General features: G+C 40.0%; 7 protein-coding genes across 13 annotated transcripts in view; 6 read left to right on the top strand and 1 right to left on the bottom strand.

Annotated features, from left to right (window-relative positions):
- The window catches only part of LOC117595978 (uncharacterized), an 11274-nt gene extending 7612 nt beyond the window's left edge, over positions 1–3662 (top strand). The window contains exons 2-4 of the mRNA XM_053228911.1: positions 82–384; positions 1910–2200; positions 3004–3662. Coding sequence (XP_053084886.1) covers positions 82–384; positions 1910–2200; positions 3004–3299 — 890 coding nt within the window. The 3' untranslated portion in view covers positions 3300–3662. The remainder of the gene's footprint in view (positions 1–81; positions 385–1909; positions 2201–3003) is intronic.
- Positions 1–3761, top strand: part of LOC128317312 (uncharacterized) — a 30556-nt gene extending 26795 nt beyond the window's left edge. The window contains exon 6 of the transcript XR_008300833.1: positions 3661–3761. The gene's annotated coding sequence lies outside the window, so the exon portion shown is untranslated. The remainder of the gene's footprint in view (positions 1–3660) is intronic.
- Positions 3762–6404: 2643 nt separating this feature from the next.
- Positions 6405–12940, top strand: LOC117595912 (uncharacterized). 2 transcript variants are annotated; one of them, XM_053229067.1, is made up of 6 exons: positions 6405–6605; positions 9905–9960; positions 10741–11025; positions 11268–11561; positions 12141–12167; positions 12289–12940. In XM_053229067.1, exons 2-6 carry the CDS (start codon positions 9909–9911, stop codon positions 12510–12512), a joined length of 882 nt encoding a protein of 293 aa, XP_053085042.1. In that variant the 5' UTR covers positions 6405–6605; positions 9905–9908; the 3' UTR covers positions 12513–12940. The 2 variants fall into 2 exon arrangements, with proteins under 2 accessions (XP_053085042.1, XP_034154858.2); XM_034298967.2 differs by having other exon boundaries at positions 10723–11025.
- Positions 12941–16393: 3453 nt separating this feature from the next.
- On the top strand, positions 16394–23921 carry LOC117595913 (uncharacterized). Its single transcript, XM_053229068.1, has 5 exons — positions 16394–16425; positions 16889–16933; positions 17142–17444; positions 17910–18200; positions 19063–23921. The coding sequence occupies exons 2-5, from the start codon at positions 16891–16893 to the stop codon at positions 19290–19292; spliced, it is 867 nt and encodes a 288-aa protein (XP_053085043.1). The 5' UTR covers positions 16394–16425; positions 16889–16890; the 3' UTR covers positions 19293–23921.
- A 1048-nt stretch (positions 23922–24969) lies between these two features.
- LOC113524950 (uncharacterized) lies at positions 24970–31823 on the top strand. 2 transcript variants are annotated; one of them, XM_053229066.1, is made up of 5 exons: positions 24970–25197; positions 27168–27212; positions 27422–27724; positions 29510–29800; positions 30644–31084. In XM_053229066.1, exons 2-5 carry the CDS (start codon positions 27170–27172, stop codon positions 30727–30729), a joined length of 723 nt encoding a protein of 240 aa, XP_053085041.1. In that variant the 5' UTR covers positions 24970–25197; positions 27168–27169; the 3' UTR covers positions 30730–31084. The 2 variants fall into 2 exon arrangements, with proteins under 2 accessions (XP_053085041.1, XP_053085040.1); XM_053229065.1 differs by lacking the exon at positions 30644–31084 and adding an exon at positions 31106–31823 and having other exon boundaries at positions 24974–25197.
- Positions 31824–34021: 2198 nt separating this feature from the next.
- On the top strand, positions 34022–43829 carry paip1 (poly(A) binding protein interacting protein 1). Of its 2 annotated transcripts, none has more exons than XM_034299331.2 (11): positions 34022–34406; positions 35557–35723; positions 36440–36640; positions 37714–37826; positions 38179–38290; positions 39241–39366; positions 40930–41036; positions 41379–41496; positions 41878–41932; positions 42030–42108; positions 43119–43829. In XM_034299331.2, the coding sequence occupies exons 1-11, from the start codon at positions 34217–34219 to the stop codon at positions 43204–43206; spliced, it is 1356 nt and encodes a 451-aa protein (XP_034155222.1). In that variant the 5' UTR covers positions 34022–34216; the 3' UTR covers positions 43207–43829. The 2 variants fall into 2 exon arrangements, with proteins under 2 accessions (XP_034155222.1, XP_034155221.1); XM_034299330.2 differs by having other exon boundaries at positions 35554–35723.
- Positions 43830–65473: 21644 nt separating this feature from the next.
- Positions 65474–72089, bottom strand: part of LOC117595994 (uncharacterized) — a 9272-nt gene continuing 2656 nt past the window's right edge. For 3 of the 4 annotated variants that reach the window (XM_034299413.2, XM_034299414.2, XM_053229004.1), the window contains 4 exons: positions 71335–71622; positions 70008–70123; positions 68010–68276; positions 65497–66834 (listed from right to left, as the gene is read on the bottom strand). In XM_034299413.2, the coding sequence (XP_034155304.2) occupies positions 66622–66834; positions 68010–68276; positions 70008–70123; positions 71335–71622 (884 nt within the window). In that variant the 3' untranslated portion in view covers positions 65497–66621. Of the gene's footprint in view, positions 66835–68009; positions 68277–70007; positions 70124–71334; positions 71623–72089 lie in introns of all 4 variants that reach the window. The other variant, XM_053229005.1, reaches the window with a different exon arrangement.

Raw genomic sequence — 72089 nt, 5'->3', positions numbered from 1 at the left:
CATTAGCATTATCTACTCAGTGATGTGTGTTAATAGCTTACATTAACTCTACTTCCTTTTTCTTGTTTCTGTTTTCTTCAGTTGCTGCCACTGTGTCTGGTGAACGTTCAGTAACAGCCAAACTTCATCACCCTGCTACTCTCACCTGTGACTGGAAATGTTCTGGTTCACTCAAATGGACCCTGTTTGATAAACCAGGCAGTGTTCTGGCTCAGTGTGATCAGACATCATGCAGGTCAGAGGAGAGATTTAACGTCTCTCATGATCAGTACCTGAAGGGGAATCCACATCTCACCATCACTGCAGCTGATTACAGTACGAGAGGTTTATACACGTGTCAGTGTGATGGCAAAGACGTCTGTGACGTGCGGCTCGTCATTGAGAGTAAGTGTTTTTTTCTTTTTTCCCACTAAGCACTAAGTAGAAACGTTTCAAGGATGACTGATAGAAGTAGGAGGCACCACAACTTGATGGTGTGTGTCATAACAAAGGGCCTGAATAATTATGTCTTTTAATTTTAATAAATGTATAAAATCTTCTTAAAACCCATTTTGCTTTGTCATTGTGGAGTATTGTGTGTAGATTGATGACGAAAGCAATGAGTTGAATTTATTTTAAAATGAGTCTAAAACATACCAGAATGAGGAGAACGGTCTGAAACCTTTGCGTATGCACTGTAAGCTGTGTTCTCTGTGCATTCTGTGTATTTTCTCCAGTCTGGCTTTTGGCTAATTAGCTACTGATAGCCACCTAGCTTGCTACCTTTGTTTGAAGCTTTAGAAGAGGTTTGGGCGAGACTTCTTGGCTGCACTTAAGACTTATTTGCTGAAGTTGATCAGTGAGTTCCTCTGTACAAGAACCAAGTGGGTATAATAGTGCTATAATTTAATAGGTTCTGTTAGCTCTTTTTCTTGGAAATGCCCTTTCTAATTTCAGAGCTGAGGTTATTGGTTTTAACTGATACAAATATAATATTTCATCTGTAAGCATGATTGAAAGAGACGCCCACCGGGATATTTTGCAACCCCGAGCAAGACTAAATCCCCTCATCAGTCAGTTTTATAGTGTTCACTGTAGCAGGAAAAACAGGACTGTCACCTTGTCCAGTCACTGTGACGAATCGTTTCTGTTGGTGTTTACCTACATTCTGTTGTGTTGTGGTGGTGTTGGTTTTGTGTTTATAGATTTAGTATTGTGTTGTTATTTACATTTATGACAGACACCCTTATCCAGAGTGACTTACTGTAACGAGGAGTCAACAGAATGGGGATCCATTAGCAGCGTTTTAATAAAAGGCAGACACAGTCGTACAGGCGTGGTCGGGCAACAGCGAAACAGGGTAATCAGAGGCAAAACAAAGGCAGAGTGATCAAACAGGCAGATGGTCAGGGCAGGCAGCAAGGAATCAGAAACGAGAAGAAACAGTCCAAGGTCAAACACGGTAATCCAACAGAGAAGATATAAACGCTCAGAAATGTCAGCCGGGGCAAAACAAGACTTCGCAATGAGTGAGCGAGAGGCGGAGGCTTAAGTAGTCCCGGTAATAGGCTGCAGGTGAGCTCGTAATCAGTGCTGGGTGCGGGGTGATGGGAAATGTAGTTTCGAGGGGAAAGTCAATACTCGGGTGATGGTGACCTCTGGTGACGATCAGGGGGAACCACAGAGGCCGGATTCGTTACACTTACATTTATCACAGTTATTCATCTGATAAAATGATATTTATAGAATTGAGCTGTTGAGGGTTAAGGGCCTTGCTCAAGGGCCCAGCAGTGGCAGCTTGGTGGTGCTGGGATTTGAGCTCACGACGTTCCGAGCAGCAGTCCAACATCTTAACCACTGAGCTACTACTTCCCTACACACTATACACTTTCTGCTCGTATTTCTAATTTCCTAACTTTCCTCTCCTTAGCTCAAGTGATGAGCCGTGAGATTACCCCAGGCGAGCCCATAGACGTGTACTTACCCCTCACTGACCGGGTGGAGGTGAGTTTTACTGCGAGTGATGCTGCACAACCATCAGACCTGCAGATCTGCACCGTGGACAACGAGAAGATACAGTGCAGTCCAGATTATAAAGAGAGAGCGTCTCGCTTCAACACTCTTCAGATTAAAGATGGAAATGTCTCTGACAGTGGCAGCTACACAGTACGGGATGTCACGAACGATGAGATTATAGCCATCGTAACAGTCCATGTGAGAGGTAAGAGAGTGTAAATCACTCACTCAATGTCAGTAAGCACTTGGTGAGGTGAGGTTGGTTGGATCTGGAGTCTATCACAGGAATGTTATTTCACAGTTGGATGGACGCCAGTCCATAGCAGGGCACGATAAATGCGCAGGCACACACACACATTCATTCTCACCCAGGGGCAATTTATTGTAGCCAATAACGTCTTATACCAGGCTGTGAAAGCGATCCAAGTCGTGCTTCATTCCTGATTTGTGAACACAGAAAATGAGCCGCAGCAGGTGTTGTGCAGTCTCAGTGTAATTCAGCGTAACCTCTCTGTGTGTTAATACAGAAACATAAAGAGCACGTCTCCCTGCAGAACACACTGGATTCAGATCTAGAGCGCTCAGAGAGCACATCTAGTTAATAAAGCAGGAAGTCTGTCAGGCTGCATCACAGCATCACTCTGCAAGACCCACACCAGTTCTCTCTCAGTGATGGAATGAATCAATAAGAGCTCTGTAGATCTGTATTCGTGTCTCACGCCTCCTCTGGTGTCACCTACGTTTCTGTACGGAAGTAAAAACCAGCACAGAGCTTTAATCCACTTTCAGAGCAGTCAGGCTTTATGTCTGAATTAGAACTGGTGAAGTGTAAAGGAGAAATAAAGTCTGATTCTCTTTGTAGTGTGTTTTTACCTCCTGACACTTTAATATGGATCAAAAACGAACCACATAAACATCCTTTCTGTCCTGCCTCAGTGTGTGGAGGTCTTGCAGACTGATCATGTTGTGATGTTTCTGTTAGATGATTCTTCTGTGTGTGTTTTGCAGAAGACCAGCCAGGTTCGGACATCAGGCAGGAGGGAGGTGTACCAGCGTGTGGGATTGTACTGATGCTGCTGCTGCTGGTTGTAGCTGCGTTTGTGTTCCTGATGGTGATGTATGTGCGTCTGAGGAGAGAGAATCAGCAGCTCCGTGAGAAAGATGAAAACAACAGACACGAGCTGCCCCTAATGAATGTAAATGCTAACCATGATCCACGAGAAGAGCAGGACTTAGTACACACTGAGCTTACTGAACCCACAAACACTGAACACTATTCTATTATAATAAAATCTTTAGAATAGAATAGAAGAGCTTTATTGTGCTGCACGATCACAGTGAAAGTAAGTTTGAATTTCCTGCTGTTACATGATGGAGAATATGTCAGTAATGTAAATATAGAGTAACGTGTCTAATTCAGCACACGCAGGGAAACGTGGTGCTTTTCTTCATAATTCAGTATTATCCGTAAGAAAGGACCAGAATAAATAACTACTGATGTGATAATCAGAGTGTAGACGAGCCACAGTGTGTAAAACTACTGATCAGGAACTACTGAAACTTCTTTTACTGACTGATGCTAAGTGAGGATGTGAGTTTACTCCTGTTACATTCCATCCACTGACACCCCGTGCCTTATAGACTTCCCTTTAACCTTTATTACAGGTATTAAACACCTCGGTAAGACCTTTTATAACACATAATAACTGATGCACTATATCACCCCGTGCCTTATAGACTTCCCTTTAACCTTTATTACAGGTATTAAACACCTCAGTAAGACCTTTTATAACACATAATAACTGATGCACTATATCACCCCGTGCCTTATAGACTTCCCTTTAACCTTTATTACAGGTATTAAACACCTCAGTAAGACCTTTTATAACACATAATAACTGATGCACTATATCACCCCGTGCCTTATAGACTTCCCTTTAACCTTTATTACAGGTATTAAACACCTCAGTAAGACCTTTTATAACACATAATAACTGATGCACTATATCACCCAGTGCCTTATAGACTTCCCTTTAACCTTTATTACAGGTATTAAACACCTCAGTAAGACCTTTTATAACACATAATAACTGATGCACTATATCACCCCGTGCCTTATAGACTTCCCTTTAACCTTTATTACAGGTATTAAACACCTCAGTAAGACCTTTTATAACACATAATAACTGATGCACTATATCACCCAGTGCCTTATAGACTTCCCTTTAACCTTTATTACAGGTATTAAACACCTCAGTAAGACCTTTTATAACACATAATAACTGATGCACTATATCACCCCGTGCCTTATAGACTTCCCTTTAACCTTTATTACAGGTATTAAACACCTCAGTAAGACCTTTTATAACACATAATAACTGATGCACTATATCACCCCGTGCCTTATAGACTTCCCTTTAACCTTTATTACAGGTATTAAAGACCTCAGTTAGACCTTTTATAACACATAATAACTGATGCACTATATCACCCCGTGCCTTACAGACTTCCCTTTAACCTTTATTACAGGTATTAAACACCTCGGTAAGACCTTTTATAACGCATAATAACTGATGCACTATATCAGGTCACATTACCAGATTGATCTTTATCAATCTGGATCTGATCCTACAATCATGGTACGAGGAAAGTACACCCTCCTCCAGTTCTATGTTTTTTGTTATCAGAGTTAGTTGTTTAGTTATCAGCATTCTGAATGTTGCTTTACTTTTTGGGAAAAAAATGACTACATATTAAAATCTGTTGTTTTTTTTGTGGTGAGGACCACACAATTGTTAGAGATGTGTGTGTTGTTGTCTGTTTGTCTGGTTGCTTTTATTTCTGAATTTTATGTGACGTCGTATTATATTTCACTTTTCCTGCTTCAGCTTTACCAAAAATGCCCTCCTCAGGTGTTATTAGTGTTTATGTGAAATATGCAAAGTATTTTCACATGAAGGAGATCAGAGGAGACGCGTCTTAATCAGAGACTTCGCTCTTCTTATAAAGTGTTTTTATGGATAAAGTTGTGAATGAAGCTGGATTTCAGTGAGCGCTCAGTCAGCTTATTCTTCAAACCATGTTACTGACTCTGAATACGAGCCGAATCTCTGAAACGTCCACATTTAGAAAATTATTAAGTGAAGCGGTTGTTTAAAGCAGTGCCTTGGTTTTATATGAAATGTTTGTACATGTTTTATTATGATGAAAGGCATAATAATTTTAAAGCTGAATATTTGTTTTTTACTGCATTTGTACAGAAAGTAACGGCACATGTAATAATTAAAGTGTGTGTTTCTGGAGCAGTGTGATTGTGTGATTATTATTCCCTGTGTAAATGTGTTAATCCTGTGTTCTGTTAGTCTGTTGTTTTAAAGCAGCCCTCCTCTGTAAAGTGACCTTGTCTCTGAGAAAGCTGATTTATTATTATTATTATTATTATAATTATTATTATTATTATTAAGTCATTGATCTGCTAACTGTATACTGTGTGGTCAAAAAGTGCTAAGTGTGTTTAAAGGCTCTTCAGTAGGAACATCAGGGTCTTTATCGATTGCAGTCGAGTTTTAGCTGTAAGTCTGTAGTATCCAAGTGAAATGATCTGCTGTGTAATGAATGAGACTTGAGTGTAGTGTTTAGCAAGTGTAATGATTATCCTGTCCACGTGAGAACATCCACAGCCACCTTTAGGAGATCTGTGTGCTTCCATCCACAGCAACCTCACAGCAGTCTTTAGGCTGTCCATGCAGCTCTTCATCATCATCATCATCATCCTCATCCTCCTCATCCTCAGCAGCAGCAGTGATTCTCAGGAGAAGGACGCTAACTGATGCAGCACACCGATGCAGGATAATACACACTACTGTAGTAAATAGTGTGTTAAAAAACTAGCAGTCACCTTGAGGGCAAATAGAGGTCAGACCTGCAGAGGAGTGAAGAAGGAGCAGCAGGGTTCAGGCATGCCAGATGTGTGCTGATGACCAGTAATTAAACTCCTACAGTTTAAATAGTGTTCGGCTGTATCTCGTGTTCCTGTCAGATCTGTGAGCCTCCTTGTGAATGAGGAGATAAAATGAGGGCTAAAGCAATAGAGAGATTTAATGCAGAGTGTGTACAGCTGTGTGTAAGTGATAGTAGAGTCCTTCAGTAAGAAACTGATGAAATGAAATCAATATTACGAGATGGAAGTTTTCCTCAGAACAAAGACTCCTTAAAGTCATTAAACTTTCTGAACTGAAAAGCTGTTTGTGTGGTTATTAAACGTGTGTGTAGTTCTTCAGAGCTTCACAATAAAGTACTACACTTCACACTGCACAAACTAACATCATACACACAGTGTGTTCAAAACCTCCACAGCTTCACTGTTTGTTCCTCTTGTTCATTTCGCAGAGCAAAACCACACACTTCCTGCTGAAGTGACTCGCTGTCAGGTGATTTAAAGTCCCCAACAAACCCAAACAAACAAAGACGAGGCTCAGCAGTGTTCAGCAGCAGTCTGGGATTAATGTAGCTTTTATTCCGCTGATACTCAGTGTGTGTGTGCTTGTGGATTTATTCTGCACTTCAGGGGTTTTGTTTCTCCTCATCGGTGTGAAATGATTCTTATCTGGGTGAGTACTGAATTATTAGTGTTTGTTAAATAATTAGAACTAACTGGAACTGGAGTGTTTCACTGCTTTAAATCTGAGGACTGAGTGCAGCTCAGCACTCACTACTGTTCAGCTTTAAAGCTTTATTAGCTGTTAAGTTGGAGTTTGAGGTCTAAAACAAACAAACAGAAAAGTGCGTTTACAACATGCGCACACACACACACAGAGCGTCTCAGGAAGTGGAAGTGTAAAGGCAGATGATTACATGTACATTATTTGTGTTTTGTGTGTTGTATTTTGTGTTGTACTTTGTTGTTTGTGTTTGATGTTTGTGGTGTTTGTGTTTGTTGTTTGTGTTTTGTGTTGTTTGTAGATTGTGTATGACTTGTGTTTTTGTAGTTGTGTTTGTATTATTTGTACTTTGTGTTGTGTTTGTAGTTTGTGTGTGAAAAGTGCAGAAACTGGAGTTCAGAAAGAAAGACTCGGCATGAAACTGAGCGGAAGTTTACGGAGGTTTTGACCCAAGTGCAGCGCCATCAGTAACATTTAGAAACAGCAGGAATTAGCGACACCCTGTGGTTATGTAGAGAATTACAGCTAAATGTGTCAATCAAAGCTCTCACACTTCCCACTTCATATCTGATAATGCAACTCCATAATAACTGCATACAGACTGCTGGGACATGAGCAGCATCACATAGCATAACAGTCTATTTATTTATTTATTTATTTATTTATATTTATTTATATTTATTTATTTAGACTGGTTGCTTAGTCCGGTTCTGTGCACTGATATTTATTGCTCCCATTAACTATTTGCAGTCTACAGTTTGCTTATTGTTAGAAGACCACACCAACTGAACAATAGTGTTTTTGACACCACAAAGATTTCCTTGCCGTGATGATTGCCAGATGAGCTGATTTAAATTCCCAGAAGCCATTCTCTTGGAACTATGGGCTAAGTTGGTCCCAGGTTTAGAGAGACCAACATGCACCTGTCCTCTTACAGGTCTTAACAACCCTTAGACGTGTTGGGGATATCACAGCCATTCCAAAGCTCCATCATGTCAGCCGTGCTGGTTGGCATCATTAAATTAACAAGTCAGTAGATCAGAGTTCCTTACATGATGAGTGAAGACATCAACATCAAAGTGCAATCTGCAGTAATGTTCCGGTTTCCCAAATGTTTCCCAAAGAGCGACGTGACTGCACTTGTGTTGCTATAAGGGCATCTAGTCAGAATTTCATCAACTGCTTCAGGTGGGGGGCTGCTTCAGGTGGGAGACTGCTTCAGGTGTGGGGGGGGGGGGGGGGGGCTGCTTCAGGTGGGGGGCTGCTTCAGGGGACAAAGAGGAGCTTAAGAGAGTTCAGAAGGAACTCAAATACAGGATAAGACGGTGTAAGGACAGCTACAGGAGGAAACTGGAGGAGCGGTTAATGCAAAACAATGTCCGTGATGTGTGGAGAGGACTGAAAAACATCTCAGGGCATGGTCAGTGTGGCGGGAGAGGATCAGTAAATGGTGATCAGCTCTGGGCAAATGAGTTGAATCTGTTTTTTAACAGATTTGACTCTGTTCCCACTTCCTCTCCCACCCAGCGCTCTCCCTCTCCACCCTACTCCAGACCAGCGTACTCCAGGGAGCTGAACCACTTCAGACCTGTTGCCTTAACCTCCCACCTGATGAAGACCATGGAGAGGATCATCCTCTGTCACCTCCGTTCCTTAGTGAGCACAGTGCTCGACCCACTGCAGTTTGCATATCGGCCTGGCATCGGTGTGGACGACGCAGTGATCTACCTGCTGCACCGGGCACTGACTCACCTGGAGACCACCGGGAGCACTGTGAGAGTCATATTCTTTGACTTCTCCAGTGCTTTCAACACCATACAGCCAGCACTGCTGCGTGGGAAACTGGAGCGGTCGGGGGTGGATGATCACTTGACTGCATGGACAATCGACTACCTCACCAACAGACCACAGTATGTAAGGTTGCGTGACTGTGTGTCTGAAGTGGTAGTCTGCAACACTGGGGCTCCCCAGGGCACGGTGCTCTCCCCGTTCCTTTTCACACTGTACACCTCGGACTTCAGTTATAACACCAACACCTGCCACCTCCAAAAGTTCTCAGATGATACAGCCATTGTTGAATGTGTATCTGATGGGAATGAACAGGAATACAGGGACGTCATCAAGGACTTTGTTGACTGGTGTGAGTGTAACCACTTGCACTTGAACACCAGTAAGACGAAGGAGATGGTGATTGACTTCCGGAGAAGGAGAACACCGCACCACATACCAGTGACCATCCAGGGCTTGGACACTGAGTTGGTGGATAGGTTCAAGTACCTAGGTGTCCACCTAAACAATAGACTGGACTGGCTGGATAACACTGATGCTCTGTACAAGAAGGGCCAGAGTCGCCTCCACCTGCTGAGGAGACTAAGGTCCTTTGGAGTGTGCAGGACATTATTAAGGACATTTTACGATACTGTGGTGGCCTCCACAATTGTCTACACTGTAGTCTGCTGGGTGGGAGGCAGTGCAGAGCGGGACAGGAAGAGACTGAACAAGCTGGTAAAGAGAGCCAGCTCTGTCCTGGGCTGTCCACTGGACTCTGTGGAGGAGGTGAGTGAGAGGAGGATGTTAGCCAAGCTGACATCTATTATGAACAACACCTCTCACCCCCTGTATGGGTCTGTGGTGACCCTGTGCAGCTCTTTCAGCAGCAGACTGCTACACCCCCAGTGTAGGAAGGAGCGCTACTGCAGGTCATTCATACCAGTGGCTGTCAGACTTTACAACACCGCATTACAGTGATGTTCAAATGTGCAATATTTTATAATTTTATATAATTTTATTTCTTACAACACTGCATTACTGTGATATTCATCTGTGCAATATTTTTTATAAATTTTATATAATTTTATTTCTTACAACACTGTATTACTGTGATATTCATCTGTGCAATATTTTATAAATTTTATATAATTTTATATAATTTTATTTCTTTTATTATCCCTAAGGGTGCATATATAGTTATAGTTTTAACTTTTCTTTCTTCCTTCTTCACTTTTGGCTGCTTCACTTTTCCTTTGCGCCACTCAGGAGCCCTGTATGGGAGTTATGATAACCACCCACAGATTACATTAAGAATGGTCATGCAGTATTTCAGAGGGGGTTCAAACCCAAAAATTCTCCTAGCTATGGAGCTGCTGTCATAGAAAATTAATCAACACCTACTGACCAATCAGAATCCAGAATTTATTAGCAGTGTTGTGTAATGTAATAATAACTCTGTTTCTCCTCAACGATTCCAGAAACATGAGGAGCTACAAGATCCACGTGTTCCTGTTCAGGTGTCTGATCTTAGTCAGTAAGTTTCTTTTTCCTCTTTTGTAGTACTGCAGCACACACAGACACGGGTTAGCAAGAAAGACCGTGTTATTACTTTAGTTAGGTTCTTATGATACACTAACACCGTAGCATGAACAGAATGCAGACTAGAGGCATATAACAGGAGTATTATCATCAGATCTGAAAAAGTTCTTCTTCTTCTTCTTCCCTTAAATGAATCATTCAGACCAAACGGTAAATTTTTGTAAATAGACAGTACTCCATCCCTCTACTCAGGCAAGAGAGCTGTATCCCCGCAAGATAGTTCCATATCTCATGAACTGTATGTTCTACAACCGAAAGTCTTATTTCTCCGGATCCTTGGGTCCTCAGAAACAGGCCTCAGGAAGCATCAGCTCTGCCACTAGTTTGCATAATATGTGAAACCTATTTTTGAACCTCAGTAAATATCAAAAACATGTTGAGATTTATAAAGAGATATGGCCACCAAATGCCAATCCATTCATGAGAGGCGGAGCATAATTTACTTTTTCATGAATTTTCTTGTTGCTTGGCACTGGGGGGCGCTATTTAAGCTACGCTGGCAGGATTTTTGTTTTTTTAACAATATTGTCAGTGTTTAACGTCACAGTACACTATATAAATGATTGCTGGCACATGGTCATGAGGCTGTAATCTCCTCAGTAACCTACAGAAGAAGTCTCTCTGGATGCATATGAGTGATGTGTGGAGTGTTATTTGTACTGTGCAGGAGCTCATTCTTGCTTTGTTTCTCCTGCAGCTATTGACTCTGTGTCAGCTGGACACTTTGTGAAGACCAGATGTAATGAGTCGGCTACTCTGCCCTGTAAACGGAAATGTTCTGGTTTGGTCAAATGGGTCAAGACCCACAGTCGAGATGATGTCATCGCTCAGTGTGATCAGACATCCTGCAGCTCAGAGGAGGGGTATGAAATGTCTCATGCTCAGTACCTGAAGGGAGATCTGTCTCTCACCATCACTGCAGCTGATTACAGTAAGAGATCCTGGTACACGTGTCAGTGTGAGGGTAAGGACGTCTGTGATGTGCGCCTCAGCATGGAGCGTGAGTGTCCATTTCCATGAATTCCTCCTTGTGATGTGTGTTTAAAAATAACCAGTGCTTTTCATTTGCAGTAATTCTAATAATTGTAAACAGTAATAATTCATTTTATCACAAGTTTTATATATATAAAACTAATTTAATTAATATTTATAGTGTAAAAAAAAAGAATGATAAAATACACATGCAACACAATGCAGTTTTTCATTTGCTGTGTATGATTATAAATGTGTTTATGTCCTCAGGTGTTAACTTTATCAGAGAGTTCGATCCTGGAGATTCCCTCACTGTGGATTTGCCGATCTCGGAGAGAGTGAAGATCACGTTTAACAGGAGCGGTGATGATGGAACTCAGAGCTCTGTTACACTCTGTACAGTCGAGGGACGTAAAGTTCACTGTAGCCCTGAATATGAGAAGAGAACATCGTTCCAGTCCTCACTTACTCTGAGTGATTTAAAGCTGAGTGACGGCGGTGTGTACACTGTGTGGGACACTGAGAATGATGAGATCATAGCTACACACACACTCAGTGTTACAGGTAAGACTTTACACTGCTCTGTGATTGGGGTTTTCAGCTCTTAACTCTTGATGAACAGTCAGGGGAAAAAGAAAGTACACCCTCCTACAATTCTGTGTTTTTATTTATCAGGAGCTAAATAACAATTGTCTGGTCTTCACCAACTTCTACACAAACACATACGCTCAGGTGACAACAAAAACCACCAAAGATTTCAATATGTAGTCATTTTTTCCCCCAAAAGTAAAGCAACATTCAGAAACCAGGTGGGAAAAAATAAGTGCACCCTTCCTACTTCCACAATCATTAAGAGAGTAATTAGCAGCCAGGTGTTATTAATGAAATGTACAAGATTCATTCATCATCAGGAAGTGTAAGTACCTCTATAAAAGCAGAACTTCTGTTGAGTTTATGTGTTTGTTTACAGAAGTTGCTGAAGACCACACAATTGTTATTTAGGTCCTGATAAATAAAAACATAAGGAGGGTTGAAGGAGGGTGTACTTTCTTTTTCCCCTGACTGTAAAGTTGATGTTGCTGGTTGATGGTGTTGGAATGTTGTGATGTTTGGTTTCTAATGCGTCTGGTTTCACCACTACAGGAAAGATCAGAACCAAGTGTGTAGAAGGTAAATATTTATTACCAGCTCAGAAATTATCAGAATAATCAGGTGTCATCAGAAATTAATGAACAATCAAATAGAACTGATGATTGAAATAGTTTGTGAGAGATGTGTGTTCTGTATTCAGGTGAACAGGTACCCAGCTGGGTTGTTGGACTCTGTTGGTTCTGTCTGGGTTTGGTGCTTGGCATTTTCCTGCATTGTTTTGTCCTTCCATCGATATTAAACTGCTGTGATCGGGACAAGAAGAAAAGGGCAAAGAATTCAGAGCGTGATTGCAGCACTGCGGAGAAGAATGATGATTCCACTGAAATCATCCAGCTGAACACTGTGCGTGTTGAGAGTCTCTAACGGATAATCATCTATTTTTTTTTTACTTTTTACATTCATCATTTAGTGATGTATTAGTGTTATGTACAACCTGCGTAGCTTTACTGACTTCCATGTACAGGTTTCATTTACTGGAATATTTCTGTATAAGTGAGGATGTTTGAGAGGAGAGACATAAGCACATCTGCTAAATGCTCTTAATGCAGCTTTTATAAGCAACTTGAGAAAACCAGCCTGCAGTTAGACGAGTGTTAACATTATACTCTACTCAGATTCACTCTGCTCTGATACGATGCTCAGAGTCACATAAAAACCAGCAGAATGACACGTGAGAGGAGGAGAATCAGTTCAACCTTTCAAACATTCATCTTTTAGTTTTTCATACTGCATCATTTCACACTTACTCTACTGTGACACAGAATGTGTTGCCTTTTAAAAAGAAAAAACAATAATATTTCAGTGTTCAGGTTGGAGTTTATATCTCCAGCCCCTGCATCCTCCATCCTTTTCCTTCAACATGTTCTTCACTGAGCTTGACGTGTTTCCACCAGTTTCACCACGTTATTAACTAATTAGTTGATTTGAATTTATAAATGTGTGATGTGTGTATTGTTACAGTTGGGCTGCCAAAGTTTTAGTTAGTAAAATGCTAACTGTCTAATAAACATGGAAAATAATTAGCTCCAGCAGCTGGAGATGAAGCGTTAAAGCTTTCTTTATCATCATGTTGTAAAAGTACAAAAATTCAGCAGAGAAATGTGTCTATAATAAATGTAGGTGTTCATTATTTGTGTACATTAAGCTCTGCTTAGTTTTTGTGCACATTGTAATGCACTGTTCTCATTTGTTCTGTATATAATTGTTAACTCTCTATATTACTATTATTTCTATTAGTAGTAATAATATTACTGCATTTTGTCTTCACATGTTACCTTTGTAAGGATTTTTTTTAATGAAAATGTGTTTTTTACTCTGCTGAGCTCTGAGAGCTGCTTATCTACTGATGTACAGTCACTTGAATAGACACTGCAAATGTACTGAATGTGAAAATGTCTTGTTGGTTTGGATCGTTTGTAGTTTTATGTTTTTGATGGCACTGCAGATCCACCTGAGGAGTAGAAAAACCTCATTCAGAAGCTTCTAGAGGTTTTAATATACATATATTATATATATATATAAAATTTATGCTCTTAATGTAACAGTATAATATATGACTATTGCATTGTTTTAATGAGAATGATTAAATCAGGGTTGCCAGATTTCAGCAGAAAGCTCAGGACTGTGTGTGTGTGCGTGTGTGTGTGTGTGTGTGTGTGTGTGTGTGTGTGTGTGTGTGTGTGTGTGTGTGTGAGAGAGAGAGAGAGACTACAGTCTCTTTATCACGTCAGTACTCAGCTACATTCTGTCTTCTGTCCTGTGCTTTGTGTCCAAACACATTATCCAGCTTACTGTTTTCTTTTATTAAAATAAAAATAAAACCATGAGAAACCTGATTGTTTATTCGCCGTGTCCTCTGTAGATCAACTGAATTAGAAATAACAATTTAATGTAATTTTTTTTAGCCCTCCACCCCGCCGTAACGCAGCCTAGTGATACCCATGTGCTCACACACAGGCCGTGTCTCAGTCCACACACTACTGTAAGTATAAACAGTGATGTTTCTGTTGGTGATGTACTAATGTGATGTAATATTTAGCGCAGCAAATGCAGTTTAGATGGAGAATGCACACATCATGCTGTTGAAAAGCCCTACACACGTGTGGTGACATGCTCACTCTGTTGCAGTGGGTTTTAGTCTTTGAACAGCAACCCTCCAGATTCCCCTCAGAAAGGAGAACTCTGACACAATTCGAACGCTGCTCGAGACGGAGAAGCCTTATGGCCAGAGCCCGACCCGGGAGGCGGTTCCGTTCGGGCAAGTTATACGTCCCCACCACAGCCTGCCAGCAGGTCCTGGAGTGAGGCCATGACACCCCATTTTCCAGACCCCCAGGAGTGACCAGAACCCTTGAAACCCACTTAGACACAAAGAGAACATGTGAAACTCCACACAGACAGAAACCCGAGCTCACGATAGAAACCTTATTCACAAATTCAGTTTCTTAACTGCAGTTTCATCAATAACATCTAACCTGCTAACATACTTTAATCCTCAGGAATATATTTTCGATTAGATCACGATTTTTGTCAAATCACGAGCCTATATTACTATGACTTCATGACTGTTATATATTTTTAAATGCTTTAATAGGTATAGGTTTGAGCAGCAGCGGGAAACAGAGCTGAAATCTCACTAACATTTCTTACAGCTTGAACATGTAGTGTTACATAACAAGCTCAGGGCTTCAGGATAAAAATACTATGATATAATGATTAAATATCTGATATTAATAGATTGATTAAACAGAGAAAAGTCCATTCATAGTAGTTCTGTTCACTCACCTGTAGATGAAGCCCTGAAGCTGTAATATCACTCAGCACAAGTCTGGAGTTATTGGAGTAAAGCTGTGGTGAAACAAAAACAAAGAAAGCTTGGGCTAATTTTTGACCAAGAGGTAAAGTCTGAAAAACGAATCAATGCAGCTGTTAAAAACTTCAGCTCAGAACAATCAGCAAAATGAAACTATTTCTTTCCTTCCATGACCTAAGAAAAGCTGTTGATGCTTTAATTTGATCCCATCTGGACTATTGTAATGCCTCGTATGCTGGGATCAGCCAGTCATCTGTCACACGTCTCTAACTAGTTCACAAAGCTGCAGCTCTGCTACTTTCTGATTACTTCCTTTCTTTCAGATTCAGAGTTCTACTGTCTTCAGGCCTTCCATTTATAACATCTTACAAGTTTAACAGCTTTAACATTTTCAGTGTTAGTATTTTTTGTCCACATTAAATAAAAGTGTGGGATTTTAATCAGATTAACCAAGATAATCAATCTAGAAATAAATCTCTGTTCCAAATAACAATATTGTATTAGATTCTCAGCTATTGAATAAAAAAACCACATTTATATTCAGAGTGATTAAATCAGTAAAATATTCCAGTTAGAAGAGACTTTGCTGTGTGATTAAAGATTATTCCTGACAGAGACACTGTACATGTAAAGGCTTAAAGTGAGTCTCAGCTCTGCTGCTGAAAAGAACTGGAGTGGGGTGATGATGCGCATGCGCAGTGCAGAGAATGCAGTTCCACTTTTTTTGCGTGTGTGTCACGTGGGTGCTGCGACTACCAATAGGAGCGATGGAGAACTAAGGCGGTATTTTCCTCTCAGTGCTGTTAGAAACACGCGCGCGCCATGTGGTTTCACTTCTCTTCCTGCTCTCTAAACGGATAACGACCTTTAAACCTTTTTTATTTATTATTATTATTATTATTTGGTTATTATTAGTATTATTATTATTATTTCGGCCTGTGGTGCTGTAGAGTGGCGGTGTTTGGCTGCTCAGAGGGCTTTTCTTGTGGACTTGCCTCTGCTTTGAGTCAGTGAGTGCTAACAGAGCTAACAGAGCTGGTGTGTAGAAGCTCTTGCTGTGTGTCAGTGCTGGAAGGTGTGTTAATGCTTTATTCCAGGTGAGTACTGAAGAGAAAATGACACTGTGATATTTTACACAGCTGATGTTCACACTGATCCAGCTGCACTCTTTGTCTTTATTTACCTGCGTGGACAGATAAGGCTAGGAAATGTTTAGGAGTGGGATTATTTCACTTTACCTCCCTCACCTGGAGATTGTTATAGTGGGGCTTCATTTTCTATAAACACAATCATTTCCTAAATCAAAATCTCAAACACATCACACACCTTCATACTCACATAGTAGCGCTGTGTGTGTGTGTGTGTGTGTATGAATGTAGTGCCGGTAGTCAGTGGTGTGTGTGTGTGTGTGTGAGTGTACATTCCCCTTCGGTTCACCGGTTGTCCTTCCTTGTTCCACTTTTGGTAGGTACTAACCACTGCACACCGGGACACCCCACACAAGACCTCCTTGTATTAATAGTAAAATTAATTAAGCAGTGTCCATAAACAAACCAGATTCTGGTACTGTGCGTGTAGCAGGTTTGATTTCTGTCATGTTTCAGTGGGAGATGAAGATAATGAACACAATGAACATGGTCTTGTAGAATAATCATTCATTCATCCCTAATGTTTTCCCATTCCAAAACTCCTGTCATGAAGTGTGTGCAATATGCAGTGCTGTTAAATGAATTTATCATCAGAGTGGATCAGGGAGCCAGACAGAGGATATTTATTTGCCCTTTATTTTGAATTTGTCTGGAATAATTCTTTCTTTTGCAGTTGACAGTAAATTCACCACAGAAGCTACAGATACTAAGAAATTATTCACAAAAATGAGGTAACAGCTGCTTTAATGTTAATGATGTATAACTCTGTGTTTCTGCAGACATGTGGAGCTACACACTTCTGTTCGGGCTGCAGATTTTCACCTGTAAGTTTTCTTTTCCTGTTATTAGTACCACACACACACACACACACACACATTGCTATATGCTAACTGATGAACAAATCTGTCGTCTCATTATTCACATGTATTGTGACATGGTGTTGGTGTGTTCAGCATTAGCATTATCTACTCAGTGATTTGTGTTAATAGCTTACATTAACTCTACTTCCTTTTTCCTTGTTGTTTTCTTCAGTTGCTGCCACTGTGTCTGGTGAACGTTCAGTAAAAGCCAAACTTCATCACCCTGCTACTCTCACCTGTGACTGGAAATGTTCTGGTTCACTCAAATGGACCCTGTTTGATAAACCAGGCAGTGTTCTGGCTCAGTGTGATCAGACGTCATGCAGGTCAGAGGAGAGATTTAACATCTCTCATGATCAGTACCTGAAGGGGAATCCACATCTCACCATCACTGCAGCTGATTACAGTACGAGAGGTTTATACACGTGTCAGTGTGATGGCAAAGACGTCTGTGACGTGCGGCTCGTCATTGAGAGTAAGTGTCCTTCTTTTTTCCCACTAAACACTAAGTAGAAGCATTTGAAGGATGATTGATAGAAGTAGGAGGCACCAGAACTCGATGGTGTGTGTCATAACAAAGGGCCTGAATAATTATGTCTTTTAATTTTCATAAATGTATAAAATCTTCTTAAAACCCATTTTGTTTTGTCATTGTGGAGTATTGTGTGTAGATTGATGATAAAAGCAATGAGCTGAATCTATTTTAAAATGAGTCTAAAACATACCAGAATGAGGAGAACGGTCTGAAACCTTTGCGTATGCACTGTAAGCTGTCCAGGGTTAAGGGCCTTGCTCAAGGGCCCAGCAGTGGCAGCTTGGTGGTGCTGGGATTTGAGCTTGTGACCTTCCGATCAGTAGTCTGACATATTAACCACTGAGCTACTACTTCCCTACACACTTTCTGCTCGTATTTCTAATTCCCTAACTTTCCTCTCCTTAGCTCAAGTGATGAGCCGTGAGATTACCCCAGGCGAGCCCATAGACGTGTACTTACCCCTCACTGACCGGGTGGAGGTGAGTTTTACTGCGAGTGATGCTGCACAACCATCAGACCTGCAGATCTGCACCGTGGACAATGAGAAGACACAGTGCAGTCCAGATTATAAAGAGAGAGCATCTCGCATCAACACTCTTCAGATTAAAGATGGAAACGTCTCTGACAGTGGCAGCTACACAGTACGGGATGTAGTGAATGATGAGACTTTAACCATTGTAAAGGTCCATATGAGAGGTAAGAGAGTGTAAATCAGCAAATACTGTATATAATTATAAGAAAAAGTATATGTACGTGTAACAGTTGTAGTTGTCCTGAATACTGAATTCACTACTGAATACAGCTTTTAAACAGTGACAGTCTGGGTTTAAAACTGTATGAGCTGAGACTGGAGGGGTGTGTGTGTGTGTGTGTGTGTGTGTGTGTGTGCTGTAGTCTGATTCCTGACAGAAACGGCTCTTCTCAGATCAGCTTTATAACGAACCTCACAAACATGGTGTGAAGGAGTCTGAGTGTTTGTATCACTGCAGTAAAGAGCACAGAAAATGAAAATGAGCCGCAGCAGGTGTTGTGCAGTCTCAGCGTAATTCAGCGTAACCTCTCTGTGTGTTAATACAGAAACATAAAGAGCACGTCTCCCTGCAGAACACACTGGATTCAGATCTAGAGCGCTCAGAGAGCACATCTAGTTAATAAAGCAGGAAGTCAGTCAGGCTCCATCACAGCATCACTCTGCAAGACCCACACCAGTTCTCTCTCAGTGATGGAATGAATCAATAAGAGCTCTGTAGATCTGTATTCGTGTCTCACGCCTCCTCTGGTGTCACCTACGTTTCTGTACGGAAGTAAAAACCAGCACAGAGCTTTAATCCACTTTCAGAGCAGTCAGGCTTTATGTCTGAATTAGAACTGGTGAAGTGTAAAGGAGAAATAAAGTCTGATTCTCTTTGTAGTGTGTTTTTACCTCCTGACACTTTAATATGGATCAAAAACGAACCACATAAACATCCTTTCTGTCCTGCCTCAGTGTGTGGAGGTCTTGCAGACTGATCATGTTGTGATGTTTCTGTTTGATGATTCTTCTGTGTGTGTTTTGCAGAAGACCAGCCAGGTTCGGACATCAGGCAGGAGGGAGGTGTACCAGCGTGTGGGATTGTACTGATGCTGCTGCTGCTGCTGGTTGTAGCTGCGTTTGTGGTTCTGATGGTGATGTATGTGCGTCTGAGGAGAGAGAATCAGCAGCTCCGTGAGAAAGATGAAAGGAACGGACACGAGCAGCGCCCAATGAATGGAAATGCTAACCATGATCCAGGAGAAGAGCAGGACTGAGTACACACTGAGCTTACTGAACCCACAAACACTGAACACTATTCTATTATAATAAAATCTTTAGAATAGAATAGAAGAGCTTTATTGTGCTGCACGATCAGAGTGAAAGTAAGTTTGAATTTCCTGCTGTTACATGATGGAGAATATGTCAGTAATGTAAATATAGAGTAACGTCCTTTACAGGAAGAAGTGTGCAGTATGAGAGTGAGTGCAAGTGCTGAAACAGCAGGGTGGTGGAGCTGTAGGTCACATACACAAGTGACGGATGTTGTACAGTCACAGTGAGGTAACAGTGTCGGGGTCAGGGTTAGGGTGTTAATGGTTCTCAAATCACGCTGAGCAAATTGACTTCAGACGTGTTCAGTGGTGTTTAATGATGCGTTTCAGTCACGTCTAATTCAGCACACGCAGGGAAACGTGGTGCTTTTCTTCATAATTCAGTATTATCCGTAAGAAAGGACCAGAATAAATAACTACTGATGTGATAATCAGAGTGTAGACGAGCCACAGTGTGTAAAACTACTGATCAGGAACTACTGAAACTTCTTTTACTGACTGGTGCTAAGTGAGGACGTGAGTTTACTCCTGTTACATTCCATCCACTGACACCCCGTGCCTTATAGACTTCCCTTTAACCTTTATTACAGGTATTAAACACCTCAGTAAGACCTTTTATAACACATAATAACTGATGCACTATATCACCCCGTGCCTTATAGACTTCCCTTTAACCTTTATTACAGGTATTAAACACCTCAGTAAGACCTTTTATGACACATAATAACTGATGCACTATATCACCCCGTGCCTTATAGACTTCCCTTTAACCTTTAGTACAGGTATTAAACACCTCAGTAAGACCTTTTATAACACATAATAACTGATGCACTATATCACGCCGTGCCTTATAGACTTCCCTTTAACCTTTAGTACAGGTATTAAAGACCTCAGTAAGACCTTTTATAACGCATAATAACTGATGCACTATATCAGGTCACATTACCAGATTGATCTTTATCAATCTGGATCTGATCCTACAGTCATGGTACGAGGAAAGTACCCCCTCCTCCAGTTCTATGTTTTTCGTTATCAGAGTTAGTTGTTTAGTTATCAGCATTCTGAATGTTGCTTTACTTTTTGGGAAAAAATGAGTACATATTAAAATCCGTTGTTGTTTTTTTTGTGGTAACAATTTTTTTTTTTTTTTTTTTTTTTTTTTACAATTTTCAGTAACAATCAATTGTTAGAGATGCGTGTGTGTTATTGTCTGTTTGTCTGGTTGCTTTTATTTCTGAATTTTATGTGAGGTCGTATTATATTTCACTCTTCCTGCTTCAGCTTTACCAAAAATTTCTTCCTCAGGTGTTATTAGTGTTTATGTGAAATATGCAAAGTGTTTTCGCGTGAAGGAGATCAGAGGAGACGCGTCTTAATCAGAGACTTCGCTCTTCTTATAAAGTGTTTTTATGGATAAAGTTATGAATGAACCGCATGTAACCATGGTTCCCCGAGGGAACGAGACGCTGCGTCGAAACACTATGGGAACGCCCTCAGCGTGACCACGCTCTGAATCACATGTGTAATCAGTCCAATGGATGGGCGAGAAGTCACGGGCGGGGTGACGACACGGAAGCTTAAAAGCACAAGCGGTGGATACAGCGGCAGCTTCTGAGAAATGAAGCAAGCACTCACAGGGATGCCGGAAGTATGGCACTGAGACGCAGCGTCTCGTTCCCTCGGGGAACCATGGTTATATGCATAACCTAGAGACGTTCCCCTTTAGGAACTCGAGCTGCGTTGAAACGATATGGGAACGAGTATGCCCACTTCACCAGACTTACAAATCCCTGCTGAGTGTGGAAGAGCACAGCTAGGGTGAGAGAACAGAAGAGCCTGGAGTGGCTCGCATATCGAGGCCATAGAACCTGACACACACACAGTTAAGCCTCTGCTGGTCGGGCTCCCAAAAGGGAGGAAGACAGAAGGCCTGGAGCACGACAGGCCGTGGTGTAGAGGAGGGAACTTTAGGAACATAACCCGCTTGAGGGTAGAGAAACGCTTTGGCCAGACCAGGCGCAAAGTCTAAATAAGAGGGGGCCACTGAGAGGGCCCGAAGATCCCCAGCTCTCTTTAGAGAGAGCCTCTAACACCACAGCCAGGCCCCACGGAGGGACACAAGATCGTACCGGAGGCCTCAGCCTCAGCACACCGCGGAGGAAACGTGTAACTATGGGGTGTCTGCCCACAGACCAACCCTGCGGAGAATCGGGCTTGCACCCACACCCAAAGCTTCCACCACTCCGGGCGAGGGTGGACCCACCTGTGAGAGGAGATCCCTCCTGACGGGAATCTCCCATGGAGAGCCGTCGAGAAGGGAAATCAGGTCCGAGAGCCGTACTCGGCCCGGCCAGAACGGGGCTACTACAACAGAAGGACCCCGTCCCGGCGCACTCTCTCCAGAACTCACGGGAGCAGAGCGATCGGGGGAAAGGCATACAGATGAAGCCTCGGCCACGTCCCAGAGGGGACAGTGCGACGTCTCCTGAGTCGCAAACAGATCCACCTGAGCCTGGCCAAACACTCTCCATTCCCCGGGCCTCGGCCCCTGCCTCGACAGGATGTCTGCTCCCATATCGAGATGTCCAGGGATGTAAACTGCTCTCAGTGAAAGGAGTTTCCCCTGGGACCACACAAGGATCTGGCGCGCCAGCCTGTAAAGGGGGCGCGAACGCAGACCTCCCTGGTGGTTGATGTAAGAGACCACTGCTGTGTTGTCGGTGTGCACCAACACATGGCGATCTCTTGGGTCCGGGAGAAAGTGTTTCAATGCTAGATACACGGCCCTCGTCTCCAGGCAGTTGATGTGCCACGTGAGATGGAGGCCGCTCCACAGACCGCCGGCTGCGCGGCCACTCATGACCGCTCCCCAACCGGTGAGAGATGCTTCCGTCGCTAGCGTTATGCGGCGACAAGGAGCTCCCAGCACCGGGCCCTGAGACAAGAACCAAGGTTCCCTCCACATGTCTTAGGCACGTAGGCACCGCCGCGTGACCTTGATCATGCGAAGCGGGTTTCCTCTCGGGGAGAACCCCTTGGTCTTGAGCCACCACTGTAGGGGTCTCATGTACAGCAGGCCAAAAGGTATCACGTTGGACGCAGCTGCCATCAGACCCAGCAGTTTCTGGAACTGCTTTACAGTGAGTGACCGGCCTTCTCTCATTCTCGTGACTGCTGTGAGGGTCGAATCGATCCGACGTGCCTGCATCGTGGTCGAATCCCACACCACGCCCAGATAAGTGGTTCTCTGTACTGGAGAAAGCACACTTTTCTTGGCGTTTAGTCTTAACCCCAGCTCTTTCATGTGGGCGAGAATGACATCTCGATGCCAAACCACCGCCTGCTCCGATTGAGCTAATATCAACCAATCGTCGATATAATTCAGTATGCGGCTGCCCTGGAGTCGCAGAGGAGCCAGAGCAGCATCCACACACTTCGTGAAAGTGCCGGATGAGAGTGCCAGGCCGAACGGAAGAACCCGATATTGGTAAGCTTCGCCCCCGAAAGCAAGCCTCAGGAACTGCCTGTATTGGGGAAGGATGGAGATATGGAAGTATGCGTCTTTTAGATCGATTGTGACAAACCAGTCCTCGGAGCTGATCTGAGACACGACTTGTTTGATCGTGAGCATCCTGAACTTCATTCGCATGACTGAGTGGTTCAATTGACAGGGTGGCAGAGTTGGCAGATCAATCTCCTGAGGGCACTGAGGAGAGACGGGCACCGTATGATGAGGTTTACACCGCTCTTCGCCAGAGGGGCCTGCCCTCAGAAGTCCTGGGCCACCAGCGTCAGGAATTCTTGGCCAAGGTCTTTTCAGACAGAAGACCGGTCCGCAGATCCGGCTTCGCCTTAGAAGACCCCGGCTTAGAGCATATGTTTTTGTGCCTCCCGGTATGAGGAGCTGGTACACGGAGGGGGCTGCTCCCGCCCGGCAGCCCCAAGCGCTAGAGAGCGGCGAGGGAGGAACCGCCGGCTTGTCTGAGCTCGGAACGATGAAGTACCGGCTGTAGAACCCAGACTCTCTGTTGTAAGGAGGGACCACCTCGATGGCCTCCTTCCTCAAGAGAGTGTTTACTTCGTGTTCCATTACCAGAGCCTGCTCGGGGCCCACCAAAGTGGGAAGAACCCCGCAAAAACGAGGCGGTGGTGAACCAAATTGGATAGCCTCTCTCTACAGTATGCAGGACCCATTGAGACACATTTGGCAGAAGTTTCCACGCTGCCAAATAGTCTACTAAGGGAATCAGTCTCTCGAGACTGACCTCTGGTGTAATGAGAGCGGCTATCTCGGTGCCCTGAAGCGGCGGACCGGCAGGGGACGGCCGAACTAGCTGCTCTGGAGACCTCTGGAGAGGTAGCGAGCCTCCCAGTACCGCTACGTTAATACTGTTTTTTTACTGTTTTTGTTTTTTACTGCATTTTTTTACTGTGTTTTTTAACTGTTTTTGTTTTTTACTGTTTTTGTTTTTTTACTGCATTTTTTACTGTGTTTTTTGAACTGTTTTTGTTTTTTACTGCATTTGTATAGAAAGTAATGTCACATGAAACATTAAAGTGTGCGTTTCTTGAGCAGTGTGATTGTGTGGTTATTATTCCCTTATTATTAAGTAAGGGTTAGACAACAAAACCTCATTAATTTGAAATGTGATCATATCAGCGCTCTTCTCCTTGAGAAAGCAGACCTGAGACCCGTCTCACCCAATGTTTCAGGTCCAGCTGCTGCATCTGAACAGAACTGAAATCAGGAGGTGAAGCTGAAGTGCACTGTACACTGTTGGTGAAATGGTGCCCTATTCCCTCAAAGTGCATTATGGGTATTGCGTATAGGCTAGGGTGCAGCATTTGGACACTAATATGCTGCAGTGCATTGTGGGATTTAATGAGTGCACTGGATGCCACTACCTGATCTGTGTCGCCTGCCCAGTTTACACCACACGGGTGTCAGTCGCCAACATTACAGCTCATTTTCTATTTTTCACACAGGTTTTGGATAAACAAATTCACAAGCAACTAATTTACTGCAGTAAACAGTGAGGAGACGGTGATACTGTAATCTGGCTCTTTATACACAACTCTGTTCAAAACATCATCATCACAGCAAATTCTCTTTTAGTAACTGGAAGATTTTACTGAACTATAAGTGTGAGCTGTTTGCATTAAACAGCTGAGAAGCTAATCTAATATTTTTATTAAACCACTATTGGAGTAGAGATTTCTTTTATATTGATTATCCTGGGTACTCAGACTAAAAAGATGTTAATAGGTCAGGGTTGTGTTTATGAACACTGGAGAGCTGTAATATGTTCAATACAACATAACAAAAAGGTTGGAGTTGTTACACAATACAGAAGTGTAAATAATATTCTGTTTTAAGTAAGGGTTAGACAACAAAACAAAATCAAGGAAGCAAAATGGAGGTTTAGAGCAGAAACATGATGCCTGAAGTTTATCTTGTGATAAGAGTTTTTTTTTTGTTTTGTGTACTTTATAAACTTGAACATGTTGTTTACATGAATACATTACACAAATCTGAGCACTGAACATCCTGCACTAGGCTCTGGGATCCGACTGCAGAATTCCAGAACCCCTGAAATCGTGCACTATGTAGTGAAAAAGGGTGTGACATTTAGGACAGGACCGAATTTAGCATGACAGCAACTCTGTCCAGTCAGAATGTTCCAGAAGCTTCCCCTGACTTCCTGTACTACAGATGCACCACTCACATCCCTGCAGGTGGCTTCAGGTGTGGTGATGATGTCATCAGCCCCACCCCCCCACCTGCACTCCTCTGTCTCAAAGGCTGGAAGAGAGAAGAGCAGAGTGAAGAAGTGATTGTTTTCTCCCGGTGAGTTTATTACAGATTTATTACCCTCATACACACTATAGAGTGAGGATTAAAAGATGGAAATATGATGAATGTGTTAATATAAAAGTGTAATTTTATTAAACTCACACTGAGGGAGCTGCAGTGAGCGTTAGAGCTGCAGTGCTGTGTGCTGATTTGCATATTCTGTAGTTCCTCATCTCTCAGGAACACACATAACTATTAAAACTGAGAAAAACATCACAGATTTAATTCAAATTACAGCAGACGATCTTTCTTTTAATTTATAAACAATGTTAATTAATGATAATTAATGAGCGTATTGTACATTCATCTGTTAAATCAACCTGGTCTGTAAACAGGAACATCCTCATTAGAACAAAGGGAGTGGTGTTCTGTACTGTGCACTGTCCTTAAACACACACTCTCAGTGCTTTACACTGCTTTCAGGTTATTATTGAATTGTTATAGTTATTAGTGTTTTACTGCTCACTTGAATAGAACAGGTTTAATTCATACCTCAATAACTCAAAAACATCAACTTCAGTAAAGGTCTATAGTTAATATATACGTATGTTATTGAACACCTTTAAATACTGTTAAAGTGATCCCTGGCTGCATACAGTGTACAAACCCCTGCTTTAGACTTCTACACAGACAATGTGATTAGATGATGCAGTGTTAGAGCTTTGTGTATACACAGATGCCATCTGGTATTTATGAGGATGAAACAAGATAATGAAGCGTTTGTGCAGGTGTGTGGCGGCAGTAGGCTTGCTGTACGCCTCTAAACACACTCTCTAGCAGTGGAGTAGCTGTGGAGGGTTTTGGATTCAAACCCCCTGAAATATTTTATGACAGTTCCAGATGTTTATTCACAGGTGTTTAAGATAACACACAGCACAGAGGATTATATATGTGTCTAATCACATATTGTGTGCATTAGAATTATTTTAATAAAAGATCATCATTACAATTCTTCCATAATTAATCACTGAAAACCTCAAGTGAACATGTATTTAAGTTAGTTTAATCACATTTTATTGGATTATTGATCAAGTTAATTATATAGTGTAGACTTTCAGACTTTCAAAATGGCTGTAATTCCTAAATGGTAAATGCCATATTTTTGTGGAACTTCTTAAATTGAAGCTGAAAGTCTACACTTCGATCACATCTTGATTGTTTTATTTCAAATCCATTGTGGTGGTGTATAAAGGCAAAATCACAAAAAAATCTGTCATTGTCCAAATACTTCCAGACCTGACTGTATATCTATATCTATATCTATATCTATATATATGCCTAAGACTTGCACAGCACTATATATATATAGTGAGTGTATTTAACTCTATGAGATGTGCAGATTGGGACCTCTGCATTATTAACAGAATACTGATTCCACTGTGTGAGTCACACATTTATGTATTGTGTTTGTTACACCCCAAAAAATATAGAAATAAAATAATATTCTGAGCTGTAATATTATTTAACATCAAAGCTTGTATTAAGTGTAAAATTAATTAAGCTGTGTCCATAAACACAGAATCTGGGATTGTTCGTGTATCAGGTTTGATTTCTGTCGTATTTCAGTGTGAGATGAAGATAATGAAGCACAGAGACAGTAATCCTGACTGAATCCTTCACACTACATAAACTCACACACTCACTCAGGCCCTTGTTTACATTTACACTATTAACACTAGGAGAACTTGTATTAATGTTAATCAGTACTCAGGCTAATCCTCCTAACAGACACGCCAGTCTTTACTTTTCCCTCCATGTGAGAATCAGAAGCCAGACTCGAAGCTGTCGACTCGATGCAGTGAACTCACCTCACACTCACAGTTAGTGAGACAAGCCGCTGATATTTGACCAACATAATACTTTTACAGTCAACAGTAAATTCACCACAGAATCACTTCATGTCAAACAAATTAGCAAATTATTGATTGATTGATGAACTCTGTGTGTGTTCTGTGTTTCTGCAGACATGTGGAGCTACACACTTCTGTTCGGGCTGCAGATTTTCACCTGTAAGTCTTCTTTTCCTGTTAGTAGTGTGTAAACACACACACACACACACACTGCTATATGCTAACTGATGAACAAATCTGTCGTCTCATTATTCACATGTATTGTGACATGGTGTTGGTGTGTTCAGCATTAGCATTATCTACTCAGTGATGTGTGTTAATAGCTTACATTAACTCTACTTCCTTTTTCTTGTTCCTGTTTTCTTCAGTTGCTGCCACTGTGTCTGGTGAACGTTCAGTAACAGCCAAACTTTATCACCCTGCTACTCTCACCGGTGACTGGAAATGTTCTGGTTCACTCAAATGGACCCTGTTTGATAAACCATTCAGTGTTCTGGCTCGGTGTGATCAGACGTCATGCAGGTCAGAGGAGAGATTTAACGTCTCTCATGATCAGTACCTGAAGGGGAATCCACATCTCACCATCACTGCAGCTGATTACAGTACGAGAGGTTTATACACGTGTCAGTGTGATGGCAAAGACGTCTGTGACGTGCGGCTCGTCATTGAGAGTAAGTGTCCTTCTTTTTTTTCACTCATAAGACCTTTTCCAGTTAGTGCTAAAGCTCCTCGTCTCATTAGGTTAGGAGGAATGAAACTAAATACTGATTCTATATGTAACTGTTTTCCTTGTCATTCAGAACCAGCGCTGACCCGGCTTCATTAACCCTTTAACTGTCACTCATTAAAATAGGTGATGAAAAAAAATTTAACCATAAATACCTATTACTAGAGCACCAAATAACAATGTCTAACAGTTTTTTTCATAACTTCACCCTTTTTCTTTTTAGAAAATATAGACCTCTACCATACGGTTGAGATGTCAGTTTATGGTAAAAGATGCTATTCACAAATTGCTATTTTCCTTAACATTTTTCGTGAAACACAATCATTTTAATCTCTCTTTAAAACCGTAAAACAGTTTATTGCTTTTTTACACTCCATCAACATGTTTTTGGCCTGTAAATGTCCAATCAGTACAATGGCTAGGTACACACATCTGTATATATTGATATATACTTCCTCATATGGCATTTCTGCTTTAAAATCAGGCATTGTTTGTCATTTTATACATTTAAACAATTTTGATTCTATGAACAAAACTGTAATTTAAAAAAAAAAAACATTAATTCCAGGTATCACTGAGTTCATTTTGATTACATATTTCATATCGAACATATCAATAACTGCAATTTGGAACAAACATCTGTGTTTACTAACGTATCTGTGTTACATAACATATATGTGCTTAATAAGGCATATGCTGACATATAATGTAATAGGATAATATTGTGTTTTAGTAATATAATCTAATTTCATTGTATTTGTTTGCTTTTTCCACTCAAACATCTTCCTCCCATACTAACTACTATGCTAACATCTGCCCTGCCTCATGGTCATTTCTACCTTTTACCGACATATCAACCGCACGGTTCAGCATGTTTTTGTAAAATTCTGGCACAATGGATTTAAAACATTTTTGATATTTAATATCATATTCCTATTCTTTAAGGTCTCTTCTATCTGAAAAACATCATGGTTATCGCTTACCTACCAAATTCCTGCTTTATGCCCTAATCTTTGGGGAGTGATTTGTGGTGCTGCCCCTGCTGTCAGAGTGGGGAAAGTGCAGGAACTGCTGCTCCACACAGTTGTGTTGAAATAAGATACTCTTTATGCACATTGATTAAGGGGGGTTGGAGCCCCACACCAATCAGGATGATGGGCAGATTTTCTTTCTTCTCATAGGTTTTTTCACTGTCAAAGTCAGCTCTACCGCATGGTTGAGAAGTCAGTTAAAGGGAAGGTATTTGTCTTAAAAGCAGAACTTGTTGCTAAACTGTGTTGGACTGTCAGAATATTCCTAATATAATAAAAATTGTTGTAGCCTAATTTTCCACAATGTCTAAATAAAATAAAGCACATCATTTATTCACACACACACACACACACACACACACACACACACAGAGTATTAAAAATAAAGAGGAAAGCTGTCAGGCTCCTGGCTGGACGTCCTGCAGTTTAGTAATGAGTTCTGTTTCTGAGAGACACAAACATCAGTCAGTTTTGTAGTGTTCACTGTAGCACCTGATTCTCACCTTCTCTAATCTCTGTAAAGTAATTTTTCTGTTTATCTGCATCTCATTGTGTTGTGGTGATGCTGTAGTGCTGTTGTGTGTGGTTTTGTGTTTATAGATTTAGTTTTGTGTTATTATTTCTGTAATGTGGGCATTAACCTCAACACTACACACTTTCTGCTCGTATTTCTAATTCCCTAACTTTCCTCTCCTTAGCTCAAGTGATGAGCCGTGAGATTACCCCAGGCGAGCCCATAGACGTGTACTTACCCCTCACTGACCGGGTGGAGGTGAGTTTTACTGCGAGTGATGCTGCACAACCATCAGACCTGCAGATCTGCACCGTGGACAATGAGAAGACACAGTGCAGTCCAGATTATAAAGAGAGAGCGTCTCGCTTCAACACTCTTCAGATTAAAGATGGAAATGTCTCTGACAGTGGCAGCTACACAGTACGGGATGTAGTGAACAATGAGACTTTAGCCATCTTAAAGGTCCATATGAGAGGTAAGAGAGTGTAAATCAGCAAATACTGTATATAACTGTAAGAAAAAGTATCTGTACGTGTAACAGTTGTAGTTGTAGTTGTACTGAATGCTGAATTCACTACTGAATACAGCTTTTAAACAGTGACAGTCTGGGTTTAAAACTGTATGAGCTGAGACTGGAGGTGTGTGTGTGTGTGTGTGTGTGTGTGTGTGCTGTAGTCTGATTCCTGACAGAAACGGCTCTTCTCAGATCAGCTTTATAACGAACCTCACAAACATGGTGTGAAGGAGTCTGAGTGTTTGTATCACTGCAGTAAAGAGCACAGAAAATGAAAATGAGCCGCAGCAGGTGTTGTGCAGTCTCAGTGTAATTCAGCGTAACCTCTCTGTGTGTTAATACAGAAACATAAAGAGCACGTCTCCCTGCAGAACACAATGGATTCAGATCTAGAGCGCTCAGAGAGCACATCTAGTTAATAAAGCAGGAAGTCAGTCAGGCTCCATCACAGCATCACTCTGCAAGACCCACACCAGTTCTCTCTCAGTGATGGAATGAATCAATAAGAGCTCTGTAGATCTGTATTCGTGTCTCACGCCTCCTCTGGTGTCACCTACGTTTCTGTACGGAAGTAAAAACCAGCACAGAGCTTTAATCCACTTTCAGAGCAGTCAGGCTTTATGTCTGAATTAGAACTGGTGAAGTGTAAAAGAGAAATAAAGTCTGATTCTCTTTGTAGTGTGTTTTTACCTCCTGACACTTTAATATGGATCAAAAACGAACCACATAAACATTCTTTCTGTCCTGCCTCAGTGTGTGGAGGTCTTGCAGACTGATCATGTGATGTTTTATTCGGTTCTCTAGATGTGTCTGTGTCCCAGACTGACTCTGGAGGACGAAGCAGTGTCTCTGGTACATCTATAATTCCTCTGTTTCTTCTGTATATTTAGTTTTATATTTATTAAAAAGCTCTGACGCTGAGCTACACACTAAACTAAATAACTCCGGCAGAAAGCAGGCAATAAAAGGAAAAGCTTTTACAGAAACACACACATGAACAGTTTCCACACTGCACTGAGGGCTAGAAATCTGTTTCTGCCACATGATGGTCAAACCTGGAATAATTAATGACCTACACGTTTCATTTCAAATGAACAGAAGACTGTAGGCTTGATTTTATACCTGAACAGATAATATCTATGAATGGAATGACTGCATGTTAAAATGGGTATCAGAGCCACATGCTGTAAATAATGTGTGATGGTGTGATGGGACTCTGGAACACTGGAAAGCTCACAGGGTGATTCTTCTGTGTGTGTTTTGCAGAGCCATGTCCAGACATCAGGCAGGAGGGAGGTGTACCAGCGTGTGGGATTGTACTGATGCTGCTGCTGCTGCTGGTTGTAGCTGCGTTTGTGTTCCTGATGGTGATGTATGTGCGTCTGAGGAGAGAAAATCAGCAGCTCCGTAAGAAAGATGAAAACAACAGACACAAGCTGCGCCCAATGACTGGAAATGCTAACCATGATCCAGGAGAAGAGCAGGACTTAGTACACACTGAGCTTACTGAACCCACAAACACTGAGAGCAACAGAGAATAGGGGGAGAAAACCTGCTTCAGCTTTACCAAAAATGCCCTCCTCAGGTGTTATTAGTGTTTATGTGAAATATGCAAAGTATTTTCACATGAAGGAGATCAGAGGAGATGCATCTTAATCAGAGACTTCGCTCTTCTTATAAAGTGTTTGTATGGATAAAGTTGTGAAAGAAGCTGGATTTCAGTGAGCGCTCAGTCAGCTTATTCTTCAAACCATGTTACTGACTCTGAATACGAGCCGAATCTCTGAAACGTCCACATTTAGAAAATTATTAAGTGAGGAGGTTGTTTAAAGCAGTGCCATGGTTTTATATGAAATGTTTGTACATGTTTTATTATGATGAAAGGCATCTAAATTTTAAAGCTGAATATTTGTTTTTTACTGCATTTGTGTAGACACATGTAATGTGTAACGTCACATGTAATATTAAAGTGTGAGTTTCTGGAGCAGTGTGATTGTGTGATTATTATTCCCTGTTCTGTTAGTCTGCTGTTTTAAAGCAGCCCTCCTCTGTAAAGTGACCTTGGCTCTGAGAAAGGTGATTTATTATTATTATTATTATTATTATTATTATTATTATTATTATTATTATTGTGCACACTTCCCCACCAGAAGTAAAGTAAAGGCTCGAGCTGGACGAGCTCACACAGAGGACAGTCGTATTTACACTGATGTGATCTGATCAGATTATTTCCTCTTATCTCTACACTCTTCTCTCTTCGATTCACATTTTTATTCCTCATATCAGCGCTCTTCTCCTTGAGAAAGCAGACCTGAGACCTGTATCACCCAATGTTTCAGGTCCAGCTGCTGCATTTTTGGCCCAACAGAACTGAATTCAGAAGGTAACACACATGAATAAACTAAAAAAATATATATATATATATATACCCTGATTAGCCATGTTTACTTCTAAAAAGCTGCCACTGTAGAGCAAGGCATGCCCACAGAGACTATGTGTATGTGTACACTCACCGAGCACTTTATTAGGAACACTTTAGTACAATATATAGATGAAAGTATTGGGACACCTGACCATTATACTCATATGTGCATGTTGAACGTCTCATTCCAGATTTATTCCCCTGTGTGTTTGCTGTTATAATGAGCTCCACTCTTCTGGGAAGGTTTCCACTAGATGTTGGAGCGTGGCTGTGGGGATTTGTGTTCATTCAGCTACAAGAGCATTAGTGAGGTCAGGCGCTGATGTTGGGATGTCGAGGAGGTCTGGGGTTCAGTCGGTGTTCCAGTTCATCCCAAAGGTGTTCAGTGGGGTTGAGGTCAGGGCTCTGTGCAGGACACTCGAGTTCTTCCACTCCAACCCTCACACACCATGTCTTCATGGAGCTGGCTTTGTGCACAGGGGCATTGTCATGCTGGAGCAGGTTTGAGTCTCTTAGTTCCAGTGAAGGGAAACTGTAATGCTACAGCACACAGAGACGTTCTGTACAGTTGTGTGCTTCAGATTCTGTGGCAGCAGTTTGGGGAAGAGGCACATATGGGTGTGATGGTCAGGTGTCCACAAACTTTTGTCTACATAGTGTATGTCCATGGATTCTACTAGATGTTGGAAACACTTCTTTGAGATTCTGGTCCACGTTGACATGATCGCATCACGCAATTCTGCACTTCCATGCTGTGAGTCTCCTGTTCTACTGCGTCCAAAGGTGTTATAATGGATTCAGATCTGGTGACTGGGAAGGCCACTGAAGATCACTGAACTCATCGTAATGTTCATGAAACCAGTTTGTGACGACTTTTGCTTTGTGACATGGTGCATTATCATGCTGGAATAATAAGCCATTAGAAGATGGTAAATTGTGGAAATGAAGTGATGCACATGGTCAGAAACTATACTCAAATACCCTGTGCATTCAAGCCATGATTGATATTAACAAGCCCAAAGTGTGCCAAGAAACCATTCCCCACACCATCGCACCACCTCCACCAGCCTGGATTGGTGACACAAGGCAGGATGGATCCATGGATTCATTCTATTCATGCCAGATTCTGACCTACCATCTGTGTTCCTCAGCAGAAATCCAGATTCATCAGACCAGGCTACATATTTCTTCAAGTGAAGAATGCACATATTCTGTGCAGTCTGTTGTGCTTTTCTGCTCACCACAGTTGTACAGAGTGGTTATGAGTTCCTGTAGCCTTTCTTTAAGCTTGAACCAGTCTGGCCATTCTCCGTTGCCCTCTCTCGTCAACAAGGCGTTTCCGTCTGCAGAGCTGCTGCTCACTGGATGTTTTTCCTTTATTGCACCACTCTGAGTAAACTCTACAGACTATTGTGTGTGGAAATCCCAGGAGATCAGGAGTTGTAGAAATCCTCACACCAGCCTGTCTGGCACCAACAATCATGTCACAGTCAGAATCACTGAGATCACACTTTTTCTCCATCCTGATGGCTGATGTGAACATTAGCCGAAGCTGCTGACGCGAATCTGCATGATTTTATACACTGCACCGCTACCACATGACTGGCTGATTAGATAACTGCATGAACGAGTAGGTGTACAGGTGTTCCTAATAAAGTGCTCAGTGAGTTTATACCTGTATGTCTATTGGAGTTAGTGCCACTGTTCGCTAGGTGGCGCTGTAGACGCACTGGTTCGAAAACACCACACTCTCAAGCGGAAGAAGAAGAAAATAAAGCGGAAGTTGTTGTAGTTCTGAGAGGGCTAAAAATAAGCTAAGCTAGGCTAGTGTCAGCGAGTTAATATGAAAGTAAGAGACTGTGCGTTAACAGTGCGCATTTCCGGCTGTGTGTGAGTTTAACAGTAATCGGATGGTGATCTAGCTCTGGTTCTGCGTTAGTGAAAGTGTAAAAGTGATGGCGGATAACGCGGAGGGGTTTGACCGGGCTCCCGGTGCGGGGCGGAGCCGGGGGAAGGCGAGCGGGCCCGGGCAGGGAGACAGCAGCAGACCCCGAGAGCCGGAGCTCGCGGACGGAGACGCGGTGTTTAGCCGCTGCCAGCCGCTCCGCCAGCCGCGCACTCCTGTACCTGCTGCCGAGGGCTCCGGTACCTGCTCCTCACCTCACCCCCGACTTTACACACTCTATTCACACACACACACTCTCTCTCTCTCTCTCTCTCTCTCTCACTCTCTCTCTCTCTCTCTGTGTAGCTTAGCAAACCAGCGTTTAACTCTCAGGCTTTAACGAGTTCTCTATAAACACTTCACTTAAACCTGCTGTTTAACTCTAACACTCTGTTATTACTTTGCAAACAGCTGCTACTTAGCTAAACGCTAGATTATCTTACCTTAGATTAGCTTAGTTTAGCTAGTTATTGCTAGCTGCTAAAAATATAAATAAACAAACAGCTGGAGAGATGCAGAGAGAGAGAGAGAGAGAGAGAGAGAGGGGTGTTTTTGCTCTACACTGAACTCATCAAATCAAAAGATGAATATGAGACGATAGATCAGAATTTCAGCTTCATTTCCTGATATTTACATCTAGACGTTTAAACCACTCAGGACATGGCGCATTAGTGGCAGATCATCCAGCTTTTAATAACACTTAATATTTGCTTGCAATAACTGCATCAAGCCGGTGATCCACTGACATCACCAAACTGCTGCTTTCTTCTTCTGTGCTGCTTTTCCAGGCTTGTAGCAGCAGCTTCTTTCAGTTGGTGTTAGTTTTGGGGGGTTTCTCCCTTCAGTCTCCTCTTCAGGAGGTGAAATGCTGCTCAGTTGGGTTAAGGTCTGCTGATGGACTTGGCCAGTCTAAAACCTTCCACTTTTCCCCTGATGAAGTGCTTTGTTGTGTTGCAGTGTGTTTTGGGTCGTTGTCTTGCTGCATGATGGAGTTTCTCCCGATTAGATTGGATGCATTTCTCTGTAAATTGTCAGACAGAATGTTTCTGTAGACTTCTGAATTCATTCTGCTGCTGCCATCATGAGCTCCATCATCAGTAAAGATTAGTGAGTCTGTTCCAGAAGCTGCTGTGTCCAGAAACATGTGAATAAAATGAGATGAATGAATAATCAGGACACACCCTCAGTGGTGAATCTCACCTGTGCTGGTTCTCGTGTGTGTGTGCGTGTGTGTGTACGTGTGTGTGTACGTGTGTGTGTACGTGTGTGTGTACGTGTGTGTGTACGTGTGTGTGTACGTGTGTGTGCGTGTGTGTGTGCGTGTGTGTGCGTGTGTGCGTGTTCTAGCAGACAGCAGCAGAGCGGCGTCCACGTTGTCGTCCAGCTCGTCAGTCAGTAACAGCAGCAGTGCAGCAGCAGCAGCAGTAAAACCTCAGCCTGGTCAGAGTGCAGTGTACGAGTCCAGACTGTCAGCACACGCCCCCGAGTTCATCCCCTCCACCTACACACCTGTCCAGGTGAGACGTCCAGGTGTAGTGCTGTCCATAACGCCCACGTACGTGTGTTTATACTGATCTGATGTACCTACACGTGTAACTGCTCTCTCAGCGCTTTCACCTCAGACTGCGAGCGACGTGTCACTTATCGTGTTACTGATTCAGACGTTTAAAACAGTCACCGCTGTTAACATCATCATCATCTTCCTGCAGTGTGATAATTACGGAGAAGATTTCATGCCAGATGAAAAAAACAGGAAGTACACAGTACACAGATGGTGTTGCTTTTCGTTTGTTACATGAGAACAACACGTCACACTGAAAAGCAAAACCTTCACAGCATTACGTCGCTTTATCTGTGGAACGTTTAATGGATTAAATGCTGAGTTTGTATCAGGAGCGACTGTAATCCCTCACTGCATTTCACTTTCAGCACTGTGTTACAGTCACGCCACTCTGAAATGCAGTCGCTGTCCAATCACAGACCTAAGCCACATTTGGGGGCGTGGCTATAATCAGAGAAGGGACTGAAAGTGTTTCTACGTTAATGAATGACTTTTATAGTTTCTTATAATTTTTAAAAAAAATTCCTACTACATTAAACACTTCAACATTTAAAATTATTACTAGAACATCTTGAGATTCATCACCATGTTATTTACTCCTGTGAACTGTTGTATCATTACCCTCATGACTCTGACGTGTGTGTGTGTGTGTGTGTGTGATGAACACTACAGGAAGATGTGTATGAGGACGACGGCTATGACGGTTACTACCCCGAGTTCTCTCTGGCGGATCTGGTACAGGACATCCTCAGCCACCTGAACTCGTCCCCAGGCTCGTTCGAGACGGACATCGGGAGCATCACGGCCACGCTGAACGACTGGGTGACCTCGGAGGAGACGCTGCGGGAGCTGGTCGAGCTCATCTTCACACAGGTGTTACCAAAACAATGATTATTTATCAGTTCTGAATGAAATGTAGAAGTGGGATTCATCTCTCACACACACACACACACATTTAAATACAGACACGCCCACATTTATCCATATATGAACATCTCATTCCTGTAAATAGGACTCGCATGAATGTAAAAATCAGTCGTAGCTTTGGGAAGGTGTGTGTCTGCTTTCAGTACTGAAATCTGTTCAGTTTCTAAAAGCACAACTGAGGATAGTCTGTGCTGCTTTCACTGCAGTTCTGTGAGACTTTAGATGGATGGATGGACTTTACTCATCCCGAGGTTAGGGCTGCACAATATAACGAAATGATCAAAATATCGCAAATGTAAATATCGCTATACACATATCACATCTTCCCCAATAACTGAATGATTTTAATACTTCAGAAAGTTACAAAAAAAAGTATGTTTAGGGTGACGCAGATAGCAGAGAATGCTTTCTTTTCCTCAAAAGACCATGAAACGTATGTTTGTCATTTTCAGTTTTTAGATATATAAATATATATAAATATAAATATAAATATAATTTAAATTGGTTTTACACACATATAACATTATCTTATCCCATATTGTGTTTTTCTTCAGTATCCTGCCTACCTGAGGTGTAATTTTAGAGTTACAGCAGGCTGTTAAACCACGGGAGGAGAAACGTGTGCTGAAATGTAGCTCTACTAGAAACCTGACTGTTTTAGTGTAACATGGACAGATGGAGTCACGTATCAGAGCTTTCAGGGAAAACACGACTACAGGAACACATGTACATCACTGTTTATAATGTGAAAGAGTTTGTCGTTAATTAATAATAAAGTGCGTCACACAAACTGTTTAACAGCTTTAGCTGTGTGTGTGTGTGTGTGTGTGTGTGTGTGTGTGTGTGATGGTACAGAGAGGAAGAGGCATGATGTAGGCAGGATGTGTGCAGCAGCACTGACGCCCAGCAGTTCTGAAACACATGGTTTATTAGGGACAGAGTCAGAAGCGCGCACACACACACACACACACACACACACACACCCCTGTATTAATCAGTCTTCCTGTGTTGTTTTACAGTCCACTTCGATGCCCAACTTCACCTACACAGGGGCTCGACTCTGCAACTTCCTGTCTCATCATCTCACTCTGAGTCCGGCCAGCGGAAACTTCCGGAACCTCCTGCTCCAGCGGTAGCGATATTATTACCCTACTGTATTACACCAGTGCGGGGGGAGTGTGTGCGGGGGGAGTGTGCGCGGGGAGAGTGCGTGTGCTGGGAGTGCGTGCGCGGGGAGAGTGCGCGGGGGGAGAGTGCGCGGGGGGAGAGTGCGCGCGGGGGGAGAGTGCGCACAGGGAGTGTGTTTTCAGCGGCAGCTCTAATCACTAATCAGCACCTCGGTTGTGTTTCATTCACCATTCAGTCTAGTGCACTGTGCAGGTGACACTTTACTCATTTAGTCAACGTTATTTGACTCCACTCTGGTGTGTGTGTGTGTGTGTGTGTGTGTGTGTGTGTGTGTGTGTGTGTGTGTGTGTGTGTAGGTGTCATACTGAGTATAATCAGAGACAGCAGGCCCTGATGGGTGATGAGGAAACTCAGAGGAGGTTTCACACTTATGTCCTGTTTCTGGGAGAACTCTACCTAAACCTTGAGGTTTGTATACACACACACACACACACACACACACAGTCAGAGATAGAACTGTAACTTTAAGTTCTTCGACGTCTTCAGGACAGAGCAGTTTACGCTTCTTGGCAGTTTCTTGGTAACACGACAAGATGCGATTTTTTTGTCTTATTAACTTCAGGAGACAGAAAAAAAAGTGGGGCTGGTGAGGGAATGACTTGTTTCACAACATGAAATGTAACTATAATTGGATAAAAAGTATGACATGTCGTTCTTTAATAAATAAAAGATTATAATTGTTGGTAAATTGCTGTGGTGTAGGAGGAATAAAACACTCAGGAATATGAGTGTTATAGGAAAATAATACTAACACTAACTCTGCTTCATCACACCGCCTCATTGATTCATTTCCTGTAACAGCACAATGGTTTTTATTCCTTATGTATGTAGTGTGATGCAAAGGGGAGGTGATGTGTGCAGAGATGATATTATTATTATTATTATTATTATTATTATTATTAACAATAATAATAAAGGCATCTCTGGTGTGTTTTTCAATGCACGTTGGCTGTTTTAACATTTATTTAAATACTGATAAGTTGCTTATAATGTTATTATGTTAGTCACAAGATAGAGATGAATTTCACTGTTTAGATAATTAATAGAAGTAGACCAACAACTTTTGTTTCTGGAAAAAAATAAACAAATAAAACTGTTAGTGAGCAATTTTTTGAGTCTAAAGAGTCAGTTCTGAGCTGAGTGACTCACTGAACCGAGCCGGAACTTCCATCACTAATGTCTGCACTCATTCCCCCTCTGAAAACTCGGTTCTTGGCCCAGACACGTACGACCTCACTGCAGAAACATCTCAGACAGTGATGGTCTCTCATACAAGTGCTCGGTTTAAGGTGGAAGTATTTTTAACCCAGTGTTTAGTTCACTTCCTGCTTCTCTCTCTCTCTCTCTCTCTCTCTCAGGTGAAGAGTGTGAAGGGCACCATGTCTCGGGCGGAGATCCTCCTCACTGCACTGAAGGACCTGATGGACACGCTGTTCTCTCAGCCCAAAGACAGGAACCTGATCTGTGCCGTCAAGCTGCTGAAGGTAACCACACGGAGCACACCCTCACCTACCCCAGGGTTACTGCAGGTCACATGACCACACAATTAACCCACCCTCATACACATCTCAGTACTGCGTTCAGGAGCTCATTTCTACACCTCGGGTTCTGCTGGGAGTTCTGTTTAACTCCAGAGATTGTGTACTCCCCTGAACTTTTTGTAGTGTTATGAATTGAAATGGATTTCACTAGAATTTTAGCTGTGAATCAATGCAAAATAGATTACACGATACTACAGAAGTGGAGAGAAAAGCCAGTATGGTTTGCAAAAATTATTATAAATAAGAACGTTGTGAGTGTGTAAGTATTCACCCACGTTACTGTGAAACCTGTAAAATAGTCATCAGATATGACACAGTTAGTTGAATGGAGTCGAACTGCTTATGACACGTCATGTAATCTCAATATAAATACACCTGTTCCAAGAAGAAACTGGAGTTACTTAAATGCGCGTCATGGTGAGAGTTATCAAAACAAGTCCAGGACTAAGTTCTTGAAACGTATCAATCAGGGTTTCGTTATAAAAAGTATCCCAAAATCCATTATTAAAAAAGGAAAGAATACAGCACAATCGCGAGGCTTAAAGTAAGTGATCAGGTGAAGAGGAGATTACTCGGAGAAGCAACCAAGAGGCCAAGGGTAACGCTGAACATGATGCTACCACCACCATGCTTCACAGGGAACATTGAGCTTTGTCCCAAGGCCAAAAATTTGATCAAATTAATTTTGATCTCATCAGACCTGTGAACTTTTACCACATGCTTACTGAGTCTCCAACAAACTCCAAACAGGGTTTGATACGATTAACCACTCTTCCATAAAGTACAGCTGTGGATCTCTCTTTACACGTGTACTGGGTGATGGGGTCGCAAGTGGACGTGGCTAAGTCCAGGTGTGAACCACAGACAACATGCGGAGGTGCTCTGGGACACATACAGCCACATCACATCTGCAGCGTGAACACGAATGCGTCTCGATGCGTCCCGGACAGCAGCAAAGGACCGCCTGATCGACTCTGTCGCTATCCTCGGCAGAAAATCCGTAATCGCTGTGACACTGTGTGGAAATGACGCTGAACGTTAGAGCTCTCTGCTGCTAGACTAACGGATAGAGACGATGCTATAACAGCAGAGACGAAAGCAGCTGCTTTTCAGAGCTTCATTCATCTCATCTCTCATTCATTTATAAGTTTTGTTAACAGACAAGAAGATTAAAACGTTTGAAACAGTGCATACAGGTACAGGAGATAAGATTCATGGGACATTTCCGCATGAAAATAAATGCAGTGGAAGACTGACATAATAAATGTACGTGACAGTCTTTCTCCAGCAGAACCGACGTCTGAAATCTGATCACAGCGGCTCAGTGGAGTGCTCACTGTACCTGCAGCTCTTACACAAGACCCCTGCTAGTGATGTGAGAGAGAACTGAGAATATCTACACAATCTTTCTCACTGTACTGCTGACAAAAACACCGAACTATAAAAAACTATATAACTGATGTCACACAAGTGCGTGCGTGTGTGTGTGTGTGTGTGTGTGTGTAGCTCACAGGTTCAGTTCTGGAGGATGCGTGGAAGCAGAGTGGAAAGTCTCACATGGACGAGCTGATCCAGAAAATCGAGGGCATCTTACTGGACGCTCAGTGTAGCCGGTGTGTGTGTGTGTGCGTGTGTGTGTCTGTTTTTTGTGTGTGTGTCTGTTTTTTGTGTGTGTGTGTCTGTTTTTTGTGTGTGTGTGTCTGTTGTTTGTTTGTTTGTGTGTGTCTGTTGTTTGTGTGTGTCTGTTGTTTGTGTGTGTGTGTGTCTGTTGTTTGTGTGTGTGTCTGTTGTTTGTGTGTGTGTGTGTGTACTCACTACACAAACACATCAAGCATGAATACTTGGACCCCTGATTACTGCCATTACAGTACATGATACTATTTGTTTTGTAAAGTGTGTGTGTGTGTTTTTGTGTGTGTGTATGTGTATGTGTGTGTGTGTGTGTGCGTGTGCAGTGATGTGAGACAGATGTTGCTGAAGCTGGTGGAGTTGAGATCCAGTAACTGGGGCAGAGTTCATGCAGCAGCGGCGTACAGCGAGGCCACGCCCGACAACGACCCCAACTACTACATGGTAACCGCACAACACACACGATTCAAACAACTTTACTTAAACAAACAGTTTGGACAAAATAATCCCTGTTCACACCACATGCAGTCGATCAGCTGTGTGTGTGTGTGTGTGTGTGTGTGTGTGTGAGAGACAGAGAGAGAAACACACAGTAAAGATCAGCTTTTTCCTCAGCACAGTTTGTAGTGTCAGACCTGGGCAGGGGGCGTGGCCTAAAGTCTGATTTTCATTTTCATTCTCATATGAACTGTATCTGTGATTGTGTGTGAGTGTGTGTGATTGTGTGTGTGTTCAGCAGGACAGTGTGTACAGATCAGTGAGTGTGTGTGTCTGTGTGTGTTTGTGCTGATGGAGGTATATTCTTCTCTCTCTCTCTTTTTTCAGAATGAACCCACTTTCTACACCGCAGACGGAACTCCATTCACAGCTGCTGACCCAGGTGTGTGTACCTGTGTGTGTGTCTTTGTGTGTTTGTGTGTGTCTCTGTGTCTGTACGTGTGTGTAGTTTGTTCACGCTCTAGCTGTGTGAGTTACAGATTACTCAGAGAAATACCAGGAGATTTTAGAGAGAGAGGATTACTTCCCAGAGTTCTACGAGGAGAACGGAAATGAAGCGTGAGTCTCTCTCTTACACACACACTCACTCTCACACACACACACACACACACACACACATACACTCACACACACATACACACTCACTCACACACACACATACACACTCACAGACACACTCACACACACACATACACACTCACATACACTCACACACACACACACACACACACTCGCATACACACACACTCACACACACACACAAACTCACATACATGCGCACACACACACACACACTCTCTCTCTCACTCACTCACTCACTCACACACACACACACACACACACACACACACACACACTCTCTCACTCTCTCCAACCAATCAGAGACTAGGAAACCACATTTAAATATACCTCTGAGGTTGTTACCATGGATACAGGTGTGATATAACGCCATCATGAGTAGGAAAGTGACTTTGTTTACACACACATGCACACATACACGCACACATGCACACACACACACACACACACACACACACACTGTGGACAATCTGTTCTTTAGACGAGAACCTGAAGTAGACTAGCTGTGTATGTATGCTAATAAAAGAGTGAGAGCACGCTCATTGATTCATCGTCCAGCAGGGGGCGTTGTGGTCACGTAAACCATCAAGGCTGCAGGGTGTCACTTCACTCGTCATTCAGTTAAATCCTCGAGTATTACTCAGTCACGGCTAATTCGAGTAGCGCACACACGGTATGAAATAATAGATACACACCCTATATAGTGCACTAACATAATGCACTGTATGTCCAATAGGGATCCATTCGTGAGTAAGATCCTTACTTCCTTGATCTCTCTAGATCTAGTGTATGCATTAATCACACCCTAAACCCTACACCCTATGTAGTGCACATGTCCAGTAAAAACTAGGCATTTGGGATAGAATTGCGCTACCTAGGGTTGTTATGCTGTGGTCTATGTACAATAAAAACTTTTGAAACTTAAAATTAACTAGCAAGCTGCGTGTGTGTGTGTGTGTGTGTGTGTGTGTGTGTGTGTGTGTTTTCAGGCTCTATGGTGAGGAGGATGAGATGGAGCCAGAGATCGAGGAGGCATTTGAGAAGTTCTGTCTGGAGACTGAGAGACAAAAACCATAAAAACTTTACAGTGCTGAAGCGTCTGCTCTCGCCATCGCCACGAGAATCCACACCATGTTTTACCTTCCTTTTATTTTAGATCATTAAGCATAAAGAGCATGGGCTGGCTTTAGAGATTTAATTCTGGCTGGAGTTTCCACTGGCTCGTGGACGAGTGGTTACTGGTTTGACTTTGTTTTGTGTGTTTAGGTTTGTGGAAGAGAAGCGAGCAGTTAGCAGTGAGGTTATATTTCTTCAGTGAGAGATGTCTAACTGCTTCCTGTTAGAGAAGAATGAGAGAGGAGAGAGGGTTTGGTTTTTAGCATGCGGGTTTGATGATACAGAAGAATCAAAAAAAAAAAAAGAACAGATTTTCAGTGTTTATTGTTTTCTTTCTTTCTTTTTTGTCTGGTTCATTTGGAACCTTTTTAAGAGTTTTACAGATTTTGATGCACTTCCAAGAGGGAGCTTTAGATTCTTGAGTCCTGGAATACAATCTCAGTGAAAGGTGGATTCAGGAGGTGTGTGATTTTCAGCACTATACACACACACACACACACACACGCAGAGGAATGTTTATTTTATTAGAGTATTGTAAATATTATTTACTGCATCGTTGGCCTGCAATAAATCTTTATAACAGCTCTGATTAGTCGTGACTCCTTTATTCTCTTTGTATCATAACAAATAAATTTATCATTTAAATAGTTTTAAATAGCTGCCATTTTAAATGTTTATACAGTGTTTATTTATGAAACCAAGGTGCACTACAACTGCACAACTTCCACACATGAATGATTTGGCTTCTTGAACCTACTTGCAGATATGAGCCAGATTTTTTCACGTTTTTTTTTTTTTTGGAAATGTAGGCAGTGCTGTTAATCTAGCAATGTAAGTTAGTATCTTATAATCAAAATGGTTCTACTGAACTCTTTTCAATATCTGAGCTGTTTCTTAGCATAAATTCATCTTCAGTGAGCACTTTATGCTATTCAGGGTCGCAGTATCATTTGATGTTAATTATTTCAAAGTAATTATTTTCTTTGTCTTCGTGTAAGTCATCATTTGTTCAAAAAGCTTTTCGTATGATGAAAAAAATCACAAACTTTGTCCAGTTTAGGTGGTGGTGGTTCATAGTGGTGGTGTCTGATTACATTCATGTCCAGTACACAATATTTTTACAGTAGAGGAACAGGATTAAAAAAAAAAATCATTTTTGTCCTGGCAACAAATGCTGCCAAAAAACAGTCTGCACTGTGATTAGTCAACGCACTGAAACGTAATGTGTGTTTTCCACAAATTATAGTCAAGAAAATATACAAGTGTAGGACAGTACACTCGCTATAATCACAAACTCATTCTGATCACACACTCAGTATAATCACACACAATGAAATCACACACACCCTACATTCACACACTCAATATAATCACACACACTATAATCACGCTCACTATAATCACACTCTATACTCACACTCACACACTGACTACAATCTGACATTATAATCACACACTCAATATAATCATGCAATAATCACACAATATAATCACACACACTACATTGACACACTAATCACACACTGACTACAATCACACACTCAATAATGCACTGACTATAATCACACACACTACAATCACACAGTCATTTTAATAACACACTCACTATATTGACACACACTATAATCACACACTCATTTTAATCACTCACATACTGTAATCACACACTATAATCACACTCACTATGATCACACACTCAACATGAACAGACACACTATAATTACACAGTCATTTTAATCACACACTCACTACAAACACACTCAAAATAATCACACACACTATAATCACACACTCACTACAATCACACTCAAAATAATCACACTCATTTTAATCACACATTCACTACAATCACACACATACTATAATCACATTGATTTAAATCACAAACATTATAATCACACATTATAATCACACACTCACTATAATCAAACACACTATAATCACACACTCACTACGATCACACACTCAACATAAATAAACACAGTATAATCACACTCATTTTAATCACAAACACTGTAATCACACACTCATTTTAATCACTCACTTACTACAATCACACACTGTAATCGCACATTGAACATAATCTCACACTCAATATAAACACACTCACTACAATCACACACTGAAAATAATGACACACTCATTTTAATCACACATTCACTGTAATCACACACACTATAATCACACACACTACAATCACACACTCAATAGAGTCACACACACTATAATCACACTCCTTTTAATCACACACACTACAATCACACTCACTATAATGACACACACTACAATCACACTCACTATAATCACACACTCAATATAATCACACACACTATAATCACACTCAATATAATCACACACACTATAATCACACACACTACAATCACACACTCAATACAGTCACACACACTACAGTCACACTCCTTCTAATGACACACACTACAATCACACACACTATAATCATACACACTATAAACATACACTCAATATAATCATACACACTATAATCACACTCATTATAATCACACTCACTACAATCACACACACTATAATCACACACTCCTTTTAATCACACACACTATAATCACACACTGCTTTTAGTCACACACACTACAATCACACACACTATAATCACACACACTATAATCACACTCCTTTTAATCACACACACTACAATCAGACACACTACAATCACACACACTATAATCACACACTCCTTTTAATCACACACACTATATTCACGCACTCACTACAATCACACTCACTACAATCACACACACTACAATCACACACACTATATTCACACACTCCTTTTAATCACACACACTACAATCAGACACATTACAATCACACACACTATAATCACACACTCCTTTTAATCACACACACTATATTCACGCACTCACTACAATCACACTCACTACAATCACACACACTACAATCACACACACTATATTCACACACTCACTACAATTACACTCGCTACAATTACACTCACTATAATCACACACTCCTTTTAATCACACACACTATAATCACACACTGCATTTAATCACACACACTATAATAGCACACTCCTTTTAATCACACACACTATAATCACACACTGCATTTAATCACACACACTATAATAGCACACTCCTTTTAATCACACACTACAATCACACACACTATAATCACACACACTACAATCACAGACTCCTTGTAATCACACACACTACAATCACACTCAATATAATCACACACACTATAAGCACACAGTCACTACAATCACACACACTACAATCACACACTCATATTAATTTACTACATTTTATTATGTAGCATATTAATTGCTACATTTACACACTAATCACACTCATTATAATCACCGACTCACTGCAATCACACACTATAATGACACACTCCTTTTAATCACAAAGACTATAATCACACACTCCTTTTAATCACAAAGACTATAATCACACACTCCTTTTAATCACACACACTACAATGACACACTGCTTTTAATCACACACACTACAATCACACACACTATAATCACCCACTCACTACAATGAGACACACTACAATAACACACTATAATCACACACACCACAATCACACTTACTATAATCACACACACTACAATCACACACACTATAATCACACACACACTATAATCACACACTCTCTACAATCACACACACTATAATCACACACACTACAATCACACACTCCTTTTAATCATACACACTACAATCACATACACTATAATCACACATTCACTACAATCACACACACTATAATCACACACACTGTAATCACACACAATACAATCACTCACTCACTTTTTAATCACACATACTACAATCACACACTCCTTTTAATCACAGACACTATAATGATACACTCAGTATAATCACACACACTATAATCACACACATTATAATCACACACTCCTTTTTATCACACTCACTACAATCACACACACTATAATGAAACACACTACAATCACACTCACTCCAATCACACACTCTTTTTAATTACACACACTATAATCACACACTCAATATAATCACACACACTACAATCACACTCATTTTAATCACACACACTACAATCACACACTCACTACAATCACACTGACTATAATTACACACACTACAATCACACTCACTATAATCACACACTCCTTTTAATCGCAAACACTACAATCACAATCACTACAGTCACACACACTACAATCACACACTCCTTTTAATCACACTGACTACAATCACACACTATAATCACACTCCTTTTAATCACACTCACTACAATCACACACACTACAATCACACACACTATAATCACACACTCCTTTTAATCACACTCACTACAATCACACATACTATAATCACACACACTACAATCACACACACTATAATTACACGCACTACAATCACACACACTATAATCACACACTCCTTTTAATCTCACTCACTACAATCACACTCACTATAATTACACGCACTACAATCACACACACTATAATCACACACTCCTTTTAATCTCACTCACTACAATCACACTCACTATAATGACACACACTACAATTACACACACTATAATCACACACACTATAATCACACTGACTACAATCACACACACTATAATCACACACACTATAATCACACACTACAATCACACTCACTATAATCACACGCTACAATCACACACACTACAATCACACTCACTATAATCACACACTCATTTTAATCACACACACTATAATCACACACTCACTACAATCACACACACTCGTTTTAATCACACACACTACAATAACACTGAATATAATCATACACACTATAATCACACTCATTATAATCACACACACTATAATCACACACTCCTTTTAATCACACACACTATAATCACACTCACTACAATTACACTCACTACAATCACACACACTATAATCACACACACTACAATCACACTCACTATAATCACACACTCCTTTTAATCACACACTCCTTTTAATCACACACACACTACAATCACACACACTACAATCACACACTATAATGACACACTCCTTTTAATCACACACACTATAATTACACACTCACTACAATCACACACTCATTTTAATCACACACTATAATCACACACTCACTACAATCACACACTATAATGACACACTCCTTTTAATCACACACACTATAATTACACACTCACTACAATCACACACTCATTTTAATCACAAACTATAATCACACACTCACTACAATCACACTCACTACAATCACATACTCCTTTTAATCACACACACTATAATCACACACTCCTTTTAATCACACACTACAATTACACACACTATAAACACACACTCCTTTTAATCACACTAACTATAATCGCACACTCTTTTTAATCACAAACACTACAATCACACTCACTGCAATCACACACTATAATCACACACTCCTTTTAATCACACACACTATAATCACACACTCACTACAATCACACTGACTACAATCACACACTCCTTTTAATCACACACACTATAATCACACACTCACTACAATTACACTCACTACAATCACACACTCATTTTAATCACACACTATAATCACACACTCACTACAATTACACACACTATAAACACACACTCCTTTTAATCACACACACTATAATCGCACACTCTTTTTAATCACACACACTATAATCGCACACTCTTTTTAATCACACACACTACAATGACACACTACAATCACACACACTATAATCACACACTCCTTTTAATCACACACACTATAATCACACACTCCTTTTAATCACACATTCAGTACAATCACACTCACTGCAATCACACACACTATAATCACACACTCACTACAATCACACACAGTACAACCACACAGTAACTACAATCACACACAATATAATAACACACTATAATCACACACTATAATTACACACTCACTACAATCACACACTCCTTTTAATCACACACACTACAATCACATTCACTATAATCACACACTATAAACACACTCTCCTTTTAATCACACACACTACAATCACACACACTATAATCACACACTCCTTTTAATCACACACACACTACAATCACACTCACTACAATCACACACTCACTATAATCACCGACTCACTACAATCACACACACTACAATCACACACTCCTTTTAATCACACACACTATAATCACACACTCCTTTTAATCACACACACTATAATCACACACTCATTTTAATCACACTCACTACAATCACACACTCCTTTTAATCACACACACTACAATCACACTCACTACAATCACACACACTATAATCACACACTCACTATAGTCACACACACTATAATCACACACTCCTTTTAATCATACACACTACAATCACACACACTATAATCACCGACTCACTACAATCACAGACACTACAATCACACACTCCTTTTAATAACACACACTATAATCACACACACTATAATCACACTCATTATAATCACACACTGATTTTAATCACACACACTACAATCACACACTCACTACAATTACACTCACTATAATCACACACTCCTTTTAATCACACACTACAATTACACACACTATAAACACACACTCCTTTTAATCACACTAACTATAATCGCACACTCTTTTTAATCACAAACACTACAATCACACTCACTGCAATCACACACTATAATCACACACTCCTTTTAATCACACACACTATAATCACACACTCACTACAATCACACTGACTACAATCACACACTCCTTTTAATCACACACACTATAATCACACACTCACTACAATTACACTCACTACAATCACACACTCATTTTAATCACACACTATAATCACACACTCACTACAATTACACACACTATAAACACACACTCCTTTTAATCACACACACTATAATCGCACACTCTTTTTAATCACACACACTACAAGGACACACTACAATCACACACAATACAATCACACACTCCTTTTAATCACACACACTATAATCACACAGTCCTTTTAATCACACATTCAGTACAATCACACTCACTGCAAACACACACACTATACTCACACACTCACTACAATCACACACAGTACAACCACACAGTAACTACAATCACACACAATATAATAACACACTATAATCACACACTATAATTACACACTCACTACAATCACACACTCCTTTTAATCACACACACTACAATCACATTCACTATAATCACACACTATAAACACACTCTCCTTTTAATCACACACACTACAATCACACACACTATAATCACACACTCCTTTTAATCACACACACACTACAATCACACTCACTACAATCACACACTCACTATAATCACCGACTCACTACAATCACACACACTACAATCACACACTCCTTTTAATCACACACACTATAATCACACACTCCTTTTAATCACACACACTATAATCACACACTCATTTTAATCACACTCACTACAATCACACACTCCTTTTAATCACACACACTACAATCACACTCACTACAATCACACACACTATAATCACACACTCCTTTTAATCATACACACTACAATCACACACACTATAATCACCGACTCACTACAATCACAGACACTACAATCACACACTCCTTTTAATCACACACACTATAATCACACTCATTATAATCACACACTGATTTTAATCGCACACACTACAATCACACACTCAATACAATCACACTCACTATAATGACACACTCGTTTTAATCACAAACACTACAATCACAATCAGTACAATCACACACTCCTTTTAATCACACACACTACAATCACAATCATTACAATCACACACACTATAATCACACACTCACTATAGTCACACACACTATAATCACACACACTATAATCACACACTCCTTTTAATCATACACACTACAATCACACACACTATAATCACCGACTCACTACAATCACAGACACTACAATCACACACTCCTTTTAATCACGCACACTATAATCACACACACTCCTTTTAATCATACACACTACAATCACACACACTATAATCACACACTCACTACAATCACAGACACTATAATCACACACTCCTTTTAATCACACACTATAATCACACACACTATAATCACACTCATTATAATCACACACTGATTTTAATCACACACACTACAATCACACACTCCTTTTAATCACACACACTACAATCACACTCACTACAATCACACACACTATAATCACACTCACTACAATCACACACACTATAATCACCCACTCACTAGTCACACACACTATAATCACACACACTATAATCACACACTCCTTTTAATCATACACACTACAATCACACACTCATTTTAATCACACACTATAATCACACACTCACTACAATTACACTCACTATAATCACACACTACAATCACACACACTATAATCACACACTCACTACAATCACACACTCATTTTAATCACACACTATAATCACACACTCACTACAATTACACTCACTATAATCACACACTACAATCACACTCACTATAATCACACACACTACAATCACACACACTATAATCACACACTCACTACAATTACACACACTATAAACACACACTGCTTTTAATCACACACACTATAATCGCACACTCCTTTTAATCACACACACACTTCAATCACACTCACTATAATCACACACTACAATCACACATACTACAATCACACACACTACAATCACACACTCAATATAATCTCACACACTATAATCACACACACTATAATCACACACTCCTTTTAATCACACATACTGCAATCACACACACTCCCATCACACACTATTTTTAATCACACCCACTACAATCACACAGTCAATATAATCACACACTCTTTACAATCACACACACTACAATCACACATACTGTAATCACACACACTATAATCACACACACTATAATCACACACTCTCTATAATCACACACACTCTAATCACACACACACTACAATCACACATACACTACAATCACACACACTACAATCACACACTCCTTTTAATCACAGACACTATAATCACACACTCAATATAATCACACTCACTACAATCACACACACTATAATCACACACACTACAATCACACTCACTACAATCACACACACACTACAATCATACACACTACAATCACACACTCCTTTTAATCACACACACTACAATCACACACTCCTTTTAATCACACACACTATAATCACACACTACAATCACACACATTACAATCATATTCATTGTAATCGTACACTCCATCACAATCACACACTCAGTACAATCACATACTAATCACACAGACTATAATTACATACTCATATTAATCACACACTCACTACATTTACACGCTAATCACACACTATAATCACACTATAATAACACAATCATTTTAATCACACACCCACTACAATCACACACACTATAATCACACACACTGCAATCACACTCACTATAATCACACACTCCTTTTAATTACACACACTACAATCACACACACTATAATCACACACTCACTACAATCACACACACTACAATTGCACACACTATAATCACACACTCCTTTTAATCACACACCCTATAATCACACACACTACAATTACACACACTATAATCACACACTCTCCACAATCACACACACTATAATCACACACACTACAATCACACTCAATATAATCACATACTCTTTTTAAACACACTCTCTACAATCACACACACTCTAATCACACACTCCTTTTAATATCACACACTCTAATCACACACTACAATCACACACACTATAATCACACACTCAATATAATCACACACTCACTCTAATCACACACTCCTTTTAATATCACACACTCTAATCACACACTACAATCACACACACTATAATCACACACTCCTTTTAATCACACACACTATAATCACACACTCATTTTAATCACACACTACAATTACACACACTATAAACACACACTCCTTTTAATCACACTAACTATAATCGCACACTCTTTTTAATCACACACACTACAATCACACTCACTGCAATCACACACTATAATCACACGCTCCTTTTAATCACACACACTATAATCACACACTCACTACAATCACACTGACTACAATCACACACTCCTTTTAATCACACACACTATAATCACACACTCACTACAATTACACTCACTACAATCACACACTCATTTTAATCACACACTATAATCACACACTCACTACAATCACACACACTATAATCGCACACTCTTTTTAATCACACACACTACAATGACACACTACAATCACACACACTACAATCACACACTCCTTTCAATCACACACACACTATAATCACACATTCCTTTTAATCACACATTCAGTACAATCACACTCACTGCAATCACACACACTATAATCACACACTCACTACAATCACACACAGTACAACCACACAGTAACTACAATCACACACAATATAATAACACACTATAATCACACACTATAATTACACACTCACTACAATCACACACTCCTTTTAATCACACACACTACAATCACATTCACTATAATCACACACTATAAACACACTCTCCTTTTAATCACACTCACTACAATCACACACACTATAATCACACACTCCTTTTAATCACACACACACTACAATCACACACTCACTACAATCACACACTCACTATAATCACTGACTCACTACAATCACACACACTACAATCACACACTCCTTTTAATCACACACACTATAATCACACACTCCTTTTAATCACACACACTATAATCACACACTCATTTTAATCACACTCACTACAATCACACACTCCTTTTAATCACACACACTACAATCACACTCACTACAATCACACTCACTATAATCACACACTCCTTTTAATAACACACACTATAATCACACACACTATAATCACACTCATTATAATCACACACTCCTTTTAATCACACACACTACAATCACACACTCAATACAATCACACTCACTATAATGACACACTCGTTTTAATCACACACACTACAATCACACTCACTACAATCACACACACTATAATCACACACTCACTATAGTCACACTCATTATAATCACACACTGATTTTAATCACACACACTACAATCACACACTCCTTTTAATCACACACACTACAATCACACTCACTACAATCACACACACTATAATCACACTCACTACAATCACACACACTATAATCACCCACTCACTAGTCACACACACTATAATCACACACACTATAATCACACACTCCTTTTAATCATACACACTACAATCACACACTCATTTTAATCACACACTATAATCACACACTCACTACAATTACACTCACTATAATCACACACTACAATCACACACACTATAATCACACACTCACTACAATCACACACTCATTTTAATCACACACTATAATCACACACTCACTACAATTACACTCACTATAATCACACACTACAATCACACACACTATAATCACACACTCACTACAATTACACACACTATAAACACACACTGCTTTTAATCACACACACTATAATCGCACACTCCTTTTAATCACACACACACTTCAATCACACTCACTATAATCACACACTACAATCACACATACTATAATAACACACACTACAATCACACACACTACAATCACACACTCAATATAATCTCACACACTATAATCACACACACTATAATCACACACTCCTTTTAATCACACATACTGCAATCACACACACTCCCATCACACACTATTTTTAATCACACCCACTACAATCACACAGTCAATATAATCACACACTCTTTACAATCACACACACTACAATCACACATACTGTAATCACACACACTATAATCACACACACTATAATCACACACTCTCTATAATCACACACACTCTAATCACACACACACTACAATCACACATACACTACAATCACACACACTACAATCACACACTCCTTTTAATCACAGACACTATAATCACACACTCAATATAATCACACTCACTACAATCACACACACTATAATCACACACACTACAATCACACTCACTACAATCACACACACACTACAATCATACACACTACAATCACACACTCCTTTTAATCACACACACTACAATCACACACTCCTTTTAATCACACACACTATAATCACACACTACAATCACACACATTACAATCATATTCATTGTAATCGTACACTCCATCACAATCACACACTCAGTACAATCACATACTAATCACACAGACTATAATTACATACTCATATTAATCACACACTCACTACATTTACACGCTAATCACACACTATAATCACACTATAATAACACAATCATTTTAATCACACACCCACTACAATCACACACACTATAATCACACACACTGCAATCACACTCACTATAATCACACACTCCTTTTAATTACACACACTACAATCACACACACTATAATCACACACTCACTACAATCACACACACTACAATTGCACACACTATAATCACACACTCCTTTTAATCACACACCCTATAATCACACACACTACAATTACACACACTATAATCACACACTCTCCACAATCACACACACTATAATCACACACACTACAATCACACTCAATATAATCACATACTCTTTTTAAACACACTCTCTACAATCACACACACTCTAATCACACACTCCTTTTAATATCACACACTCTAATCACACACTACAATCACACACACTATAATCACACACTCAATATAATCACACACTCACTCTAATCACACACTCCTTTTAATATCACACACTCTAATCACACACTACAATCACACACACTATAATCACACACTCCTTTTAATCACACACACTATAATCACACACTCATTTTAATCACACACTACAATTACACACACTATAAACACACACTCCTTTTAATCACACTAACTATAATCGCACACTCTTTTTAATCACACACACTACAATCACACTCACTGCAATCACACACTATAATCACACGCTCCTTTTAATCACACACACTATAATCACACACTCACTACAATTACACTCACTACAATCACACACTCATTTTAATCACACACTATAATCACACACTCACTACAATCACACACACTATAATCGCACACTCTTTTTAATCACACACACTACAATGACACACTACAATCACACACACTACAATCACACACTCCTTTCAATCACACACACACTATAATCACACATTCCTTTTAATCACACATTCAGTACAATCACACTCACTGCAATCACACACACTATAATCACACACTCACTACAATCACACACAGTACAACCACACAGTAACTACAATCACACACAATATAATAACACACTATAATCACACACTATAATTACACACTCACTACAATCACACACTCCTTTTAATCACACACACTACAATCACATTCACTATAATCACACACTATAAACACACTCTCCTTTTAATCACACTCACTACAATCACACACACTATAATCACACACTCCTTTTAATCACACACACACTACAATCACACACTCACTACAATCACACACTCACTATAATCACTGACTCACTACAATCACACACACTACAATCACACACTCCTTTTAATCACACACACTATAATCACACACTCCTTTTAATCACACACACTATAATCACACACTCATTTTAATCACACTCACTACAATCACACACTCCTTTTAATCACACACACTACAATCACACTCACTACAATCACACTCACTATAATCACACACTCCTTTTAATAACACACACTATAATCACACACACTATAATCACACTCATTATAATCACACACTCCTTTTAATCACACACACTACAATCACACACTCAATACAATCACACTCACTATAATGACACACTCGTTTTAATCACACACACTACAATCACACTCACTACAATCACACACACTATAATCACACACTCACTATAGTCACACACTCCTTTTAATCACACACACTACAATCACACTCACTACAATCACACACACTATAATCACATACTCACTATAATCACACACTCCTTTTAATCATACACACTACAATCACACACACTATAATCACCGACTCACTACAATCACAGACACTACAATCACACACTCCTTTTAATAACACACACTATAATCACACACACTATAATCACACTCATTATAATCACACACTGATTTTAATCACACACACTACAATCACACACTCAATACAATCACACTCACTATAATGACACACTCGTTTTAATCACACTCACTATAATCACACACTCCTTTTAATCACACTCACTACAATCACACACACTACAATCACACACACTATAATCACACACTCACTATAGTCACACACACTATAATCACACACACTATAATCACACACACTCCTTTTAATCATACACACTACAATCACACACACTCTAATCACCGACTCACTACAATCACAGACACTATAATCACACACTCCTTTTAATAACACACACTATAATCACACACACTATAATCACACTCATTATAATCACACACTGATTTTAATCACACACACTACAATCACACACTCAATACAATCACACTCACTATAATGACACACTCGTTTTAATCACAAACACTACAATCACAATCAGTACAATCACACACTCCTTTTAATCACACACACTACAATCACAATCACTACAATCACACACACTATAAACACACACTCACTATAGTCACACACACTATAATCACACACACTATAATCACACACTCCTTTTAATCATACACACTACAATCACATACACTATAATCACCGACTCACTACAATCACAGACACTACAATCACACTCCTTTTAATCACGCACACTATAATCACACACACTCCTTTTAATCATACACACTACAATCACACACACTATAATCACACACTCACTACAATCACAGACACTATAATCACACACTCCTTTTAATCACACACACTATAATCACACTCATTATAATCACACACTGATTTTAATCACACACACTACAATCACACACTCAATACAATCACAATCAGTACAATCCCACACTCCTTTTAATCACACACACTACAATCACACACTCCTTTTTATCACACACACTACAATCACACTCACTACAATCACACACACTATAATCACCCACTCACTACACACACTATAATCACACACACTATAATCACACACTCCTTTTAATCATACACACTACAATCACACACTCATTTTAATCACACACTATAATCACACACTCACTACAATTACACTCACTATAATCACACACTACAATCACACACACTATAATCACACGCTCACTACAATCACACACTCATTTTAATCACACACTATAATCACACACACTATAATCACACACTCCTTTTAATCATACACACTACAATCACACACTCATTTTAATCACACACTATAATCACACACTAACTACAATTACACTCACTATAATCACACACTACAATCACACACACTATAATCACACACTCACTACAATTGCACACACTATAAACACACACTGCTTTTAATCACACACACTATAATCGCACACTCCTTTTAATCACACACACACTTCAATCACACTCACTATAATCACACACTACAATCACACATACTATAATAACACACACTACAATCACACACTCAATATAATCTCACACACTATAATCACACACACTATAATCACACACTCCTTTTAATCACACACACTGCAATCACACACTATTTTTAATCACACCCACTACAATCACACAGTCAATATAATCACACACACTACAATCACACACTATAATCACACACTCTTTACAATCACACACACTACAATCACACATACTGTAATCACACACACACTATAATCACACACACTATAATCACACACACACACTATAATCACACACACTATAATCACACACACTATAATCACACACACACTACAATCACACACACACTATAATCACACACACTATAATCACCGACTCACTACAATCACAGACACTACAATCACACACTCCTTTTAATCACGCACACTATAATCACACACACTCCTTTTAATCATACACACTACAATCACACACTCACTACAATCACAGACACTATAATCACACACTCCTTTTAATCACACACACTATAATCACACACACTATAATCACACTCATTATAATCACACACTGATTTTAATCACACACACTACAATCACACACTCAATACAATCACAATCAGTACAATCACACACTCCTTTTAATCACACACACTACAATCACACACTCCTTTTAATCACACACACTACAATCACACTCACTACAATCACACTCACTACAATCACACACACTATAATCACACACTCACTATAATCACACACTCACTACAATCACACACACTATAATCACCCACTCACTAGTCACACACACTATAATCACACACACTATAATCACACACTCCTTTTAATCATACACACTACAATCACACACTCATTTTAATCACACACTATAATCACACACTCACTACAATTACACTCACTATAATCACACACTACAATCACACACACTATAATCACACACTCACTACAATTACACACACTATAAACACACACTGCTTTTAATCACACACACACTTCAATCACACTCACTATAATCACACACTACAATCACACATACTATAATAACACACACTACAATCACACACACTACAATCACACACTCAATATAATCTCACACACTATAATCACACAAACTATAATCACACACTCCTTTTAATCACACCCACTACAATCACACAGTCAATATAATCACACACACTACAATCACACACTATAATCACACACTCTTTACAATCACACACACTACAATCACACATACTGTAATCACACACACACTATAATCACACACACTATACTCACACACACACTATAATCACACACACACTATAATCACACACTCTCTATAATCACACACACTATAATCACACACACACTACAATCACACACACACTATAATCACACACACTATAATCACACACACACTACAATCACACACACTACAATCACACACTCCTTTTAATCACAGACACTATAATCACACACTCAATATAATCACACTCACTACAATCACACACACTGTAATCACACACACTACAATCACACTCACTACAATCACACACACACTACAATCATACACACTACAATAACACACTCCTTTTAATCACACTCACTATAATGACACACTACAATCACACACTCCTTTTAATCACACTCACTATAATCACACACTACAATCACACACATTACAATCATACTCATTGTAATCGCACACTCCATCACAATCACACACTCAGTACAATCACATACTAATCACACAGACTATAATTACATACTCATATTAATCACACACTCACTACATTTACACGCTAATCACACACTATAATCACACTATAATAACACAATCATTTTAATCACACACCCACTACAATCACACACACTATAATCACACACTCACTACAATCACACACACTACAATTGCACACACTATAATCACACACTCCTTTTAATCACACACCCTATAATCACACACTACAATCACACACACTACAATCACACACACTATAATCACACACTCTCCACAATCACAGACACTATAATCACACACACTACAATCACACTCAATATAATCACATACTCTTTTTAAACACACTCTCTACAATCACACACACTCTAATCACACACTCCTTTTAATATCACACACTCTAATCACACACTACAATCACACACACTATAATCACACACTCAATATAATCACACACTCACTCTAATCACACACTCCTTTTAATATCACACACTCTAATCACACACTACAATCACACACACTATAATCACACACTCAATATAATCACACACTCCTTTTAATCACACACACTATAATCACCCACACACTACAATCACACACACTACAATCACACACTCAATATAATCACACACACACTACAATCACACACTACAATCACACACTATAATCACACACTCTCTACAATCACACACACTACAATCACACTCAATATAATAACACACTCTTTTTAAACACACTCTCTACAATGACACACTACAATCACACACTCCTTTTAATCACACACACTATAATCACACACTCACTACAATCACACACACTACAATCACACACTCAATATAATCACACACACACTACAATCACACACACTATAATCACAATCAATATAATAACACACTCTTTTTAAACACACTCTCTACAATCACACACACTATAATCACACACTCCTTTTAATCACACACACTATAATCACACACTCACTACAATTACACACACTCATGCTAAGGTAAAGTTTGGTGTTCCGCAAGGCTCTGTTTTAGGCCCACTGCTCTTTTCTTTATATATGCTACCTCTGGGCAAAATTATTCGTAAGCATGGTATTAGCTTCCACTGTTACGCTGATGACACACAGTTGTATGTTTCAGCAAAGCCAGATGACAGACACCAGCTTAATAAAGTTGAGGAATGTGTAAAGGACATTAGACACTGGATGCTTATTAACTTTCTCTTACTTAATTCTGACAAGACAGAAGTACTTGTACTAGGACCACATGCAGCTAGAAGTAAGCTTTCTGATTACATAATAACTCTGGATGACCTTTCTGTTTCATCATGTGCAGCAGTAAAAGACCTTGGTGTGATTATCGACTCTAGTCTTTCTTTTGAAGCTCATGTAGATAATATAACTAGGATTGCTTTCTTTCATCTCAGAAATATTGCTAAAATAAGAAATATATTGTCACTACACGATGCAGAAAAATTAGTTCATGCTTTTGTTACCTCTAGGTTGGATTATTGTAACGCCTTACTGTCTGGATGTTCCAGTAGATGCATAAACAAGCTCCAGTTAGTCCAGAATGCAGCAGCGAGAGTCCTTACTAGAACCAGAAGATATGACCACATCACCCCTATCTTATCCACACTGCATTGGCTCCCAATCAAATTTCGTATTGATTATAAAATACTACTATTGACCTATAAAGCACTAAATGGTCTCGCGCCACAGTACCTGAGCGAACTTTTGGTCTTTTATGATCCGTCACGCCTACTCAGATCAAAAGATGCAGGCTATTTGTTGGTACCTCGAATAATGCGGGCTACAGCTGGGGGTAGAGCTTTCTCATACAAAGCCCCACAGTTATGGAACAGCCTTCCACTTAGTGTTCGGGGCTCAGACACAGTCTCAGTGTTTAAGTCTAGGCTGAAAACATATTTGTTTAGTCAAGCCTTTTGTGAATAGTTTTCTTAGGTACAGGGGCAGGTCTGGAGGGTTTCACAGGCATAGAGTGTTGTGGTGAAATGGGATGTTTGGATGCTGTCGCCCCCCCACTCTCACACGTTCACTCAGGTTTGTCGACGGTGGAGTGGCTGGCTGCCTTATGTCCCAGGGTGCCCTCATGTCTGTGTTAGCTTCTGGCTCTCCCTTTCAGTTATGCTGTCACAGCTAGTCTTGCCGGAGTCCCTGCTTGCACTCTGCATGCAAAGTACATCGTGCTTAACCATTAGAGGACAAAAGCTCACCTAACAATCTCTTCCTTTCTCTCCATCTCTCTCTCTCCCTCACTCTCTGTCGAGCTACACATGCTACTTCTGAGATGCCAGTGATGCCAGTGATCCTGACCCCTTCTGCTCCTCCTCGCTGCCTGACCCATCCTGATGCCCTACTTCTGGTTGGAGTTCTCATCGGTTGAGTTCGCTCGCTGCTGCTGGGGGTGGCCCCATATGGACTGCCTGAAGAACTGTTTGGATTGCTGGGGATGGTGCCACCTGGGGGCCGTGGAGATGGCTTGGGGATCACATATGGGGAGCTGTACTGTAATGGCTTGGGACTGCGATTGCTGTAGTGGCTTTGGGGCTGCAGTTGCCACGAGCAGCTTCGTACTCAGGACTCCATCAGTGGACAGTGGATAGATTTTAACCAGCCGGACCTCTTGCAAATACTGTGATGAATTTATTGGTTGCACAATTGCACTATTTGTCCATATAGTACACAATAGAAGGGATTTATTTATAATTGCACTATCCGTTGCACCCAGATGAGGATGGGTTCCCTTTTGAGCCTGGTTCCTCTCAAGGTTTCTTCCTCATATCATCTCGGGGAGTTTTTCCTTGCCACCGTTGCCACTGGCTTGCTCATTAGGGATAAATTCACAGTGATAAATTTAAATATTTACAATATATTTTTGTGAATCCATTTATTTCTGTAAAGCTGCTTTGTGACAGTGTCCATTGTTAAAAGCGCTATACAAATAAAATTGAATTGAATTGAATTGAATATAATCACACACTCCTTTTAATCACACACACTAAAATCACACACTCTCTACAATCACACACACTATAATCACACACACTACAATCACACACACTATAATCACAAACTCCTTTTAATCACACACACTATAATCACACACTCTCTACAGTCACACACACTATAATCACACACTCAATATAATCACACACTCCTTTTAATCACACACACTATAATCACCCACACACTACAATCACACACACTACAATCACACACTCAATATAATCACACACACACTACAATCACACACTATAATCACACACTCTCTACAATCACACACACTACAATCACACTCAATATAATAACACACTCTTTTTAAACACACTCTCTACAATGACACACTACAATCACACACTCCTTTTAATCACACACACTATAATCACACACTCACTACAATCACACACACTACAATCACACACTCAATATAATCACACACACACTACAATCACACACACTATAATCACACACTCTCTACAATCACACACACTACAATCACAATCAATATAATAACACACTCTTTTTAAACACACTCTCTACAATCACACACACTATAATCACACACTCCTTTTAATCACACACACTATAATCACACACTCACTACAATTACACACACTATAATCACAAACTCCTTTTAATCACACACACTATAATCACACACTCTCTACAATCACACACACTATAATCACAAACTCCTTTTAATCACACACACTAAAATCACACACTCTCTACAATCACACACACTATAATCACAAACTCCTTTTAATCACACACACTAAAATCACACACTCTCTACAATCACACACACTATAATCACACACTCCTTTTAATCACACACACTAAAATCACACACTCTCTACAATCACACACACTATAATCACAAACTCCTTTTAATCACACACACTATAATCACACACTCTCTACAATCACACACACTATAATCACAAACTCCTTTTAATCACACACACTAAAATCACACACTCTCTACAATCACACACACTATAATCACACACTCCTTTTAATCACACACACTAAAATCACACACTCTCTACAATCACACACACTATAATCACAAACTCCTTTTAATCACACACACTATAATCACACACACTACAATCACACACACTATAATCACACACTCCTTTTAATCACACACACTATAATCACACACTCCTTTTAATCACACACACTATAATCACACACACTACAATCACACACTCTCTACAATCACACACACTATAATCACACACACTATAATCACACACTCAATATAATCACACACTCACTACAATCACACACACTATAAACACACACTCACTACACACACTATCCTACTAATCACCCACACACTTTAATCACACACACACTCTATAATCACATACTCACTATAATCACAGAGGCTACAATCACACATTCGCTATAATCATACACAATCGCACATTCAGTTCTCAGCTTTACAGTGTTGGATGAAACCAAGTGCACTCCTGTGTGTATGTGCTAACTCCTTTGAGAATTGTAGGGTGAGAATTTTGTCATATAAAATAAAGTGTGCATACACATTACGATTTCTTGATCATTAAGTTGTGTGCATAAGCAAAACATTTTAAAAAATCCAAAATAAAATCTTGCAACCTTTAAGCTGTGAACTACACACAGGTGATTTTAATAATCTGAATGTGGAGCTCAGAAAAGCCACTTTAGCAGCTGTGTAACCCCACTCTGAATACCAGCAACTTTCCTCACATAAATAGTGAAACAACCTTGAACTTATATTAGTGAAAGTTTAAGCTTTTTCAGCCACCAGAGCACTAAAACCATTCACTATTCACCAAGCCAACTTCCAAATAAATTAAAGTCAAATCAAATTTATTTATTTGGAACATTTTATATACAAACTACCACAAGCAAAACACACCAAACAACAGTTTAGTAAAAGTACATCTTTCTAAATCACAAAACACACTAAACAGTACAGTAAACAAAAATGTAAAGCATGACATAAAAATGTAATCTAATGGAAATAACTGAATATGGCTGCACAATAGCAAGAAAAAAAAAAACAGATTCAAGTTTCTGCAACTTTCTGAAAGATGACCATAAACAGAAAAAATGGATTAAGGCGATTAGGGGAGAGGAAATGCTCACTTTACCGTCGCTGTAGTGTGTATGTGTGTGTGTAGCCAGCACTTCAGATCAGAGTGATGTACTTATGAAAATATAGATACTGATAGGAGTTTTATATATAATATGAACACTAACAGTATATCAAACTACAGTAATCCTGACGTGTGTGTAGTTGTAGTCAGAACTTAGATCCTTTAGCCTAAAAAGACAGGAAAAGGAGCATTTCCAGCATTTGAAGTGTAAGAAGAGTACAGGAGTGTGTAATAATATCACCAGCTGTATGAGGGCTGTATGGTAAACTCAGCTGAATGATGGATTTTAGGTGATTCTGCAGTAATTTACAGTGAACTGTTAAAAATCATAACAATACATTTGCAACATTTTACAAATCATTATCTAATGTCCACATGGTCGACATTTTCTCTGTTGATCTGCTGTTCAAAGTGTTTAAACGTGTCTGAGTGCGAACCGGTACAGGAGAACAAAACAAAGCAGCATATTTACCATTAACATTAATTTTCATCGTAGCTGTTCAGTGACCAACACTGTTCAGGTTTCACTGCCTAAAACTGTGGTAGTGTTTTGTTTGAATTATAAAGTTAATACTAATAAAAAGCCTTGTGACTAATATTATTAACTATTTTTATCAAAAGACTGAAACTAAATATAATTCAGCTGTTAAAATGAACCCTGCTCACATGTGCATTAAAACCATTCTTTCTTTTTAATGTGTAAACTCACATCCATTTAAAATTTCATTTCCACCAGTCGATTTGCTTGTGTGCGCGTGTGCATGTGTGTGCGTGTGTGTGTGTCGGGGGGGGGGGGGGGGGGGGTGTCACTGGAATGTTGGTCTCACACAGCTCCAGCTCGGTGCTGCTGTATGAGGTCTTTTAGCTCCACCCTCCTCTCGCCACACCACTTTTCGATCTCCTCCAGATGTTTCTCCACCTGGTTCTCCATCTCATCCATCATTGTGGTGCTTTTGGAGCTTGTTACCTGCTCTTGCCCTGCTCCACCTCTGAGCTGCTGTAAACTGTTCATCACCTCCTCCGTCATCCTCATTATCTGCTCAGTACACACACACACACACACACACACACACATTACACACCAAATGTTGGTTATGTTAGTAAGGTTGTTAAGGTTAGTCAGGTTGTGTTGGTTAGATAGTTTGGATAGTCAAGTAGTTTAGATTAGTTAGATGAGTCAGGTCATTTAGGTTAGTTAGTCAGGTAGTTCTGGTTGTATAGGTTAGTTAAATAGTTTAGGCTATTTATGTTTTTCAGGTTATTTCGATTTCGATTGGTCAGATTGGATCTATTAGGTTATTTAGGTTGGTCAGGCTGCTTTGGTTAGTTATGTCAGGTATTTTAGGTTAAGGTAGATCAGGTCATTTCTCTTACGTACAGAGTTTAGGTTAGTTAGGTTAATTAGGTCATTAAGGTTGTTTAGATTGTTTAGTCAAGTCATTTATGTTAGATTAATTAGATTAATTAGGTTGTTAAGGTTGGGTCTGTTTATTTTGTCTAGCTAAGTTAGGTAGTTTTGGTCAGTCAGTTAGTAAGGTTAGGTTCTTTTAATCAGGTCACTTGGGTTAGTAGTTTAGTTAGTCAGGCTGTTTAGGTTAGTTAGTCGTGTCATTTACTTCAAGGTTAGTCAGGGCATTTTGGTTATTCAAGTTGTTTCAGTTGATTAGATAGTTAAGACAGGTTGTTTATGTTAGTTATGGAGTTTAGTTTCAGTTAGTTAGGTGACTTGTTTAGGCTAGTTTGATTAGTCAGGTTGTTAAAGTTAGTCAGGTCGTTTAGGTTAGGTTAGCCAGGTTGTTAGGTTGTTTCAGGTTGGTTGGTCGAGTCATTTAGGTTAAAAAGGTAGGTTAATCAGGTCGTTTAGGTTAGTGTGGGCATTTAGGCTGGGTAAGTAGGTCTGGCTTTTTAGGTTAGTTAGGTTAGTCAGGTGAGTCAGGTTGTTCAAGTTAGATTTGTTAGTTAGGTAGTTGAGGTTAGATTAGTAATGTTGTTTAAATAACGAACCTAAATTGCTTGGCCTGACTAAAATAAACAATCTGACTAACTTTACTATGCTCAACTATCTAACTAACCTAAAAGATCTGACTAATCTACCTAAAATAAACAAGCTAACAAAGAATATTCTAAATGTCCTTATCACAATTATGTTGGTGTGTCCAACTGCGTGTAACTGTGTGTGTGTGTGTGTATGTGAACAAACAATAAACATACCCCTTCTCTCTCAGTCAGCAGAAGTCCTCCTTCTTCACAGCTGTACTGTAGCCTGTACTTGTTCAGCTCTGACCTCTTTGCCTTGCAGAACAACCAGACCTGTTCTGAATATTTACTGTTCTCGCTGTACTGCTGCTCCAGTTTATCGATCTCCTTCTCCGCCTTCTTCAGAGCTGCTCCTGTCATGTTGAAGCTTTTATTGCCCTGTTCCTGACTGGGTTGAGCCTGCTTTACAAGCTTGTCCACACTTTGCAGTTGTCTGCTCAACTGTTAAACATACACACACACACACACACACACATTATACATCACCCACTACACACAAACTTTAGTGACTTAGACATTATCTATTTACCCAACATTTTTCTAAACAATTTTAAATGTGCCAGTTAATAAAACAAAACAGAATTATGAAAATAACTCAAAAAGGTTGATGAGCATGAGAAATGTGAGTGTTTAACCACACAGAGGTTAGTCTTGGGCAAGGTGTCCCAGTGCACTAACACCTGTCCAGGTACATTTCATCACATTTTCTTTATTAATCTGTACCTATTAATAATTCATCATCAGGCTACCTGTGCACATCTTTCCAATTTAACTGTAAAATGAACAAAACATGCTTAGAGTGAAGGAAACTGTTTGCTGATTCAGTCAGTTTGAACCGTTTGCCCAGATGTGGAGTCTGGACATGCAGCTGTTTAAGGAAGACAATGAACAGCTTGAACAATGTCAAAATAGCTGAGAATGCTTTGCTGTTTTAGTAAAGGGTCTGCCCCAGGCCTGAGAAAGAGAAATGTGACCCAGGCTGTGGTCAGACCTGCTGTCACCACCAGAGGGAGACAGAGACCTGGCATGGATCAGTAATCAATGAGAATTAATCACACCTGGCCTGGAAGCTACTTAAAGTCAGCTCTCTGTGTGACCAGTGCTCAGTGTTGAGGTAATGCTGTTACATGCAGATGCTCTGCTGAAGCCACTTTAAAAAAAAAAAAAAAAAAACAAACAAACAGGGGGGTCATTTCCTTGAGCTTTGGTCTTGGGTTTGTGAAAGTGTAGGTATGTGTGTTTAAGAAGGGAAAAAACCTTTTACTTCCACTTTGGCAGACAGTCGCTTCATTTCTGATCTTCTCATGTTCTTGTAGTTGCCCTGCTTGCTGAAGACAGACTGCATCTGCAGCAGTTTGTCTTTTAAATCACTCTCTGCTTCCTGCAGATGTTTTTTGTTTTTATTCCTTTTGTTTTATTCATTATTTATTAAATCAAAAGGAAACACATAACATTATATTTACTATCTATCTATTTAGCTATCGATCCTAGTGGTACTCTCCTTAGTCACCTCAGGACAGAAGCCCTGTTACAATTTGGATATTTCTTAATTATTTTTCTAAAAATAGATATAAATATAATTTTCTACCCTTCCCAAATACATGCACTGAAATGCATTGCAAATACGACATACGACAGTTCACAGATGTTTGAAAAAAGTACAACAGATGGATATAATGTAGTGTAATGGGGAAAAATCTCTGTTTGATACTCGTACACAAAGCCTGCTTGCTGATTTGCTGCTGCTTTAAATCTAATGAGTCCATTTGCAGTTTGCAATTTGGAAGCTTGTCAGCAGCACCTTAAAAAAAGAAATGACTCCTTCAGAAAAGACCAAATCATTACCATATAAAATGCATCTAAACTAAAAGCAACAGGAGGGAAGAGCCAGAGAAACATTCTGCTTCCCTACTCCTTTTACAAACCACAAATCAAGCTGAGACTTGGAAAGTGTGTGATGTAGTTACTCCCGCAGTATCTCCTAGTATTTAACTCTGAATCCGTCATGTCAGTAATATTTTACAGACTGTGTATGTGTCTGGAAAGATCACGGTGTATTGTCCCTTCTATAAAACAAGCAGTAGAAATAACTCCAGGTAATATCTCATATATGCAGTGGTAGATCATATGTATATATACACACACACACACACAGGTGCTTGATGCAGTTACCTTTATGAACTCCTGATGGGGTGCAATCTTTAGGTATATTAACACTCCAGTGAGCCCTGCCAGCAGAATCAGCACTATCACTATAATCCCCCACACAGGAATACCACTCTGCTCATCTACAACACACACACAGACACACACACACACACACACACACACACAGAGGGTGTTGATGAATAATGTGTGTTAACACTGGTGTGTTTTCTTCAGTGTATGAGAGTGTACGATGAGGAGGAGAGAGAGATGGACAGACTAAAGGACTAAAGCACCGCTGCATCACTCTCTTATTAAATCCCACTGCACCTCTATCAGCAGTTAGTTAAATGGCATTATGGGTAATTTAGGAAACAGTCAACCAAAGTGAAAACAGATAAACATGTCCATGAAAGACACTCATACTAAAAGAACTCGGATAAAATAAATCCCAGATTCCTTTGAAGATCACATGTTGATTATAAATGTTGATATGCATGTTGTTCAGGGTGGAGTTTTACTTTCTAGATTTGACCTCTGTATGTCTTTGCAGGTTGAGAAGCTGTTGATTTAATAAAAGAAATATGTTGGGAAATAACTCTTACAATGGAAAAAAAAAAGCCAATTAAAAAAAATAAGTTAGTCTCAAATCTGCCTGTTAATCATTTAAGAATTTTTGTAAAAAAACTATTAGTAAATTTTACTCCAAATACTGTGTGTGTGTGTGCAGGAACTTTGCCCCAGATATAGCCTCTAAATTATACCTTTTACCATCCAGCCATGAATCATATCACAGAAGAACCGAATGCAGGGGCATTAGAGCACTACAGGACACTTCTTGTTTATCTAAAATGTGTATATAATTTATATATATTGATATAAAATGTGTGTTTTAACTCGGTTCTGACTGATGCATCATCTACCACTGACAAAGACTTCACATAATAAGATCGACAGCATACATAGTGTCCATTGTCTTATATTGTATATTATATTGTATATTTATTAATAATCTTTGTGTGTTTCTCTCATCACAAATTAGCTTTACAAACTATCAACAGATTCACCTAATTTAATCTAAATCAAATGCCCTTCAGAAACTAGGCGACATTTTAATATTTCTTATCTTGTTGATGCAACTACTATAAAGTCGTATTTCATTCTGAGATTATTTTGTCATTTGTATTCATTCCCCATTTAATAGAATTCTTATTACAAATAAACTTCTGATATTTATTAGTAATATTTTACCCATCTTAAATACCTGTGCATGACAGTGCTTCTTTTCTCCACAGTGTATCAGTAAAGTAGTTCACTTATTGACCAAAACACATGACACCACACTGAGACGTACCTTCCACAGATAGGGCGTATATCTGAATGTCTTCGTTATTCTCCGTGTCCCGGATGGTGTAACTTCCACTATCACTCGGCTGCACGTCTCTCAGTGTAATATTGGGGTGACTGAGTGATGTTCTGTGTGTGTATTCAGCTTTACACTGTAGTGAGCGTTGAGTCACAGTGCAGATCTGTTCCCCATCAGCTGAATCTCTGCTTTTATAAATCACCTCCACTGGCTCTGGTATGCTCAAATCCAGGATCAGATCTTTACCAGACTTCATCTGAACTGCTGAGAACACAGCTGAGGAGAAAAAACATTAGGAACTTCAGCTGTATTTAGATCCAACCATAAACCCTTACAGTCAAATTAGAGTCCAGTATTTGTGTGGGGGAAAGTTGCTGGTATTCAGAGTCGGGTTACGCAGCTGCTTAAGGGGATTTTCTGAGCTCCACATTCAGATTATTAAAATCTGCTGTGTGGAGTTTACACATTTGAGGCTGCCAGATTGTTGAGAAGCCTAGAGAGAGTCTAGACAGCTGCCTTTAACCACAAACACTCACCTTTTTATGTCTCTGATTAACAATAAAATACAAAAACATGAAAAAAAAAATGTTTTTGTGGACTTTAAAGGGGCAATCATATTAATTTATTTAACATTGTCCATCCATAGTGTGTGTGTGTGAGAGAGAGAGAGAGAGTGTATTTACAGCCAGAACATTAATTTCAGCACAACATATTGTGGTTATATTAAACTGTCAGATGGTGGC

The sequence above is a fragment of the Pangasianodon hypophthalmus genome, chromosome 24 (assembly GCF_027358585.1).
Source record: "Pangasianodon hypophthalmus isolate fPanHyp1 chromosome 24, fPanHyp1.pri, whole genome shotgun sequence".
Taxonomy (NCBI): domain Eukaryota; kingdom Metazoa; phylum Chordata; class Actinopteri; order Siluriformes; family Pangasiidae; genus Pangasianodon; species Pangasianodon hypophthalmus.
This window is presented reverse-complemented; position numbering and strand designations above follow the sequence as displayed.

Coding starts and splice junctions, on each gene's coding strand:
- LOC117595913 (XM_053229068.1), top strand. CDS start 16,891: ATGTGGAGCTACACACTTCTGTTCGGGCTGCAGATTTTCACCT. Junction 16,934..17,141: donor CGGGCTGCAGATTTTCACCT/GTAAGTTTTCTT, acceptor TGTTTTCTTCAG/TTGCTGCCACTGTGTCTGGT. Junction 18,201..19,062: donor TGTAAAGGTCCATATGAGAG/GTAAGAGAGTGT, acceptor TGTGTTTTGCAG/AAGACCAGCCAGGTTCGGAC.
- LOC113524950 (XM_053229065.1), top strand. CDS start 27,170: ATGTGGAGCTACACACTTCTGTTCGGGCTGCAGATTTTCACCT. Junction 27,213..27,421: donor CGGGCTGCAGATTTTCACCT/GTAAGTCTTCTT, acceptor TGTTTTCTTCAG/TTGCTGCCACTGTGTCTGGT. Junction 27,725..29,509: donor CGTGCGGCTCGTCATTGAGA/GTAAGTGTCCTT, acceptor TCCTCTCCTTAG/CTCAAGTGATGAGCCGTGAG.
- paip1 (XM_034299330.2), top strand. CDS start 34,217: ATGGCGGATAACGCGGAGGGGTTTGACCGGGCTCCCGGTGCGGGGCGG. Junction 34,407..35,553: donor ACCTGCTGCCGAGGGCTCCG/GTACCTGCTCCT, acceptor TGCGTGTTCTAG/CAGACAGCAGCAGAGCGGCG. Junction 38,291..39,240: donor AACTCTACCTAAACCTTGAG/GTTTGTATACAC, acceptor TCTCTCTCTCAG/GTGAAGAGTGTGAAGGGCAC.
- LOC117595912 (XM_034298967.2), top strand. CDS start 9,909: ATGAGGAGCTACAAGATCCACGTGTTCCTGTTCAGGTGTCTGATCTTA. Junction 11,026..11,267: donor TGTGCGCCTCAGCATGGAGC/GTGAGTGTCCAT, acceptor TTATGTCCTCAG/GTGTTAACTTTATCAGAGAG. Junction 11,562..12,140: donor ACACACACTCAGTGTTACAG/GTAAGACTTTAC, acceptor TCACCACTACAG/GAAAGATCAGAACCAAGTGT.